The following is a 70,547-nucleotide window of genomic DNA, read 5'->3' on the forward strand; positions in this document are numbered from 1 at the left end:
GAAAAGAACTTCTTCTTTCTTGAATCAAATTTGATGCCTTCTCTATTTAGCTTCTTCAACATCTTGGTGGTCTTCCTTACCATCAAGGCAATGTTTGCATCAAGGTCATCATCACTTGAGGATTCTTCCTCAACTTGTATTTTTGCTTTTCCTTTTCTTTCATGATTTGCTTTGAGAGCCAAATCCTTTCTTTTGGAAGATGATTCTTCTTTGTCGTTGATGTGCATGTACATTTCATGGGCATTGATCTTTCCCAAAATTTGTGTAGGTGTGGTAACTGAAAGATCCATTTGATGTAGCACAGTGACAATGTGTCCATATTTGTCTATTGGGAGGACACTGAGAATCTTCCTCACAACATCCGGTTGTGAGATTTGAGTAAGCCCCAATCCATTGACTTCCTCTACAAGAATATTAAGTCGTGGGTACATAGCGTTTGCATTTTCATTAGTAAGCATTTCAAAAGAATTTAACTTTCGCATGGCTATGTGATATCTTTCCTCACGTTCACTTCTAGTTCCTTCGTGTAGAGCACAAATGTCCATCCACAAATCATGAGCATTTTTATGATTCCGTACTCTATTGAACACATCTTTGCAAAGGCCTCTAAAAAGGGTGTTTTTGGCCTTCGCATTCCATTTCTCATAATTGAACTCATCACCTACAAGATTTGTGGGATCTCTAGGTTGGGGAAACCCTTGTGTGGCGGCTTTATAGACACCAATGTCTATAGCCTCTAAGTATGCTTCCATACGAATTTTCCAATAAGGAAAATCGTCACCATCAAAAACGGGAGGAGGTCCATCCCCACCGGACATCGTAACTCTAGCGGTTAAGCTAATCTATGAGCAACAAGGCTTTGATACCAATTGAAAGGATCACGATGCCCAAGAGGGGGGGTGAATTGGGCTTTTCTAAAAATCAACACTAATTAAAACCTAAGCAAGAGCTAAACAAGAGCCCAACTTCACCCCAACAACTAGCACTAAGAATATAATACTAGAAATGTAACAAAGCTAAGATAATACTTTAAATACTTGCTAAACAAATACACAATGTAAAGTGCTTGAATTAAGTGCGGAATGTAAAGCAAAGTTTTAGAAGACTCCTCCAATTTTTCCCGAGGTATCGAAGAGTCGGCACTCTCCACTAGTCCTCGTTGGAGCACCCGCGCAAGGGTATCGCTCCCCCTTGGTCCTCGCAAGAACCAAGTGCTCACTACGAGATGATCCTTTGCCACTCCGGCGCGGTGGATCCCTCGAGACCGCTTACAAACTTGAGTCGGGTCACCAACAAGATCTTCACGGTGATCACCGAGCTCCCAACGCCACCAAGCCGTCTAGGTGATGCCGATCACCAAGAGTAACAAGCCATAGACTTTCGCTTGACCAAGAGAAGCCTAATGCAAGTGGTGTGTGCTCTAGGTGGCTCTCACTAGCGCTAATGAGGAACAAGCGCGGATTATGATTCTCTAATCTCCTCACTAGGCTTTTGGTGCTTGCAATGCTCTAGCAATGTGCTGGAATAAATGTGGAGTGCAAGACATTGAATATGGTGGGTGGAGGGGGTATAAATAGCCCTCACCCACCAACTAGCCGTTACAGCCAATTCACTGCGCGATGGCGCACCGGACAGTCCGGTGCGCCACCGGTGCGCCAACGGTGCGCCACCGGTGCGCCAACGGTCGTTTCCAACTGCTAGTTCTGACAGAGAGCCGTTGGACTCATGGCGCACCGGACAGTGAACAGTCCACTGTCCGGTGCACACCGGACAGTCCGATGCGGTGTCCGGTGTGCCACTAAAATTCAATTCTGAAAGCTGCGCTCTCGGGTTTCTGCGAAGGGGAAAGACTCTGCCGTGGACCAGCCTGGCCCCACCTGGCAGAGGGTGCACCGGACAGTCCGGTGCACACCGGACAGTCCGGTGCCCCAAAGCCAGAACCACTAACTCTTGTTTTTCAGCTGATTTTCAAATCGGTTTTCGCTCTAACTTGTGTGTGAGTTCTAGAGTGACACCTAGCATTGTATATGAGTGTGATTGTGCACCAACACTACACTAGAACTCTCTTGGTCAAACTACTCATCGACAACCCCTCTTTATAGTACGGCTAAAAGAGAATAAAAGACCTAACTAAGTCGCGAGTGTCCACATCTCCTTGACACTCGGACTCCGTAGACCTTCACCTTTTGTTCCGTCGTTTTAGCCGTCGCTTCGAGTTCTTATCTCCGGGATTGTTTTCACCGTTGTAGTACTTCTACCTGTCATGCGACCTAACTTACCATTTGTCTCTGCAAAACACACGTTAGTCACATATAATATTACGTTGTCATTAATCACTAAAACCAACCAGGGGCCTAGATGCTTTCACACATCACCAACATAGTTTACACAAACATTTCAAATAGGAACAACAAGATAAGTTAAAGTGTTAAGTTCACGAAAAGCATAGCATGCACGAGTTAAGAAACAAATACGACAAAACATCATATTTAGGGATGACCACCACTTGGATGGTTAGAGCTTTGACCGCTGCCGCCACCAAGAGCAGGGAACATGAAGAGGGACTCAGCAAATCCAGTACCTGCTGTGGGATCAGACCCACTACCACCCGCTTCGGGCGTAACTTATGCAAGTTAGCAAATATCAACATGTTTAATGCAAATATCAACACGTTAAATGCAAATATCAACAAGTATACAAGTGTATAAATTCATTGAGAGGTATATGCTTTTCGGAGCATGTTGTCACCGCCAAACTTGTGGTTAGGATTGGTTCCTCGACATTGCCTGCGATGCACTGACGCTTTCTGGAAGCCTTCGGAAGCCCAATATCGACATCAAGCATAGTACGCATCAGGCACGTGCGCCATCCATGGAACCATCACTTGCACACACACAATGTTACATATTATATCAATCACAACAATCAATAAAAAGGGTAAAACAAATTGAATACTAACCTCACAATATTGATCCTCAGTCAAATATATCTTTGAGGACCCTTCTTTTTTGTTCAAGGGGCCTGCTCCTTCCGGATGATTTTGAAAATACAGATTTGTAGCCTGAATTCTTGCATAGTATATAGCATTCTTCACCAGCTTCTTTGCATTGTTTTGGAACACACGTTCCGCGTGCCCCATGTAATCCTCTCTGTCAGGCAACCGATATCAAAGCTACAACATAAAGAGTACAAATACAATGGTATAAGTCATAGAATTACAATATTAAGAAACAGAACAAAAACAATAAAAAATTCATACCCAAAAGTACTGACACATAAGTCTGTGTCTGTCGGTGTGGTTTCGTTCCTTTTTTAACTAGTACTCGTCCCAGGTACTGACGAGCACCTCATCGACGCTATCTCTGTCTGACACCTTCACTATACCAGGGTAGTGAAGGAGGCAAAGAGAACCCAACGTAAGGTTAACCTGAGTGTGGTGTCCCTTGCCGTCAAAGGATAGATCCTCCTAATTCTTGCATTACACAAAAACATTAACAATACACATAATAGTTATATGAGACAAGTTAATATATTACACTCACCGATCTCCATGAGGCATGATTAAGATCCTATCATCCTCTCGCTCTATCACGTGACGGGGCTTTACTGAGTGGCTTTTTCTTGAGCGACATGTGTGTGTCACTGAATAGCCTCCTAAGCCATCATCCATCGGGTTGTTAGCCGGTTGGGCCTGTTGGCCCCACTAGTCCCACACCTGTTGCTGCTCTCTCTGGTGGTCCCACTGGTCCCGTGGCTGGTGCTGCTGCATGACTCGAACGCGGACCGGATGGCGAACCCCTCGGTGGCGGTGGCTGACCGGCGCGTTGGGGCACCGACGAATGGCAGAGTGGTGGGGACGACGGACGACGGCGGGCTGGGGACGGCGGTGAGATGGGGACGACGACGATTAGTTAGGGGCGGCGACGGTTGGGGGCGGCGGGCTGGGGGCGGCGACGGTGTGTGGAAGCGGGAAGAAACGAAATGAGCCCGCGCGTGCGGGGCGGCTGGCTCATAAAAGGTTAATCCCCATCGCCCAAGGTACGGGGCCGACGGGGATAACGTAATCCCCATCGGCCCTGACACAGGCCGACGGGAATAAGGTAATCCCCGTCGGCCCTGACATAGGCCGACGGGAGTTAATATAATTCCCGTCGGTTGTTAGGTAGCCGACGAGAATTAATTTATTCCCGTCGGCCTTTGCTCTCGCTGACGGGAGTTATTTTAGCCTACAGGAATCTTTAGAATTCTTGTTGTGTATCTCTTGAAGGAACAATTTTTTTCATCATTCCCTTACGGGCCATAGACACAAGTCAGCCACCAAGGAGTATCTCCATTTTTGCAAAACTGGACTAAAATACAATCACTATCAATCCTCTTTTGCCCTGTAAAGCCCAAGTGCCTATTCCACGCAACCAAGATACCACCACTTACTCCCATTGAAGGAAGAAAGATCAATTCACTAAAATCAGCTCCTAGCATTGAGAGGATGACTCTTCTTAGTATATCAACCATCTTGGCCTCCTGTAAAATACAGAACCTCTGCCCGGACAACAATAACCAAATCTCTCATAGAATTCTAATGACTAGAGGAGTTCAACCCCCTAATGTTCCATGTAATAATTTTGGAAGGATCCATTGAGAAATAAGAAGAGAAGGCAACCAACAACAAAGAATTACAGGGAGGCAATTTCCTCCAACGTAGCCCACCCAAATAAGGTTGCTAAGGCCTCCACATGACATAGAGATAAAGGTGCTTGAAGAGCTTTGCATAATCATCTAGAGCTTGCTGATGAATACCTTCTGATTCATTGATGATTTGCACGAATTTCATAGCCTTCTCGGTCTCTCTGATGCCCTCATCCAACATATTGAATTACACGCCCACTCCTACAACTCGGCTTCTACGCAATGCTACTAAAGAGGAGGCAGACCTCCTAGGGGATTTAACAATTTTAGACACATGCATGAGAATACAAGTTTGTTTTGAAACCTTATTTAGAAAAACAACTTGCTTTGTATTTAGGTGGGGAGGAGTCGACTCTCAATGTGAAGAAGAAACAACCTCCTCCTAAATCTATTGAGAGTAAGTAGCCTTCTCCTGGACATGTAGAGTTTGCGACAAGTGAGCAGAAATGTTCAAATCTACAACAACTTCTTCAGACCCGGCCCCAAACAGAGCTGCCTCCGTAGTTGCAATGTCCGCGGCCAGATCAAGAGAGGTGGGTCTAGACATGGGCAAAGCAGTCGCTATCGCTACAATGCCCCATTTAGCCTCAACTAGTTGACCATCTTCAAAGCAACTCCATGGTCGCTCGCCATCTACTCAACGTTTCTAGCCCCTACTCTTTCCTGGGAGAAGAAATCTCAAACTAATAAACTAGACGCTGATTCATGCGAGAGTAAAACCGGAGCGGTAAATAGTGAGTCGCCACTGATCGAGTTCCCCTGCCTTGGTGTTGCGAGCTGCTTGATTGTATACATAGTTGGGGACGACAAGGGCGAAGCTAGGTGGGTTGTCTCATTCTCTCCCTAGCTCATCGCTGAGGGTCCATAGAAAGCTTCAGGTGTCCTTGGGCCATGCTTCCGCTCCTTAGAGCTTAGGGTAGAGGGATTTGGATCAGCTTGTGAAACACCAAAAGGCCCATCAAGCCCAACTGACTAAAGGTGATGGTCAGGCTATTCGCTAGTATGCCCTATCTAGTCTTGATTATGGCCCATCTCTAGTGAAAGGAAATTAGAGAAACGTATTAACATCAGGGAGTCAATCGATGGTCTAGTAGTTTCCAAGGCATCTCCTGTTGGCTAAAGATCCACTACCTTTTGATCTATCACCATATTTTGAATTGGGCTATTGTGACATCGCATAAAGCTAGAGATGGAGCTGGCGACGCTTCGGTAGTCCTAGGAACCCCTCAACCTGTTCTCTCTAAATAATATTGTAGATCCTTCAATGTTAAATAACATGGTTTGCCAAAGTTCACCGGTGATAGACTGAACATGTGGCTCTTCCATAGCAGCATGCAATGAACCCCACTTATCTTCCCGGAACAGTGATGAGATGACGAGCCCACCCTTCCCTTGTTGCGCTGCTTGTCGATCTGAACATAGATGTGGCTCTAGGTGATCTTGGTCTTCAAGGACTTGATCATCATGTTTATCTATGGGAGGTTGAGGTCACAAATCAGAGCCATTCGACTGGCGAGTGACGGAGAAACATATAGACACTGATAAACCATTGTCCTAGTTCCATCAATGTTGCCCTCAATGGCCTGGACATGCTCAACAATCCACAACTCCCTCATCACAGGGATCACTGTTGGGTCAATACATCATGCCGGGCATCGAAATGATGAGAGATTGGCCATCACTTATGTTTCTGCATGAACATAATGAATCCATGCATATGGATTTAGCAAGTGCTACATTGTAGCTATCTCCCATGTATGAACTGGTATTTCTTCAAGCTCAAACTCAATTCAGTAAGACAGAAAACGTCTGATGCCCTCATAACCTTGGCCATCTCTTGCAACTGATCGTGATGGCACCCGATTTGATGACTGATCATTGACTAATGATGAGATCCACCATGGATACATTAGGAAAAACCAATATGAGCTTGGCTGTCGCCATAAGGAGAACTATGGTATCTTCCGACATTGAGACGAGATGCTAATAATGACATAATCTCTGCAACATGTATCTCACTATCACTGACCATCGTGAGCACAACAACATGCTACAAATCCTCTTATGCCTCCATGAGGTGTCGATTCCACCTAAGAACGCAAGGGGACAGAACAAGAACAACAGGTAGGGCGGGGTCTACGGCTTGGCAGGTTGCCCCCATCTTCTTCGTTGCAGTTCGACTTAGAGTTTGCCTAACCTCTAGCCGATCGCCAATGCTTGCGAGATCAATGACAACGAGATCGAACAACCTCCCCGCGCTTCCCCTCAGCTTCTCCACCAGATACTTTAAGATCTTCTAGCTTCGTATCCTTCAACTTCTCCTAGTCAGGCATAACAACATCGGATGCCTGAAAGGATAGCCGATCCGAGGTCTTAAAGGTCTTCACATCCCTGTTAGGTCTTGTTCGGTTAATCTCGATCCATGTGGATTGGACGGGATTGAAAAAATCATGAATAATTTTGACTTCCTATGGATTAAAACCCACTCAATCCCGTCCAATCAACATGTGTTGACAAGGAAACGAACAAACCCTTAGATGGAAAGGGAATTCATTGCCTCAATGGGACCACTATCTTCAACCGATATTCTCTCACAATGCACCACTCCTTAGTAGGACACCCATAGAAGTAGTGCCCTGTTGCAATGCAATGGAAATGCCTCACTGACAATTGGCACATGGAGGTAGGGAGCCATACCTCAAGGCAGTTGAAACAACGCATGCTACATCCACCGAAACCTCACGCTGGAGGCGCGTTCGAACCTACCACATTTCTTCCTTCCGGTGCTCCTTGCTGGTACGTCGGGCTTCCACCAACGTCCGGCCATTGTGCAACCGCTAAACCTAAAGATCGCCCACATGCTTTGGACAAGAAACTAGCCTCCAAACACGATGGGTTGGTATCGTCCGCTGGCCAAAAACCCTCGTGGCGGTTCTGTAAACATTGTCTGATTTGCAACCTGTCGCCGCCTTGGAGACCACGGAGCTGGTCTCTACCTTCGTCGACAGGAGGATGTCTCTAAACGAAGGTCATGACAATGAAGAGTCACTTGATGACGAGAAGAGTTTGCCCACTGCTCGGCCTTTGAACGACCTTGTTGTGCATAGGGCTCCACTTCTGAGGGCAGAGAAGGGGCAACACCATGTGCTACGAGGGCGGGAATGACTGTCGCAGCGACGACGATGGTGGGGGTGGCCGTCGGGCCTGGAGTGGGCACTGATGTGGGTGGTTGGGAGGGGAAGCACTAAGAGAGGGGGAGGTTTCATGAGACATTAGGGCAACTCAGTACACCGACAACTCAGTACACCTAAAACCAGTGTTATGCATGATCAAGAATCACAAGTGATTAACACTTAGGTTGTTACAACCGCGACAACTATGCACACGAACTACAACAAACAAGATGTGCCAAACAAGACAGGAGGGAGTGGAACTAACATTATTTGACAATGTTTGGAGAGCAGATAGCCTAATGCCAAAATAGCAAATTTCTCAGCCGTGACAACACAGCCTGCGCTCCCCTTCTTTCCCGTTCGGCTCACAGCGAAGAAGGAAGCCGGTTAGGGTTTCCACCTCCTTTCCCCTCCTCTCCTTCAGCGACGACCGCGGGCCACACCCTCGATATCCTTCCCCTCGGACCCGGAGGCGAGCAGCAGCCTCCAGCGCCTGCCACGCCTGCCCGTCTCGTTATTGGGTGAGTGCCCGATTTTGCTCTCTTCAGTCACAGATCCAGACATTTTCCCTCCCATTTATTAGTATTCGGGTAGCCCCGTGGTGGGGTAGCGAAACCTTGATTAGTTTGGTCCATCGAGGTACCCATTTTTCCCGAGCGGGACCGACCTTCATTCCCATCTGCGTTTGTACATCTTTCTGTGGAATTCTAGGAACGCCTTGTAGATGCTTGCTTGTGGTGCTGTGTTCTTAATTGTAGTTGCTCTTTGAGGTCGTCCAGATGGTTTACTTAATTCGACAAATTGATATGATCTGTAAGATTTTGGGTGTTTTCTTCTGTTTGGATTTATACCCTCTTCCGGATGTGCTGTCTTCATTCCTGCAGGAGGATTCGCCATGTCTGACATGGAGTCCGTCGCAGCTCTTATGAACTCGACAAGCTCCAAGATACAGCAGCTTCAGGAGGCATTTGCTGAGCTTGAGAGCCAGAGCACGGTTTCCATGAACCTCAAGTGGAAGCAGCTTGAAGACCACTTTCGTGGTCTTGAACAGTCCCTCAAGAAAAAGTTTGACGAGCTAAAAGAGCAGGAGAAGGAGTTCCAGGAGACTGTCGCAAAATCAGAGCAGATTCTGGAGCAGCGGGAGGCAGCTGTTGTGGCAAAGGAACTGACCTCTTTGGAGAAGTTGCAGGAGAAGAGGGAAGCTGCATTAGCTATGATCTTTAGCAAGTCCAGGCTTTCCTTACCTGTTCCTACCATCAACCCAATGAACAAGGCGCTGAATAATCTTGGTGTCAAGTGGCCAAAACCGGCATCTGAGGAGAGTGTGCACTTGCAAGTTGATAATGCTGTAGTGACGCCTCGTTCTGAGCTTGTTGCACTCTGTGAGGAAATGAATGTGAAGGGGCTTCATAAGTTCATATCCGACAACAGGAAGAACTTGGCTGCCATCCGCGAGGAAATTCCCAGTGCACTGAAGAAAACATCTCATCCGTATGGCTTGGTGTTGGATTCCCTGGAAGACTTCTATTCTGGAGATAATCTTGTATTAGATGGCAAAAAGGATGGGGACCTTCTGGGTGTTAGAAGGACGTGCCTGATGTTGTTGGAGTCACTCGGACAGTTGCACACTGCTGGTATAACTTGTTTCTCTTTGGAGGGTCACATGCTTACAACTAATATCATAGAGCGAGCAAAGAAGATTGCATTTGAGTGGAAGTCCAAGTTAGATAATCTTGAGATTGATGCTAGTAATGGGAACTGTCTTGAAGCTCATGCATTTCTTCAACTCCTGGCAACCTTTGGTATTTCTGCTGAATATAATGAAGATGACCTGTGCAAATTGCTTCCATATGTCAGTCGTCGTCGTCAGACACCTGAACTTTGTCGATTGCTTGGGTTGTCACAGAAAATGCCAGGTCAGTGCTTTGGTGGACTAATGATTTATATATCTCAAACAACATTGAACACCTGCGAAAGATCTATATTCTTTCAGCTTATCGAAATGCTTGACAAATATTTTTAGGACATGTTTTTACACTTATGTTACTCTGGTTGTCAATTTGTGTAGTTTTGATTTTCTTGTTTGCTTGTTAGTGGATGTTATGAATAGTGAATACTGGCCAAGGATAAAATAAATACCAGATTGAAATTCCAACCTTTGCTCACATAAGCTGCATACTTCCAGACTAGTTGTTTCTTTCCTTGCAAGTTGCAACAAAGTGCCTATTGTTTATAAAGTGTGCTAAGATATTTCCTGGTCATAGGACCACAACATTTTAAAACAATTATACTTGTTCTTTGAGAGCAGATCTCTGTATAATGTATCCTCTTAATTTTAGTTGAGCTTAAGGTGTTCCATTGGTTTGCTTGTCTTGTTTGACATCACTTCATTATGCTATACAGCTTCTGTTTTGCTGAATAACATCAAAGAATCTTAAGTTCTTAAATTGTAGTTCTTTCTGTATCATATTTACTTAATTAAATGAAGCCATGTTTTTTTGAACCATCTTCCATTGATTTTACCACCGACTTATCTTTTGTCCTTTCTATTCTCTTATAGGTTTGAGATTTCATACACAGAGAATTAAGTAGTTCTAGTTTATTTTTTACATATTGGTGTACAGTTGCTTTTGAGGATGTTCTTTATCCATGATGCACTGATTACAAGGCGGTTCACTATTTCCCCCAAAATTGCTGACACAAGGCAATGCATCTTACAATTACTAATATATGTGTGTGCACATTGTAAAGCGCAAAGCTAAGTAAATATACGTGTAATTCACTAATTCTCGCCTCCTTGCTGTTTCTTCATTCACCTGACAAAAAATAGCATGATCAGCAATCAGCACATTTGTTTTTTAACAAGCTAACAATACAAGGTAGTAACCATTAACACATATACACATCAATGAAGTTCAAACATAGATAGCTTAGGGTTTAAAATAGGCAATTTAACTTCAAACAACCATTAACAAGCAAATAGAGAACAGTAAGGAATGAGAGTTCAACTTAAGTTACATTACGAAATCAAGTTTTAATTTAAATTTAAGACACTTAGACAGTGGGAGGAAGTCTCCTGGACTTTTTCCAGCTGTCCTCCAAGAGTGTTCTCTGCCTCTTCAAAAGATATCCTCTCCATCTCTGGTTCGTCAAGAGAAAGTAGCAAATTATAAAATCCTGAATTCCTGATGCCATTAATAGATTCAAAGCCATCTTCTGCATCCTAGTTACCCCTATATATATGATAGAGTATGTGCCAAGCCATGCTGGAAACAAGCAGCATCTTTTGATTGTTGTCGGGAGCGGGAGGCCGTTGCCAGCCTCCAGTTCCAATTCTTGTCGTGACCATGAGCCCATGCGAGGGGACATGTGCACTGGTGGAGGCAAGGTGTTTTCGTTACACGATGAAACATAAACTACATGCCAAGCAGTGGAGTGAGAGTGTTACCTTTAGCCCACCAATCAACCAATATGCTGTATAAACATCGGGGGACCCTTCACCGCATTCCCTTGGTGATTGTAAATAGCTTCTTTCACATTCTCAATTATTGTATCCTACATCTTACAATCAGTGATGGCATGGTGTGTCAGTGTCTGCTTCTTGTAGCATTTCATAGACTGGCACAGTGAATTTAACAATGTAGTTCACATTGTGCCACCTGTCCACATTAAGGGCCTGTTTGGTTCGTGGCTAAATGTGCCACACTTTGCCTAAGGTTAGTCGTCCGAATTGAGGGCCTGTTTGGTTTGTGGCTAAATGTGCCACACTTTGCCTAAGGTTAGTCGTTCGAATTGAATAACTAATCTTAGGCAGAAAAGTTAGGCAAAGTGTGGCAACTGAGGTAGTGAACCAAACAGGCCCTGAATAACTAAACTTAGGCAGAAAAGTTAGGCAGTGAACCAAACATGCCCATCTTGATCATCATTGCAGCTCTCCCACATATCAGTAATCTCCATTTGTCAAAGAGCTTGTTCAAGATCCTTGGTTACCATACAAAACCACTTCAGCATAATCACAGCTGAGGCAAATCTGGCATTGGCAATAGCAAGTAATTGTTTTTTCCGCAGGAGAGTTGTGTGTAATTATACCAAGTAGCATCATGCCATGTATTAACACTCTTCAAAGATAATTTGTTCTTCGTTAGTCCATGGCATCTAAGCAGCACAAATACTCTTCAGAGCAAGATTAAGTGTATGCACAATACAAGGAGTCGAGAATACTTTGGTGGTATTTATGAATTTGCAGCATTATTGGTGATGGCTTGGGCCTCATTTCTTGCACCTACTAGAATAACATTGATCACCTTCTCAATTTTGTAGTCCTTTGACTTGCATCTTCACAATTGAGAGCTTGCAAAAACCTAGTTACACCCTCAAAGTTGCAAGAAAGTCGATTGGTGGCCGATCTGTGCATCTGTCCATCCATTTGTACAAATGTTCATACCCTTTTCAGAACATGTGCTACTATTCCTATCCAGTAAGGTTTGGCCCTGTTTGGTTAGGAGAAACATTTGGGTTTCTCATGTGAATCAGAAGAATTGGCGCTAAATGCTATTTCCTGCTGGAGGTTCGGAACCAAAACAATTCAACGATTCTACGAACACGTGAAACGTCTAGAGGGTGGTTTCGCACCAATTCTCCTAACCTTCCTACTTCTATTTAATATTTTTCAGTTAATTCTTTTTAATGCAACAAGTTAAACATGGGTTGTAGTTAAGTTTTTCTTTGTCTACAAAAAAGTTTAGAATTTTTTGAAGCATGTTTTTATTTCTATGATTTTTAAGAAAAAAATATTTTGTTATGAATCGGAATTCAATCTACTTGTCAAATGGTTTCATAAAGTGAGTCTGATTCATCATCCCAAGAGAATTAGGATCCCTACCAAACGCACTGAGACCTTTGCTTTTGAAGGTAGTCCTCGACCTGCTATATCCAGGAGGGAGGTATCGTAAATGCAAATGCTGGGGCAAAGGTGTATGACTCTTGAAGTCTTGATAGTGTAGTACTGTGGTGTGGATTTCATGTAGCACTGAAAGACAAGCCTGTAATTAACTAAATATACATAACACATTGGTTAATTTTTTTGTGGTCAGTTGTTGTGGGTGATTTGGTATTGGACGTAATTAGAGCGTCTGCCCCCCATCTAGGCCACGACGAGAGTGCTAAGCGTTTTTTTGGAAGACTTAGATGGCGTGGTTGAAGGTATACGTATTCGACAAGTTGTTTATAGGAGACTTCAATGGACATGTAGGTACAATAAGTGCAAGTTTCGAGGTGGTTCATGGAGGTTTTGGATATGGTAGTAGGATCAGGAGGGAGAGACTCTTGGACTTTGCGGTAGCTTTTGACCTGTTGATAGCTAACACCTTTAGGAAGAGAGTCTCATTTAGTGACGTGTAGTAGTGGCCAACACTCTAGTCAGATTGACTTCGTCCTCACCAGAAGAGAGGATAAACAAGCATGCTTGGATTGTAAAGTGATACCTAAAGAGCGTGTTGTCTCCCAACATAAGCTTGTTATGGCGGTTGTTCGTTTTCAGGTACGTGCCTCTAGGGATAAATAATTCAAGATCGCAAGAACAAAGTGGTGGAAATTGAAAGGGGAGGAGGCAAACGTCTTCAAGGAAAGGACCATAAAAAAAGCACTTGGAAGGAAGAAGATGACACAAAGAACATGTGGGAGAAGATGGCATTCTGCATTTAGGAGGTGGCCACAGAGGTGTGTGGAGAAACTAAAGGGAGTGAAGGTGAAGCTAAAGATACATGGTGGTGGAATGAGGAAGTCCCAAGGGCTATTAAGGAGAAGAAAGAATGCTATAGACGTCTGTACCATGACAAGATTGTGGACAACATAAAAAAAATACAAGGTAACAGAGAAGACGACAAAGCGAGCTATGTGGCAAAGGGTAGGGCGGGCGTATGAGGATATTTACCAACACTTCAGTACGAAGGAAGGAGAGAAGGACATATATAGGATGGCTAGGATTCATGAGAGGAAGACAAGGACTTCAACAAAGTTAAGTGCATTAAGGATGAAACAGAGCACCTCTTGGTGAAGGAGGAAGAGACCATGCATAGATGACAAGAGTATTTTGACAAATTGTTCAATATGGAGAATGGGGACATGACCTTTCAGTTGGATGACTCTTGATGACACCAGTAGACACTTTTGTAGGATCAAAGAATATGAGATTAGGGAGGCATTGAAAAGGATGAAAGGGGTAAGGCGATGGGCCCTGATGATATCCCAATTGAGGCGTGGAGATGCCTCGGGGACATAACTATATTATGGCTAACCAAGTTGTTCAACCATATCTTCCGGTCGAACAAAATGCCTACCGAGTGGAGAAGTATATTGGTACCAACCTATAAGAATAAGGGAGATATTCAAAGTTGTACTAGTTACTAGGGAATTAAGTTGATTAGCCATACTATGAAGCTATGGGAGACAGTTATCGTCTGAGAAGAATAATGAAAATCCCTTTGAACCAATTTGGTTTCATGCCTGGAAGGTCAACCATGGAAGCCATCTTCTTAAATAAGACAAGTGATGAAGCAATATAGGGAACAAAAGAAGGATCTAGTGATCTACACATGGTTTTCATTGACTTGGAGAAGACTTATGATAAAATAGCAAGGAATGTTATGTGGTGGGCTTTGGACAAACATAAAGTTCCAACGAAGTACGTTAGACTCATTAAGGACATGTACAATAATGTTGTGACTAGTGTTCGAACAAGTGATGTGGACACATGATTTTCCAATTAGAATAGGACTACATCAATGATCAGCTTTGAGCCCTTACCTTTTTGCCTTGGTGATGGATAAGGTCACAAGAGACATACAAAGGGGCTGCCCTTTGGTGTATGTTTTTTGCGGATGTAGTGCTAGTTGATGAAAGTCGGGCAAGATTAAATAGGAAACTCGAGCTGTGGTAGGAGACTTTAGAATCCAAAGGTTTTAGAGTAAGTAGAACTAAAATAGTATGAAATGTGGTTTCGACACCACATGAGGAAGGAGATGTTAGTTTGGAAGGTCAAGTAATGCCTAGGAATGACACCTTTAGGTATTTAGGATCAATGCTATAGAGTGATGGGGACATTTATGAAGATGTTCGACATAGAATCAAAGTAGGGTGGATTAAGTGGCGTCAAACATTAGGCGTTTTATATGACAAGAGGTTACCACAAAAGCTAAAAGGCAAATTTTATAGGATGGCGATTAGACCTGCTATGTTGTATAATGCAGATCGTTGGCCTACAAAAAGATGACATATTCAACAAACAAGTGTTGCGTTGGATTTTTGGCCATACTAGAATGGATCAAGTCCGGAATGATGATATACATGATAGGCTAGGGATAACATAAATTGAAGAAAAGTTTGTCCAACATTGGTTGAGATGGTTTGGACATGTCCAACTAAGACCTCTAGAGGCGCAATGCGTAGTGGGATCCTAAGGCGCTATAGCAATGAGAAGAGAGGAAGACCGAAGTTGATATGGAAAAAGCAGTAAAAGGAGACTTGAAAGGATGGGGTATACCCAAAGATTTAGCCTTGAATGGAAGTGCCAGGAAAGCAACTATCCATGTGCCCGAACCTTGATTATGGTTTCTATTGGGTTTCTAACTCTAGCCTACTCCAACTTGTTTGGGATAAAAGGCTTTGTTGTTGTTGTTGTTCTTGTGGTCAGCTGTATAAAATTAAAACAATGAATGGAGTTAAGAACCTTCTGAATAAAACATTTAGGATTATAGCATCCTGTTTATGGGGAACCATGGTCTAATCTTTTCTAGTGGTGACATTTTTGCTCTGTGCTTCCTCATTGACCATGCTTGATGAAGTGATGAGTCAACACTACCAGGAGGTGGAAGAACTAACAGTGCATGGCAAGGGCACCTTCCATTTTATTTTTCCAATTATGTCAGCCTTCAGCTTTGAGTTGAGCAAGAATGCATATTGTCACTTCACGTCCTCACGATATAGATTGATTCCCTGATGACTGATTTTCACCGCTTTGGTTTTAGTGTAGCTAGTTATTCTGAACTTACATCTCCACTTCACATCGATGTTATCAATTGTATATTCGAGGCTAGTCGTAAGACCACTGATCAAATGACTAATCATGGTTAAGCGTCCATTTGGGGTCGATTAACAGTGGAAAAACAACGCATGCTCCTCCGACTCTTCACAACATACATATATACTACAAACCTAATTGGCCAGCTATGGGTCGGCTGAATTCTTTCCATCATAAATTTCTTGGGCTCACGAACTAGTCACCCAAATGGCCTGGTCGGACGAATAATCATGATTAGCCATCCATTAGTTGGACATCTAGTTTCCTGCAAGGAATCAAGGGGCCAAGCCAAATCGTGGAGGAGCAGCAGTTTTGTATTGATATGAGGAGGGGAGTTCTTGAATTGAGCTAGAGAGACCAGAGATGAAATGGTGTCGACCTGCAGGTGTGGTTGAGTGTGGAGCGAGCGTAATGAGGTGTGGGGACCAAGGTTGTCCATGGGTCCATGGAGGGAAGGGTTGCTTGTCAAGCTGGCCATGTTGCTGAACTCATCACCAAGTTCTTGCCAATCGTTTGGCCAAAAGACTTAATGAGATGGTCTTTCCTAACCAGAGTGCTTTTATTAAGGGTCGCTTCATACATGACAACTTCATGTTGGTGCAACAAACCGTGAGGCTCCTCCACCAACAAAAAAGGCCCATTTCCTTCTTAAATTAGATATCTCTAAAGCCTTTGATTCTGTATCTTGGCCCTTCCTCATTGATGTCATGAAGCAACTTAGTTTTGGACAAATCTGGAGAGATATTGGCCCTGTTTGTTTCAGCTTTTTTGCTGAGAAGCTGCTGTGGGCTGCCAAACACCAGCTTTTCAGTCAGCTTCTATGAGAATCGTTTAAGTGAAAACCGTCTAAAATAAACGTGAACACATAATCGACCGAGTCGTCGCGATAGTAGGAATCCATCACTTTCTAGATTCTAAACCCTATGGAACCCTTCATCTTCCTCCGCACGTAATCTCCATTATACTCAGATTCTCCCCCCAGCCGGATTCTCAGAGAAGCCCGCCAGAAAAAAGCTGAAACAAACAGGCCCATTATTTGTGGGCTGCTGTCTTCATCCTCTACTTAGTTTCTGCTTAATGGATTTCAAGGGAATCATATTAGGCATAGGAGAGGGCTGCGGCAGGGGGGCCCCCTCTCTCCAATGCTTTTTATCCTCATTATGGATGTTCTAGGTCTTCTTTCTTCAAAGGCTGAAGAGGCAGGTTTACTTCAACATTTATCAAGAAGGGTAAGACTTCATCGGATCTCCGTGTATGCAGATGATGTGGCACTTCTTTTGCACCCAATTGAAGCCGACATTACTATTACATAGGAGATTTTGCATTTATTTGGTGATGCTTCGGGACTTAGCAATAATGGGCATAAATCAAATGTGTATCCTATCCAGTGCTCTGAGGAGGATATTTTGGTGGTTCAGAACCTGCTGCCTTGTGAAATGTCATCCCTCCCTTGCCGATATCTTGGTCTTCCTTTATCCCTGCACAAACTCACTAAAGATTAAATCCAGCCATTTGTGGACAAAATTGTAGGACAACTCCCCAGTTGGAAAGCTGACCTAATGACAAGGGCATGAAGAAGAATACAGGTGCAGCACATTCTCACTGGCATGATCATTTACTTAGCAATGGCTATTGATCTTCCTTCTTGGGCCCTGGCTGCTATTGATAAGATCCGAAAAGGGTTCCTTTGGCGGGGTCGCAAGGAGGTAAGGGGCGGGCACTGCCTTGTGGCCTGGGGCAGAGTGTGCCGGCCTCTTGAGCTGGGAGGTTTGGTCATTTCTAGTCTAAATGAGATGTGTTGGGCACTTCTTATGAGATGGCTTTGGTTGCACAAAACTGATCCTGAGCGCCCTTGGGCAAATTTACCTATCCAAGTTCCGTATCAGGCTTGGGCTCTCTTCTCCACTGTCCTAATTTCTGAAGTTGGAAATGGGGCTCACACTTTGTTCTGGACTGATATGTGGCTATTTGCCCGGAGAATTATTGACACTGCCCCTAGATTATTTGACACCATCCCAAAGAGGATTGTAAACAAAAAACTGTTCAGGAGGTTTTATTAAATAGAAGATGGATCAAAGACATTGAGAGAGCTCTTTCGGTTGGAGTATTAGTGGATTATATTCAGCTTTGGGATTTTCTCAGATGTTGAGCTTCAGCCTGATCAAGAAGATAAACACATTTTCAGCCTTGCCTCAGATGGATGCTACTCGGCAAAGGCTGCATATGAGGGCTACTTTGCAGGCTCAACCTCCTTTGGCCCCTACACTAGTGTGTGGAAAACTTGGGCTCCTCCGAACTTGCGAAGTGTAGGTTCTTCCTCTGTCTCACAGCTCATAAGAGATGCTGGATGACTGACAGACTTGCTAAAAGAGGGCTGGACCATCCAACCAGTTGCCCCCTCTGTGACCAAGAAACTGAAACCTTGGATCATCTTCTAGTCTCTTGCGATTTCTTGAGGGTGTTCTGGTTCCAGCTTCTACAACTTTTCGGTCTGCAAAATTTAACCCTGCAGCCCGGTATATCCTCATTTATGAACTGTTGGGAAAGTGTTTCAGATTCAGTTACTGGTCAAGCTAAGAAGGGTATCAATTCTATTATTGCTTTGGGAGCTAGACCCCTAATGTTTCTCTAGCTCTCAAGATGGCGGGGGAAGAGAGATTGATGTGGGAGATGGCTGGGGCTAAGGGTTTTTCATACCTTGCTGCCCTTCTCCCTGTAGCATAGCTGTTGGTGTGTTCTAGCTATTGGATGGATCTCCTTAGGTTCTTGTGTTTTCGACCTCCGTAAGGAAGTCACTGTATTTGGTCTATTTTTGGACCTTATTTCATTCTTAATATTTGGGGGTGCAGTTCTCTTGTGTCTTTCGAGAAAATAAATAAATAAAATTACTATTTTGGGGCTTTAATTATTCGCAAGTTCATAGATATGTGTTGCCACCGTACAGATGTCTAATGCAGCATCTGACACCTATATGGTGACAAAATGGTGCATCATAGTTCTCTACAAATATGAAATCTTCCTTTCTAATATGACAGGAAAAGTCTGTATTACACACTATGTTGCTGTGTTGTGTCTTAGTTACATTACAAGCCTAACAATGCATTCATCATCATTTTTCATGTTGTTACTTGTTAGGATTTTTCCCTGCTCTGCTATTTTTTTTCCCTTTTCCTCTGTGATTTTACCCTTCTATATTTTACTTCATTCTTTAAATATTAGAAGGTTTTCCCTTTCAACAATAGTTGATTTACTAATGCAGATTCTTGATATCAGGTGTCATTGAAGTTCTGGTGAAAAGTGGAAGAACTATTGATGCAATTAATTTAGCTTACGTGTTTGAGCTTACTGAACAGTTTGAACCAGTGCAACTGCTTAAAGCATATCTGAGGGATGTTAAGAAACTGTCACATGCCAGGAATGTCAAAATTTCTCCTGGAGCACAGGTACATTTTAGTCATTTTAGTTTTGAATATTGTAATGTTTTCTGTAGTAGAATTTTAAAAACTGCCCCTGTGCATAACCAAATGATCACTCTTTAAAACCTGTGAAAATTATGTTAGGAAGCCCCCTTCCTATCTGGGAAGTCTAATAAGGTATTTGGCTCATTGGCATAATGAACTAGCATACTATGATTTTCCCTCCTCAGCCTTCTTTTTGAGCACTCCCTCATGCTGTTGTTAATTATTTTATCAAGAAACAGGCTAGAATAGTTGCTTCCTTTCTTTGGGAACGTTTTTCAATATTTTTTAGAGGGAATGATGTGTTTATTTTCACCTTTATATGTTGTAAGTTGAAACTAGCTCAACACAATTTTGGAATCATTCAAATCTTGAAACACCGGCCTACAGTGATGAAAGCATGTTCCGCTTATCTCAGTTTGTTTCTCATCGTACATACCTCTTATGACAAAGTGACCGCTGGCCAGTCGTTGCACCCTCAGTGGAGAGCTCTGATGTTCTGACAAACAACTTGAGACCACTCCTGAATGCTAGTACTTATGTTTTGGTTAGCTTTAAGAAGTCTCTGCTGTTTTTTTTTTTGAAACTACCAGGAGTTCTACCTGGCACATATTAATACAGAAGAAGTGTGAGTTTGGACATTAATGCGTTTGGTTGCGGGACAGCTGGGGACAGACAGGACATGGACGTCTTCTGTCGTCCTCTCTCGTCCCTCCAATTTTGAGAGACAACTAGGGACAACACTGGAATAATCCTGTCCCATCCCTTGATCCTGAACCAAACAACCTTATTTAAGGGATTGTCCTATCCCATCCCGTTCTGTCATTACAACCAAACACACCCAAATAGAAGTTGAAAAAGGTGGTGGTGGTGGGGTGGGGACGTAAAGTCATAGAGACATTGACCTCCACTAGAGGACTACTTCTCCAGATAATCTCCTGGAGGCTCTTGGCTCCTGCAAGGCACTAGGTCCTCGCTTCCTCGATTTTGCAATTAGGTTTTACTGAGTGGAATAGTGTTGAAAAATCATAGCATCGTGTTCCTTCTAGAGCTCCCATGCCCACCAGGATAGCCAACAACCGAATGGCTTTAACAGGCAAGCCTTGGCGTTTCTCCCACTGTGCACCACCAAATGGACGCAGCCTGTAGGGTCAGGGAACTGTCCCTCAGTCACTCCCTTGGTCCATGTCCTCACTGCAGACTAAACCCGTTAGCTGTATTGACAATGTGCAAGCAAGTGTACCACTGATTCAACCAAAAGACAGCTCCGGCCATTTTTTTCAGCAAGCCAAAAGAACAAAACGATACAACATGCACTGCAGGACAATTCATGGGTGCAGTACATAAACATTCTAGCAATCCAACATGCCTCAGCAGTTGACACAATTTGTTGTCCTTTGGGTTCGTCTTTAGCATGTACACCTCAATGTAAGCACAGCTGATAATATTTAGTGAACGTTCAACACCAATGGTGAATATTTGACAAAATCAGCTTACATGACGCAATTTCATGGATCAATACGCTGAGCTAGCCATCCAGCCATGCTGAATGCCAAAAAAGAGCCTTGGTGCCATCTCCAAGTCCAAGTGTAATCTTTGTTGCTTCTGTGAAGAGTTGCTGATCAGTTGCATGACAGGTACATCTATTCCTACCCAGAGTTTGCTTTCAGAGTGCCAAGCATACCACATCCAGTGTACGCAAAGTGGTCTTGCAAACCTGTAGAGGTCAAGGCTACCCACACCTCCTGAGCTTGATAGGATGGTTACAATGATTCCATGGACCTTGCATTTGCCACCTGAAATGTGATGTGCTCTGACCCATAGGAAGCGGTGTCTTTTACAGTACAGTTCCTTGAGGATGTCCTTGGGAGGGTTAAGTGCAGCTAGAAAATAGATAGACTGAGAGATGACATATTTCACAAGAGTACTGTATCCTTCACGGTTGAGGAGTCACTCTTGCCAATGTTCTAGGCGGCTTGCATCTTTATCTAGTGTTGGGAACTCTTCAAGCTGCTGAGAGTGAGGGGCAAACCAACATATTGGACAGGGAAGTCTGCAAGAACTCCCAAGCATAGATGTTACTCTCTGATCGGTGTGACCGAACTTTTGTTAAGGCTGGTCCTGGTCACTAGGCCGGTTACGTGGCCAAAGTGAAGGATTTTATTGAATGCAGCAACATCACTTGCTGTTGGTGATAAGATGATGGCTGCATTGTCAGCATAAAGGGAGGTGCCTGTCGGCCCCTGAGCTCTGTAAGTATCCACCGCTTGGTGGCACATTTGAAAATGGTTACAAGTGGATGACCAAAACAAATAGGAACGGCGACTGAGGGGTCGCCCTATCATAGGCCTGGGCCTCTCTACCACTGCTGCATAGTTTGATTCATGCATTTGATCATTTCAACTGCTTTCTCCAATTCTATGTCTTTAATTATAAGTTGATCAATTCATTCTGAAGTGATTTGGTATTGAACCTTGCTGTCGCAGAGCTTCAGTTAGCCTCTACCACTGCTCCATCGCTTGGTGGCACTTTCTTGTTCTTTTTTCTGTGTGGTAGTGTGCATATGCATGTTTGACATATAATACTTAGTATTTAATGTTAAACTGTTAATGGTCACTTGTGTTTTCAGAATGAGATGAATGAGCGTGAGTTGTGTGCACTGAAATCTGTCATTAAGTGCATTGAAGATCATAAACTTGAGGAGCAGTACCCTGTGGACCCACTTCAGAAAAGGGTTTTGCAGCTAGAGAAAGCAAAGGCAGACAAGAGGAGGGCTGTTGAAGCAGCCAAGCCACAGTCCAAGAGGCCTCGTGCCAATGGATCGACCTTTGCACCCCGTGCTACAGGCTTTGCTGACAAGAGCTTCTACCCAGCAACCCCAGAGAGGCATCCCTCCAACCCTTACGAGAGGCAGTTTGTGTATGGTGCTGAGGCTCATCTTCCTCCAATGATGAGTTCAGCGTCTTACCCGATGCAACCTGCCCATGGACCTTATTACGGCAATGGCTACCCAGTACAGTACCAGGTCCCGTATATCCACTAATGGAGACAGCCAGGTGCAGGTGCTCTTTCCTAACTATCTAGCTTAGCCTGCTGCCCCTTGTTGTAGTCCTATCAGTTACTCTGCTAGTTTGCCTAGATGGAAATAGTTGGACCACTCAATGTGTGTGCTCTGAGTGGCTGTTGTGAAATCTGTTAATTTTATGCCCTAATGACATGACATAAATTACTCCTAATACTTAGCTATCGATGAATCTCCCTATGTACTTTCATTCGGCTTGTGAAATGAACTATGGCGGTTTTCGACTTCCGTGCACTACATGTAAATATCATGTCGTCATGTACACCTGAACTGTCATTTGCAGCATGCTGCTTTTTTTCTTTCTCAGCAAAAATGTGGATCATTAAATATACAGGAGCACTATTGTCGTAGTTTGGACCCGTGGGCCTAACCAACCAGTGAAATAGTGTCGTGTGCTTAGACCCAGATGGTGATGCCAGTTGACACAAGCGATTTATTCTGGTTCGGGCTACGATGGGCCCTACTTCTAGCAGAGGTGATGAGTTTTATATTACTTGTACCAAAGTGCTCACAGTAAGGGTTACAAGCATGACAGGAGAGGGGAGGACCCCAAGTCCTTAGGAATGATTGAGGCAAGTGCCAATACCGAATGAAGGAAAAAACTGCCAGGTGTTCGCCCTCTCCCCCTTCGTGGAGTTATGGACTTTCCTATTTATAGGCCCAGGGAGAGCCACCTTGTCGACGGGAGCCGACTATATGGTGTGAAGGGGTGCCTTCATGTCCTGTAGACAGTATGGCTTGGCACTTTGTTGTTGACGTGTGCTTGCCTGTTTTTCGCTGAGAGCCGAGGGCTTAGTCACGTATCCGAGCCCTCCTGGAGTGGAGTTGCCCATATCGCAGTTGTTGACACAGTGTCCATGGGAAAAAAGGTTCTTACGGGATGCGTTGGCTCCACTATTTTTGATGACGTTGGGAAGTCCTCTGTCATAGATATCGAGGGAATAGCAAAGTTCGGGTGAGGCGGAGGTTCGTCCGAGGTTGCAACTGAGCCTTGTCTTGAGACTTGATGACGTGTGCCACAATCGACAGAGTGGTTTTCCATGAGATTCGCGGGGGAGCAGGTAGCCGAGGCCTGGTTCGGGCGAGGCGGAGCTTGCGCCCGAGGTTGAGTTTAGCGTCGAGCGAGGCGGAACTTGCACCCGATGTCTCGTCAGGAATTGTCAGACGGCGTGCACGTGTAATGATGTAGGTGAATCTTTGACAAGAATGTGGTTTTGTTGAAAGATTCACCTGCAGCCGACGTGACGTAGGTGCACACATTGAATGCGGTTGTCTCCCAACGGCCCTCGGGCAAGCTTTGTCTTTACCGCCTGAGGTAGGCTCGGACGAGACGGACATAGCCGTCCTGGGGTGAGGGAGCCTCAGCCGGGACGGAGATTCTCCTGAGCTTTCGTCCTGCCCAAGACAGGTCTCAGGCGAGGCGGAGTTTTAGGAAGGCCCCTGAGGGAGACCTTGGGCGAGGCAGAGTTTCGGTAAGACCCCCTGAGGGGGACCTCGGGCGAGGTGGAGTTTCGGTTCCTTGCGCTCGGAGGATGTATCTTGACGGAGTTCTTAGGATTTTAAGCGTGTTTTAGGTGCGTAATCTAGGTACCCCTATTTATCATACCCGACAACTATGTATCATTATATTAAAAAGAATATAAAAAGAAGTCTAAGTCTAGACAACTCTTAGTCCGTAGCTTACCTTATCTTCTATCATATTTTCTATTTTAAACTTCATATCTTATCTTCTATCATATTTTCTATTTTAAACTTAACTATGTGAAGAGTTCATATTTGCTATTTTAAACTTCCTATCTTATCTTATATCATATTTTATATTTTAAACTTAACTATGTAAATAGTGGGAAACTGTGTTTGAGCAATCATATATACGATGTACTAGAGATAGCCTATACCCGTCCCTAATAGAGGAATTCTCCGCGGGGAATCGGTGATCAGGTCTCCATTGTTATCTCTAATCTCTATATAACCGAACAAGGCCTTAAGGAGTGTTTGGTTTCGCTCAATTTAAATTTAGTTTGAATGACAGTTATGAGTAATAAATATAGTCTAATTATAAAACAAATAACATAGATGAAGACTAAGCATGCAAAACGAATTTAGTAAACTTAACTAAGCTTGCATTACGTGACACGAATTAAACTTTAGTCAGAAAACCAAACATCCTCTTAGTGTCGTGTAGAGCCACCAACCCATATTAAAGACATCGAAATTAAAGACATCAATTTACAACAGACCATACAACCAAAACTAAAATTAAATACTTCAATCTTATTGTATAGTAAACCTGTGGTGATCAATTTCAAATGATACTGAATCGGTACTGATGTTTTGTCTTCTAATTTAAACTCCGTTAAAATGACGTTGGGTTCTGTTCCGTTGTATATCCGGACGCCTATAACGAATATTTTAAGCCTTCGAAAGTGGTTGCTGCTATCTAACTCAAGTTTAGTTCGTGTCAAATTAAACATTTGAATATCAATTTTGAGTATTAAATATAGACTTTATTAGATTTAATAAATTTGTCTAATATTTCAGTCTTTATTTTTATAATTATTTTTACAATTAGATTATATTTAATGTCAGTAGCAAAGGGTTCTACGTAGTTGAACACGAAGGAAAGCAACAAGTAGGTGGGAAAACGAACGAGGAGCTGCAACAGAAAGCTGGCTTGGGCCGTCGTGTATTTAGGCCCAGTAAGACATATGATCCATGTAAAGCCTGCGTAAGAGAGAAGAGAGGGTTTAACTACGTAGATGACGGCTAACGCTGATGACGGCAAGGTAAAGACACATGTTATTCGGTTATTCTTCGTATCTTTTTCTTCTTCCCCACGCTATCTTCCTCCTCTGAGCATAATAGCAGTAGTAGACGGCTAACGTTTAATATCCCATGATTATCATGCAAATATTTGATGTGTAGAGACTGAATTTTAGTCGGCGATATTGTGCTCGTATTTGTAGCTAAAATCAACGACCGCGACGAAACTGGCCAAATCGCAACAGGAACGCGCCGCCACAGTAACGGTAGCGCGCGAGAAACCCGTGCCGTCGCATCGACCCCGCAAAACGACATATCGATCGACTCCTCCCGTTGCGGCCGACCCCGCGGCCCCACCGCACCAGCGAGCCGCCCGCACGGGGAAGCACACGCATCTCCGCGCGCCACGGACGCCCGAGGCCTCCCGTCGCGGTGGTCGCTTTCGGCCCTGGACCCCGCTGCCGGAATCGAATCTCCTCCCCTCCTTTCTCCTCCGACCTCCCCCTTCCCCCCCTCCGCGGCTCCGCCCCGACCCGTGACGCCTCGCTTCGCACCCCTCTCGCATCTCCGCCGCATCTCCGCCGCGATCCTCCCGACTAGCCGCGACTGCCTCCCCTCCAGCGGCCAGGTAGGGGCTCCACCTCATCGTCGCCCTCCCATTTATCCACCTCCTACTCCTCCCCGATCTGGAGATTCGGCGATGCGCTTGGATTTCGGGCCATTGGTGCTACCTGTTTCGATCTGGAAGCGTGCGAGATGCGGTGTGTAGCTACCACACAGATCCGTGAGCTCTCGAGCGTTTGATTGCGTCCTGGTTGTTCAGGGGTTATCCTATTTCTAGACGTCAATCGGGTGGGGGGCGTGGGAAAGTGGAGTTAATTTCGGTGGAGATGTTCGTTTTTACTTAGAATTAGAATTCCCTATTACCAATTGGAAGTGCGGACACAATCTCAGATGGACGAACCAGCTGGATCTGGCCTGCTCAAATGGAACCGCGAGCTTTCATTGCGCCTGGTGTGATATGCATGTGAATTTCAGTGGTTTCCTTCGCGTTTCCTTAATCATATCTCGGTTTGTTTGGAACTTAGGCAGAGGATGGAGGGGGCAGGCAAGGATGGCAACCCGTTGAGGAATTATCGGATTGGCAAGACTCTCGGAATTGGCTCATTCGGGAAGGTGAAAATTGCGGAGCATATCAGCACTGGACACAAGGTGGCAATCAAGATTCTCAACCGCCGTAAAATCAGAGGCATGGAGATGGAAGAGAAAGGTTGGTGTCTCATCTAATGGATACTCGTGTTGCCCTGCTAAGCTTACTGATTGAATATAGAGTTTTGTATTGAATATACACAAACATTTTCCATGGTGATTTCACTTTTATCCATAGAGTAATTAATTTTTGAGGAATATGCTATTATCTGCTATAGTGGTATGTGTTAAGCTTCTATACCGCTGTTATAGTGATTGAATTTCTCTCGTGGCATACTTAGGGTTAGGGGTGGTAATGGACCACGATCCAAATGTTTCTTCACAATTCATTTGAGCCCTTAATTAATTTTAGATTAGATAAAAAATGAATAGAGATAAGAGTCCAATCCTAATCCGATCTTATCCTTAAATTTTATAGTGTAAAATTTAGAGCCCATGACCACCCTAGCCATATTATATGGCATGACACTTTATGTGCACAATTGCAACAGATACAAGCAAGTGGGCCACTGTTTTCTTGCTGTTCATCTGGAAGGACAAGATTGCACATTTCTTTGTAATGTTAGTTGGGACCAGTAATTAGAAACCTTTAGCTACTCACCCATTGCAATGATTTTCACTTGTCTTCTATATTTGCTATTACCATCTAGTTGCTTGGTGATTGTTTGAACATGTTGTCTGATCTTCTGCTTTTTTAAATCATTTTGCAGTTAAAAGAGAGATTAAGATATTGAGGTTATTTATGCATCCACATATTATCCGCCTCTATGAGGTTATAGACACACCGGCTGATATTTATGTTGTTATGGAGTATGTTAAGTGTGGGGAATTATTTGATTACATTGTTGAGAAAGGTAGGCTGCAGGAGGAAGAGGCTCGCCGTTTCTTCCAACAGGTGATACCATTTCTTTCTGTTTGTTTGTGCTACAATTATGATAAACTTAGGTTTACAAGAAGACAGCAAATCAAAACATCTGTGATATTCTTCTCAAGTGTGCTTGTATGTGATAGTATTCTCTTTCTTGCCCCCTCTTGATACAGATTATATCCGGTGTTGAATATTGCCATAGAAACATGGTGGTGCATCGTGATCTAAAGCCAGAAAACCTCCTATTGGATTCAAAATGCAATGTTAAGATTGCAGATTTTGGCTTAAGTAATGTTATGCGGGATGGTCATTTTCTGAAGACAAGTTGTGGTAGCCCAAATTATGCTGCTCCTGAGGTAAGCTTTCTATAATAGGTCAAAGATATAAAGAGGACCCATTAGATCAGTATGGCCGTATTTCCTACCCCTTTGTTGGCAGGCAGTACAGTATCCTTTTATTTTCTGCAGGTGATATCTGGTAAACTATATGCTGGACCTGAAGTTGATGTGTGGAGCTGTGGGGTTATTCTTTATGCTCTTTTATGTGGTACTCTGCCATTTGATGACGAGAACATACCAAACCTTTTTAAGAAAATAAAGGTCAGCAAGTATCTACGGTTTTACATTAGAAATGTTCATTGTTACATGTTCCTGCTGATTTAGAGCCTATCTGTATCTCCCTCCTTTTCTCTTGCACTTTAGGGTGGAATATATACCCTTCCCAGCCATTTGTCTGGTGCAGCAAGGGATTTGATTCCAAGAATGCTAGTTGTCGATCCTATGAAGCGGATCACCATTCGTGAAATTCGCGAACATGATTGGTTCAAAATTCTTCTCCCGCGCTATTTGACTGTGCCTCCTCCAGATAGTGCGCAACAAGTCAAAAAGGTATAACATGTTCTGCATTCGACGTACTATATGGACAAAGCTAATATAATCTACTAACTGCATTTCTCTGGATTGTGCCTATACTAAACATTTCTCCTCGTGATATCTGAATTCTGAACCTAACCCTCAATGGACAAATATGACAACATTGTTGATTTGGGATCACTAAATAGTATCTATCTTTTAGTTCTAGCACCTTTCCATTTGACGCCATGAATATGATCGACATTTTAGCTAGCAAGAATGTTGAACTAGAAATACACCCCTATGTTTACACTCTACATGTTTGTCTAAAAAAGACCCCCTCACCTGATAACATCTAGGGCTCCCCTGTGTGATGCTTACCTTACCTCATTATGGTAAAAAAACATAACTACACCTTGCCCCTTATACCATTATTTTGCTCCTGCATTGTTAGTAACTTCTATTGCATCAAAGAAATCTCATCTTCCTCACTATGTTTTCTATAATCCTTTTCTAGACATTAACTTCACTGCAGTATTCACAATATTTTTGTACTCCTTTTTAGAATAATTTTTGTATTGTGTCTGTTGATAGTTTGAGAATACGATCAGTTTTGCAGTCATGGATCTACAGTTTGGGAGTGTGGGGCCTTTTCTTCTGGTCATGTGGTTTAATTAAGAAATATGGTTCAATTTGCTCCCATTTTGTAGGTTGATGAGGAAACTCTCCGTGAGGTTTTAGGTATGGGATATGACAAGAACCTGTTGGTGGAATCAATCCAAAAAAGGCTGCAAAATGAGGTATTATTTCTTCTGCATTTTGTTGTCTTCATCCATCTTTTTGTACTGTAATGGTTGTGACTGGATCACTGGACTTTTATGTACAGGCAACTGTTGCATATTACTTACTCTTGGACAATAGGCTCCGTACAACCAGTGGCTATCTTGGAGCTGAATGTCAAGAAGCTATGGTGAGCAACTGAGTCATATTATATTTGTATCCCTTGATACTTAGGCCTCCTTTTGAGAAAGCATGTTCTGTATCATATCCTCTGATGTGGTAATTTGAATCGGGACTAATTTTCTGTTTTGGTTTCTTGGCACATAGGACTCCTCATTCTCAAACATCGCATCATATGAAACACCAAGTTCAGCACGTGGGAATAGACAGCAAATATTTATGGAGTCTCCAGTTGGCTTGAGACCACATCTTCCAGCTGAGAGGAAATGGGCTCTTGGTCTTCAGGTAATCTAATTTCTAGTAACCTCCACCATTTTATTATTTTATTGCTTTTCTCATTCAATATTTCTTTGTTTTGTGTTAGTCTCGAGCACATCCAAAAGAAATAATGTCTGAAGTGCTGAAAGCTCTGCAAGAATTAAATGTTTACTGGAAAAAGATAGGTCACTATAACATGAAGTGCAGATGGAGTCCTGGCTTTCCTGCTCAAATTCATAACAATCATAACTTCAGTGCAGGGTCCATTGAAACTGATAGCCTGAGTGAGAGGTTAAGTTTAATTAAGTTTGAAATTCAGGTATTTTCATATTTTCTATTCTGCTTCCATTAATCGATTGTAGTTAATATTTAGTGTATGAATATAGGAGTCTTCTGGTGCTTATTTCATGGCCTCATACTGTCTTTATACCCCTGGATAAACACTGGAATCTTTGTAGGTCTTATATGGCCCCATTTGGCACAACACCAGCTCCGAGATCAACCTCTGATCTGGAGTGTATATGTTAAATTAAGAGCCTTGACACTCTTTGTTATCTATACCAGTAACTGGCGCACGACCTGCACGCATAAAAAATCGTAATATAAATGATAACAATATTATATCATTTTGAGCAAGATGTATATACATATTTCGTAATATGTGATAATTCATCAAGCTATTCATATATATTACAAAAGATTGGACAGTAGTTGGTTCTAGAGCAAACAAGCCCATCTAAAACAGAGTTATTAGATAAATTATGACAAGAGCTAGTTGTGACTGTTTCAACATCTGGGCATATATATACATAATTGTACAGAGCATACAAAATAAACATCCTAGAACTTCAAAGATTGTTGATGGTAGAAGGCAACATTCAGTATCCCACATTCCCACTTATGATCTTTCTTATCACCATTCCTTGGGCCTCTGTGACCAGCTGCAAAACCAGCTCTTTCAACAGAAGGATCAATGGGCATAGCTTCAAAGTTCCGCTCAACCTTTGCAAATTCACCTTTAGGCCTACAAATGACAGAGACTAATAAGTAGATGTAACACCAGTCACCAGCTCAACTTATGCTGTTCTTTTTGTTGCCATCCTGGCTGGACCCTAGGTGTCCATAGGAGATGGCACTCATTTCATTTATCACTTCATGTTCCGTGTACTATCAAGCTTGCAATTTCATTGCTTCCACAGTAACGAAATTCGCTTTTGACCATGGTGAAAAAAATAAAACAATAAAAATCTGGTAAGGTTGCACATCAAGCATTACAATTTTTCTCATCAGCCCCATTTCATGGTTCATTAGTTAGTTGCCCGTACATTGCTACGGTTTCTATATATTATTTTGCCTCAATGAGATATTTATTCAAACATGATTATATTTTTTATTTTCCAATTATTAGCATATATATTTAAAATATCTCTCTTCTATATATCGCAAATGGACGTGTGTCGCAGTGGTAGAGTATGTTTGTTTTTTGCTGCGAGCAGGGTTGCTGCCCGCGCCCCATTTTTTCTGTTTGTATATATCATATAGATAGATCTTATTTAAAATGTTTCTCCTTTTTATAGCACAAAGTCATTAGCTCAGGTGGTTGAAGTTGCTGCTGTGTTTCCAGCAGTGCTGGGTTCTAATCACAGCAACACGCCCTTTTTTGCTGATTATTGCTTTGCTGGGCGGGCACGCGGGCATTGGGGGCTTTGCCGGTCCGCTGCACGGGGGAGGGAGACACATGACGAAACTCTCACTTAAATATAGTAGAGATGAAGTGAAACTTAATGAATTTCTGTGACAATAATACAACATGATCCTTCTTTTTCTAATAGAACAGTTAACTCTTGGCATAATGCACAGCAGCCCCAAAAGGCTCTTGAGCACATTACTCAAATATCATTAGTGTCACTCACTCAATTATCAGAAATCCATGCAGTTACCAAATATAAATGAATTATCTTATATTTGTTTATTGTTTCTTTCATGTAATAATAATAATAAAATAACAAACTACCATCTATGAGCATCTCCAAGAGCTTGAACCGAGGAAGCAGCTTTTTTTGTTACTTCAATTAACAAGGAAAAATGTATGCAGAAACATTGACCCTGGACTCCTGGAGGGCATATTTGGTGTTGTTTTAATCTTCGAACCTAATATGGTTCTAGACTCCAAAGCAATGCAGCAAGCATGCTAAATTGCGTAACAGATGAGCGAGGTCGACATTGGCATCAAATTTGTCGACTTCATGGCCACCGTGCTCCGGGACAAGGTCCCTGACGCCGTGGCCAGGCGAGACCTTGTGCTCCAAGGGGACAGGGTGGCACGACCGAGGCCGTGCGCTGGGGCCTCGTGGACACCGCCATAGATGGTGGCCCCGAGGATGTGGTGGCCGTGGATGTCGCCGAGGCCGAGAGGCTGGCCGCAAAGGGGTGGGACGGGGAGGCTGTCGCAGAGATCAGGAACTCAAAGCGTGTGGAGGAGGGGGCACAGCTGCCGCTGCCGAGCTGGTCGTTGACGCTGTCCAGATGCATCGCAGATGTGCTGGGGCCCGAGGTGAACTTCCGTCGTCTGGGCAGGGGAGACGGCGGTGGAGGCAGATCAGAGATATGACAGAAGGGAGTCGAGATGGGTGAGGACTGAATAGCGCGCCCTCACGGAGTAACGGGCCAGGTCCGTCGAATCTTGATTGTGCTGAGAAAAAAAAAGACGACATGGACATGCTCAGATTCCAGATTTGCTCTCTGGTCTCTATATAGGAAACTATATTGAAAACACCTCAACTAAAAAAACTCAGGTGTGTCTACGGCTATGGGTGACAATGGGCTCTAAATTTTACACTATAAGATTTAAGGATCGGATTAGGATCGGACCATATTTCTATTCATTTTTGAACTAACATTTACTTAGGGCCTACCATTTTGTGAAGAAGCATTTGGATCGTGATCCATTATCACCCCTACCAATCTACAGATTTCTGGAGCTCTGCCATATAAGACTGCAAATCTGATTTTTTCACTTGTGATCCCTTGCATTTCTACATTCTTATATATACAAAATTTTAGCTTTTAACATGTGGACGAAGCCCTTTGAAAAGGATGTGATAGATTCACAAACCTTGTGTTGCAGAGATTGAACGTGTGTTCATATGCCATGAATTCTGCTTTCCTAATGTTTCGCGCCAATAAAGATCCCTGTGATGACTGCCTCCATCTGACGCCGATTTAGGCAGACTTATTTGAATTATCATTATGTAGAATGCATTATACGTTTTGTCTCCATGTTTACCACTTCTGTTGCGTGCTCGATGGTGATCCTGTCATGCCTGCATTTGGTGCAGCTTTGCACAATTATGAATCCTATACAACTTGGTCTGCATTTTCTATTTATTCCCATCGCGTGTGCTTTCATTGTCATCTTTCTGATGTGTGTCGCCTTCTTATGCAGCTGTACAAAACAAGAGACGAGAAATACCTCCTCGATTTGCAAAGAGTCAGTGGGCCACAGCTCCTCTTTCTGGACTTGTGCGCGGCCTTTCTAACTCAACTGAGAGTTCTTTGATTTCTGGTGTCAGCTTTCCATCAGTTGCATTCCTTGCGTTTCACTAGAGGAATGTCTAAATCGCTCACAAAGCTGTAAATAGTAATCTCCAGTAGATTGGATTTTCTGGAGTATGTAGATGGTAGGCATGAGAAGATGTTATGCCTGGCGGCGATCTTCTGAACCAGACTGTGTGGAGTAACTTATCTCCTAATTCTTTACGGCTGGCCAGCTGCCGGTGAATTAGATCAGTGCTTTTGCTGGCATAATGTCTATCTACATTAATAATTTCAGCTATTACAACGGTTAATTAAATGCTGTGCTGCTTACAGGCCAAATGAGATTATGTTTTGAAGGCAACTCTTTTTTTTTGCATTAATTGATTGGAGTTGTTTGGCATGCGAAGCGAGTCTGACCGAGTATCTTGTGTAATCATTTATATTAGCAAGCGTGCAACGAAGCAATCTGCTGCATCTAATCTAGATCAATGATGACTGTTATTTTATATTTAACCACTTTTACCTGAAACATTTTTTTATTTTTAACCTCTTACATATGAAACCGTTGGATCTAGATTCGATGTTTTGGATGGTTTGATTGCACATATGTACCAAATGAACGATTGCATAAAATGTCCCCAGACATCTATGTAGATAGAAGACATCTAGGTATACCCCTCCCAGTAGGGACAGAAATGGGAAAACCCTCTCCCGTCTTCGTTATCGCATTTTATCACTCGAAAGGAGACATGATCTAGAATAGACAGAAATAGAAATGAGAGCGAGAGATAAACGGCTGACTGACTTGTTGGACAACATTATAAAACAAATAGATAAAGATAGATTACTTTTCATTGTTTTTTGCTTGCTAATGGGGTATGTATAGCTAAGTTATAGTTATTTGAACCTTTTGGTTATTTGTCATTGAGAAAAGTCGGTGGTTAGAATGACCTCTTGTACTATAATTTGTCAACTATTACACTAATACATATTGGGCCAAATCCGGATTTCTTAACGAGTTCAACCTGGCTAAAAACAGGATTATAAAAACAGACCAAATAGACCATCTTCGTTTTTTGGAATGTTTAAAACGGACCGGGTTAGGACAGGATTTTCGTGTCCGTTTTTCAACCTCCCAGCCCATTTTGTGCTCTGCATATGGGTTACGGCGTTGGCACTTGGCAGTTACCACGAGTAATAAAGAGATGTATTTACAAGGTGTATATTAATCACTACTATGATTATTTTGGTCCATAACTTCTTTGCCAGCGTTTGGATCGGTTCATTTTGAAGGAACTATAATTAATTAATTAGGCTATTTGGCTTAGAATTTGATATTCCACTATCTTTTAAAGTTTAGATACAAGATTATCTTAAATTTAAAAAATAAGGAGTATAAATTGATTTTATATATCATCAAGCTATATTTCTACTCTATAATTTAGAACACGATCTTCGGCTTGCTTCTCTATAAAAATGTAGCACATATTTATGGCCAACAATACTATACAAATATATTTCACATGAAACATTATTAACTTAATTTATCTATATCTAACTTACGATTAGAATGTTCAATCCTATACAAGGACCACTCCCAGGAAATTTCATAGGACAATGAGCAACAAAAGAAAGTGAATCATGTTACTGGTTAGCAGCCGAAACCTCTCAAGATTGCATAATTTTCTTATAACAAAATGTTGTTTAATTTGTGGACAAAACCCCTCATTTAAGTGTTGAACAGTAGGGACCTCTAGAACCGAGTTGGCTTAATTCGTGGCCAGACTAATAATAAGGGTAATATCATTAATTATTATTTAGACAAAGTTGTTTTTTTTTTCTCTCAGCCCGCATGTCAAGATGATCACGTGCATCATTTGGACATCACGGCTGTTCAAGACTCTGGAATGGTACGATCGTGCTCATTAACATAATTTTGAGAATACAAATGACAGGCCATTGGACTTTGAGAATCGAGAGTATGATGGGCAGCACAATCAATGAATGAAAGAACCGCAGACCAGACAGGCAGCAGCATGAAACACGCTATTGTATATCTCAGATCCAGCAAAGAAAACAACGGAGGCCTGGCGACAAACGAGATCAGATCGAGCGATCCCGACCAAGGCGATAGCATAACATAGCTTCGCCGGCGGCCGGCCGCGGCATTACTTCAGTTCAAGCGGGCGTGGGCGGCACCGGAGGGTGGGTCGCAGGAGAACACCTGGCGCGGAAGGCGCCACGCCTCGATGGCCTCGAAGCACATGTCGTCGAGCGCCTCGCTGCGGCACCACCGGCACCCGCCGCTCGCCGCGCACTGGCCCCGCGTCGCCAGATCCTGGCACGGCCGCACCCCCGCGCGGCCCTTGCTCGTCCCGGCAGCGGCGGCGGTCGCAGAGACCAGGAGGAGCAGCGCGAGCAGGGACGCGGATCTGGTTGTGGACATCTTCGACGCTATCGTCAGGGGGTCAGAGGGGAGTCTAGAACGCGTAGACCGCGCCGCCGCTATCATATTATTCTGTTATGTTTCTTCTGATATCTTCCACAACTACGATAGACCCGCTTAGAACATCTTCAAGAGCTTTCCAGAATTCTCTACTAAATCAAGTTTTTGGAAAAATATAAAGACATGTCTCCAACAGTGCTCTAAAACGCTCTAGTTTTTTCATAGCCCTTAAAACTCCCTCATTTATAACTACAAATGGGAGGTTTTGGGCTCCACGAAAACAATCTACCGCTTTAAAAAATCTGTTAGAAAAAGAATTAAAATCTATCCCCACTAACTTTTTAGATGTCTATTAAAACTGATTTCGAGGAGTCATTTTTTAAGGAGTTCTTAGATGATAGATGTGACAGTTCAGTTTAACCGTCACAAGGATCAATGCGGCGAAACAAATTAATTTTAAAACTCTAAAAGTATTTTTAAAATGTTTTTTAAAAAAGTTAAAAATAAAAAAATCTTGTTGGCTCCAAAAGAATCTGGTAGTCATATACTCTCACGTCCACCTGTTTATGACACGGGCCGGTAGTGATCACGTATTCATTTATTTTTATCCATCTGATGGCTTAGAAAATTGGAACGACCAGAGATGCCTCTATTGCTAATAACTCCGTTGTAACTTCTCTATAATACTAGCGACTTTTATAGTAGTATAACAGTAGCGTTAAAAGAAGTCACTGTGTTGACCGGGATGACCTATAAATTAGCATGTTAACTACACAGAAGAGCATACGACGATGGATTTTGTGAACATCTAAGTGTCATTATTAAATCATATATTTTATATCCAATAAAACGAATTTATATGAACACGACAGCTCAGAAGAAGACATCAAATGTAGTTAGCTATTTGAATTAGAGATGCTGCATAAAGACAGTTACAATACACCATTGCATGCCGACAAGCTAGTGCTAGTGTCCCCTGACCACATGCTCCCTAGTCCCTAACAGCACGCGCAAATGACTACTACAAAAATCTCCTACACTTTCCAGAGCATCGACACATTTCCTGATTGCCACATATTCCAGGAACGGTTTTTCTAGGGGGTATGCAATCGCAAAAAAATCTTACAACGTGTACTTTTAGCACATCACATGAAACCCCTTCGCAAGGGCGTATTTCTCCAGCTCAAATGGGTGATGTTCTGTGAAAAAACTGGATGCCAAAATCCAACTCTCTTACAAATCATGGACCTGAAGGGAGAAGATGACACTCAATTTACACATCCTGAAAACCACCTCCTGGCTGGAAAGCTGTAGGGCCTGAGCTCTTCTTGCAACATGAGGTCCAGCGCTTGAAAGCACAGTAAGCTCAAGCGTTCGCTGTGTAGCATCACAGAAAGTAATCTGGTGCTGGCCTCTTAGCAGGAACACCTCTTGATTCCTAAAGGCAGATATGGAGAAATTAGATGCTAACGGGTCAGGTCAGTAGAAGCATAACATATCGCAAAGGGTGGAGGAACACAAACATGTGGAGCAGCTTCAAATACGCGGAACTGCTTATTCAGGTTCTCATCCAGCTCTAGGATTGCAGCAATATTGCCACACCTACATGTAGACAAATATTGTAGAGCAATAATAGCTATTTACACATAATTGCGCTCAGAAGAATTATCATGAACATGAACCGTAGCAAACATAGGAAATTTACAAGGTTGACTAGGACTGCTATACAGATGATATGGCTTATGTGGGATCGGCTGGATTTAGGGGGAGTGCACCAGGAAGAATACACGAGTAGAGATGATTGGGAGGATGAACGCAAGTGGTAGGGAGACCGGGGATGAACACAGCCGCTGTGGGCACCAGGGCGAGGGGAAGAACTCGCCAGGATGACCCAAGAGCTGAGCCAGCCGGCATCAACTTCTTAGATGAGAAACCCTAGTTACAAACTAAGGCCCCTTTATAACTCAGGTGGCCTAACAACTTATCTCCTAGACTTAAGGAACTTATCTGCTAGACTCCAGGACTAATCTGAACCGACTCCAACAATACTGAGATAAACTAGGGAATAAGGGATAAGCCCAGGGAGGGGATAAGCTCAGGGGCCTTCCCTACTTCTTGTTGCGCCTAGTATACTGGCGCCCTAGGAAAGAGTCCACAACATTTCCCTCCTTCCCGACAAAAAGCTCGTCCTCGAGCTTGAAATCTGGGTAGTGTAGCTTGAAGTCTTCCATCTGTTCCCAGGCCGTATCTGTCTCTGAACGGCCCAGCCACTTCACCAATACTTCCCAAACGCCTCTGTTAATTCTTGCTCGCAGCACATGTTCAGGTGTTGGAATGACTCGGCCATGTAACAATGGTGGCAGAGGAACTATCTGGTCCGGGGCCGAGCCTTCAAACCTCTTCAGGAGCGACACATGAAAGACGTCATGAATCCGAGCATTCCTGGGTAACTGTAGTTTGTATGAAACTGTCCCAATCTTCTGCAGCACCTGATAAGGACCAAAGAACTTGGGGCTCAGCTTGGTAGGAGCTGCTGATGTTACCCCCACCGCTGTGCGCTGCTGTAGTCTTAGCCAAACCCAATCTCCCACATTGAACTCCACCTCCCGACGACGCTTGTCGTGGTATTGCTTCATGGTCACCTGAGCCTGTATGAGACGATCTTTAATGTCTGCCAAGAAGTCATCCCTGTCCCGGAGCTGTTTGTCTACTGCTGCCACATTTGAACCGCCCTGCTGATATTGGATCAAGGGTGGAGGATCCCTTCCATAGACCACTCTGAAGGGGGAACATTGGAGTGCAGTCTGATAGGATGAGTTATAGCAAAACTCTGCCCATGGGAGCCACTTTAGCCATGACTTGGGCCGATCACCCGCTAGGCAGCGAAGGTACATGGTTATGATTCTGTTAACCACCTCGGATTGGCCATCAGACTGGGGGTGGAAGGCTGAGCTCATGTGCAACTTGACTCCCGCTAACCGGAATAACTCTGTCCAAAACAAGCTAGTAAAGACTGTATCCCGGTCACTTACAATAGAGCATGGGATGCCATGTAGTTTCACAATATCATCAAAAAAAACTTTGGCCACTGAGGCTGCCGAATACGGATGTCCCAATGCAATGAAGTGACTATACTTTGAAAATCGGTCAACCACTGTGAGCACGACCGATTTCCCACCCACTTTTGGAAACCCGTCAATAAAATCCATTGAAATATCAGCCCATACCATAGAGGGGATTGGCAATGGCTGTAGCAGACCTGCCGGATGAAGATGGTCTGTTTTGTTGCGTTGGCATGTAGAACAGCCGCGTACAAATTCCTTCACACGTTGTAAAGCCATCCGGCTATAAAAAGAGGAACGCCATCGACACACTGTCTTCTGGACTCCTTCATGCCCCGCGTCATGTGCTTGAGCAAGCAGTGCCGGCCATAGGGACGAGGAATCAGGAATGAATACCTTGCCCTGGAACAGCAGAATACCATCAGTTTCAGCCCACCCTGGTGGGGCTGTTCCCGCTGCCAACTGTGCTCGAATTGCTGCTGCCTGAGAATCTGAACTGGATTCAGCTCTAAGAGTATCAAATAGGTCAAAAGTTGGTGATGAGATGTTGTAAACAGCCCCAGTATCTTCCTCCCGACGGGATAAGGCGTCGGCTGCTCCGTTGAGTTTACCTGGTCTATACTCCACTGTAATATCATAACCAAACAACTTGCTAACCCAAGTGTGCTGTGGAATTGTGGACAACCTTTGATCCAATAGGAATTTCAAACTGTAATGGTCTGTTCTGACAGTGAATGGGCGGCCCCATATGTATGGTCGCCAGTGACGGACAGCCTTCACCAACCCTATCAACTCTCTCTCATATGCTGGTAACTTCTGATGGTGAGGAGAGACTGGCCTGCTGAAATAAGCAATGGCGCCGTCTCCCTGGTGCAAGACAGCCCCGAAACCGGCCCCGGAAGCGTCACAATCAATGAAGAACCGCTGAGCAAAGTCTGGTAATTGAAGAAGAGGTGCTGTGATCAGAGCCTGTTTCAGCTGACAGAACGCCTCATTGGCTTCTACGGTCCATCTGAATGCCTCCTTTTTGAGCAGTGCCGTGAGAGGGGCAGCGATGGCACCATACCCTGCAATGAATTTCCGATAGTACCCGGTGAGGCCTAGGAACCCTCTGAGAGCCCGGAGTGTCTGGGGAGGTGGCCATGATTCCACTGCATCAACTTTGGAAGGATCCATGGCTACTCCTACTGCTGAAATAATGTGGCCAAGGTATGCAACTTCAGATTTGCCAAAGGAACATTTGGGTTGCTTGAGGGCGAGTTGGTTGGCACGGAGCAACTGAAACACCTGCTTCACATGCTGTAGGTGCTGTGTCCATGATGAGCTATAAATTAAAATGTCGTCAAAGAACACCAGGACAAACTTCCGGATGAATGGCTTGAGGATCTCATTCATTAGTGCCTGGAAAGTGGATGGTGCATTAGTTAGGCCGAATGGCATTACCAGGAATTCGAAGTGGCCACAATGTGTTCGAAAAGCTGTCTTGTGGATGTCCTCTGGATGCATTCGGACTTGGTGATACCCACTGCGAAGATCCAACTTGGTGAAGAAGCTGGCGCCACAGAGTTCATCCAGTAACTCATCCACAACGGGAATTGGGAATTTATCCTTCACTGTTTTTGCATTCAGCTCGCGGTAGTCAATGCAGAATCGCCAAGTATTGTCAGCCTTCTTGACTAGCAGAACAGGGGAGGAAAATCCGGACGTGCTCTGGCGAATGATTCCTTGCTGCATCATCTGATCACACTGGCGTTCGATCTCATCTTTGAGGAGTTGAGGATATCGGTATGGTCGTACTGCTACTGGTGCTGTTCCAGGTAACAGTCTTATGTGATGATCATGTCGGCGCGATGGTGGTAGTCCCTGTGGCTCCTCAAACAGATCAGAGAATGAGGTCAGAAGTGCCTCCAGACACTCCCGGCTCATATCCAGTGATGAGCAGCGAGGGGTAGCGCCACCAACGCCAGTCCACCGGATCATTCTTCCTTGCCTCCAGAATGTCATGGTATGCTTGTCGAAGTTGCAGACAATGGGCCCCAGTGATCGTAGCCATTGAACTCCTAACACCAGATCTAGTCCATCCAAGGGTAGGGAATAGCAGGATGTTGTAAACTGTTCTTGGCCAATGGTGAGGGTTGCGGTTACGCGGCCCTTGCTGGTTATGCGCTCACCGTTTGCCACCTTAACAGAGAGGCCGGCCAAGGGTGTCACCTGTAAGCCCAGGCGCGAGATAGCAGCATCACTCAGGAATGTATGGGTGGATCCAGAGTCAACGAGCGCTGTGAGGGTTATGCCGTTGATGGAGACCGGAAGCTTGAGTGTGTCTGTGACATCTATCCCAGTCATGGCGTGCAGAGAAATGCCCAGGTCCTCCGGTAGCTCACTCTCGGCTGGAATGCCTTCGTCGTCCATCTCGAGCAAAAACACGCCGCGGCCTGTGCACTTGTGATCTGGCGTGTACTTTTCCGGGCAATGGTAGCATTCCCCGCTGGCACGTTTGGCGGCGACCTCGTCAGGTGTGAGTCGACGGAGGCGAGGCCGGCTTGTCGGTGAAGTTGCTGGACGTGCCCCTGAACCTGCTGATGATCTGGATGAGGCTGTTGCAGGTGTGTATGACGTCTTGCCGGGGCTGGGTGTGGTACCCAAGCGCCGCTCATATGCTCTGGCCAAGTGGAGGGCATGCTGAAGGGTGGATGGCCTCTCCAACTCGACGTCAGTGCGGAGCGGCTCCCCTAGGCCGGCGGTGAACATGTTGGTCTGCTGCTTCTGAGACATGTCATCGCAGCGGCACAATAACCTTAGAAACTGACGCTGGTACTCCTCAACAGTGCCGGTCCTGTATAGTTCCTTGAGGTCAGCCATGCCATTGGTCCGCAGAGGAGGTCCAAATCTCATTTGGAGGAAGTCCGCGAAGCGCGACCATGTAAGAACACCGCCTGTGTCGCGTTCCAGTGTGTAAAACCATTCTGCCGCCACACCCTCAAGGTGCAGGGAGGCCTGCCATACTTTCTCGTCTTCCCATGTCCGCATTCCTCGAAAATATGTATCGCACTTGTTGAGCCAAGGCAGTGGATCAGACTCACCATCATACTGTGGGAAGTTGACTCTGGGACGGGGGGGTGGGTCGTCTTCAAATCGCTCCCGGTTGCTGGCACTCCTGGTATGATCAATGTTTGCACCGCGGCCATGGGGGGCTGATCCCGATCCCCCGATCTGGCCGGTGCCCAACTGGACGGACGTCGAGGGGTCTTGTGGTCCAGTCGGTGAAGAGCCTCCGGGTTGGCCTTCCAATCGTGCTAGCCGCTGGTCATGAGAATCCATCCTGGAGTTGAGCGTGGCGAGCTGCGCCAAAATTCTGTCCAGTTTGGCAGAATCGGTCAGAGTGGCAGGATCGTCGTCGACGCCGGACATGGTGGTCGATGCGTCTTTTGCCTCTGATACCAAATTGATATGGCTTATGTGGGATCGGCTGGATTTAGGGGGAGTGCACCAGGAAGAATGCACGAGTAGAGATGATTGGGAGGATGAACGCAAGTGGTAGGGAGACCGGGGATGAACACAGCCGCTGTGGGCACCAGGGCGAGGGGAAGAACTCGCCAGGATGACCCAAGAGCTGAGCCAGCCGGCATCAACTTCTTAGATGAGAAACCCTAGTTACAAACTAAGGCCCCTTTATAACTCAGGTGGCCTAACAACTTATCTCCTAGACTTAAGGAACTTATCTGCTAGACTCCAGGACTAATCTGAACCGACTCCAACAATACTGAGATAAACTAGGGAATAAGGGATAAGCCCAGGGAGGGGATAAGCTCAGGGGCCTTCCCTACTTCTTGTTGCGCCTAGTATACTGGCGCCCTAGGAAAGAGTCCACAACAACAGAATTATCAGATTTAATTAATATGAATTCAAACTGAATCCTAAAGATTTCTTTGGATCCCCCACCCCAAAAAAAATCATATAGTTGTCAGGCCCAAGCGGACTCCAAAGTCCCATGTCCTAACCTCTGAATATTGGGTGTTTGGTCCACCAACAGAACCACAGAACTACTAATGTTCTGCAGGTTTGTAAAGCACCTTCCAAAATTTGATCAAATACAATTTTCAACTACTGCCCTCATTCCAGATGCCAACAGCAGGGACAGTAAACAACCGAGGATCCAACAACAGATTGAGTTAACAGCTTATATCAGCAAGTCTTATACAGTAAATACATCTTCTCACAGTCCCTGCCCCTCCTACAGAATCCAGTAGAAGTATTTTCCAACTGAATATTGGTAATAAATATTAAGTTAATGTAGTTCATGAATAAAACTACTGGTCGCCTACACAAACCTTTTACACATAGTTTAAATGCTACTCAGTTGCTAACTGTGTTGGCCATGTAGATGGCTTAATCCGTCCAGTCCGGTTTAATCCATTTTTTAGCCTGTTTAATTGGTCGTGTAGTCCGACTATTTGTTAAATGAAGGGTGACCAACCGCTTAGCGTTTACCGTTTAAGCTAACACTGAACGAAACATCAGGGCATAACAACTAATTTAAAGATCCATATAAACATCAAAAGAAGATTGTGACCAAGAATTTAATGTACCTGTAGCAGTAATTAGGAGCAGACCATACAGTTACAATCTTGCTATTGAACATCCATTTATACCCTTCCATGACAAGTTGATGTGCACGACAAATGTAATCTATGTTGTTTGAATGGTTAAATGATGAGACCACATTTCCACCAAAGAGGAATCCTGCACCCCGAGGACTTAGTCCCCAACCATCTACAGTGTCCTCTGGATCAGACCATAGAAGGTCACACATAGCCCCATCATGAGGTACTTCTTGCTTGCGGTCTATTACTCTTATCTGTTGGTGTAGGGTACAACGTTAAAACAAATAAAACATACAGAATATAAAACAACACTAGGAGAATAGTTTTGCCTGATCCAGTGTCGTGATAGCAGGAGAAAGGCCTCCATGGACACTAAATATTTTGTTCTCAATAAGTGCAGACAAACTGAAAAAACAGATAGAGCTGCTTACAGATTTCATATATCTAATTTAATGAAAGATGGAATTGCTTGGATTAAAAGAAGTATCAAAAGAAGATTGCCTTAAATAGTCGAATATATCAGTGCAATATCTCCAGACATTGACTGAGCCATATTTGCGAAGGCACTCATCATAGAATCCATAAACCTGCAGCAAATGAATGAGCTCAGAAAAAGAAAAGGATATCCTCAATGACAACACATAGAACATCCACTAAAAATAATCAACACCTGTGTGATCTGTCTGCTCTCATGGTTTCCTCGTATTAAGGTAATACGGTCTGGATACCTAACCTGAAGATATTTTGATCAAACAGGACGAGGAATTAATTGGGGGCAAAGTTAATCTTAATGAGAAAAAAACTATAAATACAAGCAAAGGCACTTATGCTAGAAAACAGAAATTTAAATGCATATTAATTAGGGGCAAAGCTTCTTATGAAAAAAAAGAATAAATACAACGCATCAAGGTTATTAAAACGATAAAACGTTGAAACGCTCATGGGTGAAATTTTGACTTTTAAACGATTAAACAAAGTTTAAACGTAGTTTTAAACAACATAGGAAAAATACCAATATATCATGATTTCATACAATAACATGAAGTTAAATACCAAAACTTCACCCATGAGCCAGATTGGACCCCAAAAGTTACAAACAGGCTGGGCCCAAAAGTAGCTAATGGTCAAAAACGTATGAAACACTGTGTTTTACAGTTTAGAACGCCAAAACGCGGTTTCAACCTCTAATTAGAGTTTTGAAATTTTAACTACGTTTAAACGTAGTTTTAATAACACTGCAACGCATTACGCATTCAAGCTAAAATTCTGAAATCTGGATGCATATAACAGGTATACATAGGGGAAAAAAGGTGCACAACACCTCAACACAAAATGACAAGTGTATCTTAACATCAATTTTTATTCTACTACATACATTCGATAATTATTTACCATATCTAGTAAGATATTGTGTTAAGCTAAGAATGCAGCTTTCAAGGGTAATGGTGCAGGTGTTCTGATCAACTATAAAGTAGACAAGAACCTTGGTCGATTAAGGAGTAAACATCCGCCAGGATGCATCGGCTGATTAGATTGGTAGTATACCTAGCATGGGGTGACAAACTGGGGAATGGGGCTAGATTGATTTCTTTTCTTGCTTTTCTCTCTCAAAAACTAGCATGTCTCTGTATATATAGAGCTGTCCCTTGACAACCTGACAGCTATCCTAACAACACACGTTACAGACCTACCTAATCTATTATCTTTGCTAATCCTCAACTTTCTACATAATCCTATCTCTTTATGACCATGGTTTAAAAGGCGTCGCCTAGGCGTACAGGCACGGGCGTCGGCCTCACCTTGGCCTGGACGATTAGGGCGTCCGCCTTGGCGTTCTGGGCATCGCCTACACGCATTAGGCGTCGCCTGGACACCTTAGATGTCGCGTTTGACCGCCTTACTCTCAAAAAAAAAAAAACTGGGTGCGGACAGGAGCTTTGTATTAAGCCCCGGGCCATGTACTGGGTGGCCGGGGCTTTGTATCCGCCCCTGGGCGCGGGCGCATCCAAGTTTGGCGCTTATTTCCTTAGATGCGCGGGAGGAATAAGGAAAGGAGAAAGAGATAAGGGACAGAAAGAGAAGAGAGGGGCACTTTCTTTGACGAGCCATCTTTCCCTGGCGGCGTGACGCGGCAGCGGCGTGTACCAGCAGCCAGCAGCGCGGCACAAGCAGGCACGGGCACGGCTTCCTCTCCTCCCCTGCTCCCTCTCTTCTCAATCTCCTGTGCTTCCTCTTCTCTCAATCACCCTGCCTCCTCTCCTAGATGCTGGTACAACCCTGCTTTAATCTCCTCTCAACCCCCCTGCTTCAATCTGCTCAACCCCCTGCCTGTATGATTTGTGCAAACTGCAGAGTGCAGACTGATCCCAAGACTGAGAGAGTAAGGCGTCGCCTAGGCGTCCAGGCGGTGGCTGGGCACCTAGTTCCGCCTTGCCGCCTTTAAAACCATGCCTATGACCACATAACAGAAGTACAGTATGAGGCTCAATATTATTGCTCAAACAGGCTAGGTACCATGCAGTTATGATCAACTACGTCGATAACCAGGTTGGTAAGTACAGAGCCTCTTGCATGAAACAACTGATCAGAAAGTACTCTAGTATGACCATAAACAGAAAGGGTCATGAGAGATGTGTCAATAAATCAAAAGGCTCATTCTAATATGGTTCTCCTCCGTCCCAAAATATAGTTCTTCCTAGCCCTTAATCAATCCGAGCTAGAAACAATCGTGATAGGACATAATCACATTTACTTACATTTTATCACTTCTATGCTCCAGTGTTATACATATACCATTCAGAAAAATCAGTTCACGGTTAGTGTGATCCACTGTTATGTAGTGGAAGTTAAGTATCAATAAGCGCTTGCCGCCAGACAGACTAGATTGGCTTCTCCAGGACAGAAGTTCCAAAACAACCATGCTCTGAATATGTTCTTTCGAGAAGACACCCTAATGCCAAATGAAGTCCAACAATAAAAAGCAACAACACACCTGACAAAAGTTCAGAGATAGAAAAGAAAATTACCTTTAAAGCCAAAAGAAGCAAAAAAGTTTCAACAGAATAAAATCCTCGGTCAACAAAATCCCCAAGGAACAAATAGTTTGTCTTTGGGCAGTCACCTCCAACTTTGAACAGCTCCTTCATGTCATAGAACTGTCCATGTATGTCTCCACAAATCTGGGTGCAAAAGTAAATATAACTTATTGGAATCAGATTGAAGACATGTGGAATACAGTAATAAAACAGGCATTTTACAATACATATTTAACGGTGAGACCGTGACTTCTGGTTCTTAAGAAATTAACGAAAAAATGCAATAAATCAAATAAATGGAGTGCAATCAACAATTTATAGCCCAATGGCAAGCACAATATATATCACAGAGGACTAATCCAATCAGGAATAAGCCTAGTAGCACCCACAGCGTATACACTGTCAACATTAACCCAGGACGGAGGACACCCCAACAATATTGAATATAATTGGGAAACATCATTGTTATTAGGAAAATCAAAATATTTCACAAAATCAACTAGTTCTGGGTTTTTAAGCTTGTTTAAAATCATGAACCATTTTAACATTCCATAAAAGACCCTCTCCATGGAATACAGTAAACTGGCACAAGTCTATAATTGATGCTACAATGTGTCCCACCTCACCATCCATCTTAAATACAATTTAATCTAGCTATTTGACATACATTAAATAAATGCATCAAGAATACAATGACTTTGACATATGGGAGTAGTATTACATTAACATATTTATCAGGTGACTTACAATTCAACACATGAAGAAAGAACAGCAAATTGGTAAACCCATTTATTGAGGTATCTTTTTTTCCAAGACGAAAGGAATGCCAGTCCTACAGTTATATTTTGGGAATGTAAAGGCTGCTTTGAAACAAAATTCAAGTAAAACACATCGTTTACCAAGCACCAATATCATCCAAGCAATTATGCTAGTTGATGCTAGCATCATTAGAATAAGCCAAAACTATAAATATATAAACAATGGGATATAGCACTAAAAGTATAAACAGGTCCCTTCTCCGCAGCAAATAAATGAACAGAAAGCCACAGGGATTTCGGTGATGACCAATGAAAAAAGAACATAACATATCAGCAAATCGATAAAACATGAATCGGCACCCCTTCAACAACATCACTTAGCCAACAAATTCAATACATGTACAAGCATGCTCAGTACCTACCAAACATATGTCATTGCCTGCAGCAAATACACATGCTGACATGCAATCATTTTCCTTTAAGGAGATACACAATCGCTGCAGCAGTATACACGTAGTGCTTTTCTACACACAATGTTGCTGACCCCCAACAACAGCCAGCACCGAAAGAAATAAAAAAAAACGAAGTGGCTCAGGCTCCAAAAGCACATCACGACATTCTCTTTGTATAGCATAGAAGGATAACAACTACTTTTCCCTAAACCAGCTGCAAAAGGCCATTTGACACATCCCGTAGCCCATAAACCATATAATCGCGATCCACCAGGGTTCATATCGCTAAGGCATGCAGGAACTGAAGAGGTACTAAACGTGCATAATCGGGTCCAAGCCCTCGTCATCCATCAGTGCTATAGCTCAGTCACGTCGGTGGCGCAACTTCCTGCAGTAAATCGACGCAGAGACCGAATCGAGACGGAGATGCAAGAAATGAGCAGGGAGGGAGGGAGGACGGCGCGTACGGTGACGGGGGCGTCGACGCGCTGCACGTTACTCTCCTCGATGAGGATCTCCATGGCCTTGAGGCACAGTGCCTTGACCTCCGCCTCCGTGAGCGGCTCGCACCGCTTCAGCTGCTCGATCTGCCGGTCTAGATCCGACGCCCCCATCTCCGCCTCCGCCGCTGCGGGGCCGTCTCTCTCTCTCTCTCTCTCTCCAAGAAGTTTCCGGAAAGCGCCGTGGCAGCGCGCTCTTCGCCGGGTGCTTCTCGAAGATTCTAGGGTTAGGAGGCGGCGGAAGCCGTGGGGCGCGTGCGGACCGCGGTGACGTGGCGTGGGCCGTAGGGGAGCCGAGTCCCGTCGTGCGGTTAGAGCATCTCGGCCGGACCAAATACCGGTCGCCTCGGCTCCTTAGTAGCTTGATTTGATTCGGCTTGTTTTAATTTTGTAGCGAGCCAAGCTAGTATTCTAGTTCGGTTCTCTAACGAGACATCGATCTAGCTCACGACCCAAACAAGCCAAGCCACAACATAAGTTTGTCTAGTTGTTGGTGTTGTCTCATCTTACTGTCGGTGTTTCGGACCCGCGAGGACCATCAACCAACTAGTGAATTTGTTGCTGCGTGTCCTTGCCCAGATGGGTTGATGCAAGATGGAACACAAGAGGGGAATGAGGCTTATGTTATCTTGCACCGGGGGTGCTTGTAGTAGGGGTTATAAGCGTCGCGAGAGAGAGGGAGAGAGAGAGTTCGGTCTTGTGGTGAGGTGCCTGAGCTGGCCTTCGCCGCGTCTCTCCTACTCTGCCTGCCTCCGCTCGTCTGTGTTATGTCTCCGCTGTTGCGTGCGTGTTGTCCCCGTTTCTGTCTGCCTGTCTTAGAAAGGCACTGGACATCCCCTTTTATAGATACAAGGAGATGGCCCAGCTGTACAATGAGGTGTAGCTATGTGCTAACGTGGCTGGCGGAGAAGTGCCTTGAGCCCTGCACGTGTGCTAACGTGGCTGTCGGAGAAGTGCCTTGAGCCCTGTAGAAGCATAGCTGGCGGTGCGGCATGGACGCTGCTGACGTTTCCTTGCTTCCGTAGGAGGTTGAGAGCAATCCGACGTCATGGGCGAACGCGGGGAACCATCATTACCTGTTACCGGAGTAACCTTAGATGGGACACCGGTCTTGTTCCTTCATAGCCTGAGGCAGCTAGCTAGGAGTAGGGTAATGATGTATCCCCTGTAGCGTAGTCGGTCCGAGGCTGAGGTCGGGCGAGGCGGAGACTTCTCCTGAGGCCGAGGTCGGGCGAGGATGTGACTCCTCCCGAGGCCGAGGCTGAGGCCGAGGCCTGGGGTCGAGCGAGGATGTGACTCCTTCCGAGGCCGAGGCTGAGGCCGAGGCCTAGGGTCGGGCGAGGCGGAGACCTTCTCCCAAGGCCAAGGCTGAGACCGAGGCCTGAGGTCGGGCGAGGCGGAGCTCCCTGTTGCGCCCGAGGCCGAACTCATGGGAGATCGTGACTCAGTTTTACCCTGGTGGTTGGCACAGTAGTCGGAACAGGATGAATAGTGTTGTCTTTCCTGTCAGAACGATCAGTAAAGGGGCGAAGTGACTGCGGTCACTTCGACCTTGCCGACTGAGGTGCGCGTGTCAGGATAAGGTGTCAGGCGATCCCCGCATTAAATGCGCATGCGATACGGTTGATTGGTAGGGCGATCCGGCCGAGGTCGCTGTACGACAAAGCTCACCCGAGCTTAGCCTCGGGTGAGACGGAGGTGCGTCTGCTGACTGAAGGGACCCTCGGGCGAGGCGTGAATCCGTCCCCCATGGTTTGCGCTTTATCAGTCGCTCAAGGTTTGTTCTGAAGATGTTTTCTAGCCGGATTAAGGAGCATTGGGAGTACCCCTAATTACAGTCCCCGACAGTAGCCCCCGAGCCTCGAAAGGAGTGTAGATACTCGCTTGGAGGTTCTGCCGGATTTTTGCAAGGGGACCAGCCCTTCTCGGTCGTATTTTGTTCCGTTCCAATGGGTGCACGCGAGCGCACCCGTCGGGTGTAGCCCCCGAGGCCTCGGAGGAGTGGTTTGCCTCCTCTGAGGTCTTAATTCTTTTTGCGATGCCTCAGTCGGCCTTGTTGTTCCCTCATGCGGCCTGGCCGTAGCCCGGGTGCACGGTCAGGCTCCGAGCTTTTACGCTGGTTTGTTGACGTGGTCAACAGTTTGGCTGTAGCCCGGTGCGAGAGCAACCCTCGAGCCTCTGCACGGAGCGAGAGGACAATCAAGGACCGTCTCGACTTTTATTGTATGCCCCTTCGTCGCCTCTCCGCAAGGAGGAAGGGGGGAAAGCGCCATGTTACCCTCGGAGGGCACCGAACATGGTGTTTCCAGTGAGTTGCTAGCGGGTGATCCGAGTGGACGTCCGAGCCCCGTTCGATAAGGGTCGGCTAGTGGCCCAGAGGCGCGCTCTAAAAGTACCTGTAGGTGATTTGCTGGACCCGGACCCATTCGATAGGGTCCGAGGGCTTGGTGCCTCCCTCGGTGGGATTCCATTACAAATCATTCCTGCTGGTCTCGGAAATGTCCTAGGGTACCTCGGGAGCGTAGCCCGAGCCTCGGCCATGTAACGGACGTACCCAGGGTCATCCCTGACTCTGCGTGCTCTGGGGCGGCTGTCGAACCCTTCCGGGGGGCCAGCCTTCGAACCCCTGATCAGTAATGGGATCGGAGCCCGAGTGCTCTGGGGCGGTTGCCGAACCCCGGAGGGCACAACCTTCGAACCCCTGATCAGTAGGAGGGCTTGGGGCCCGTTTCCTTCGCTGAGAAGGATCCTTTTCGAAATATCCCCTTTCCGGTCCCTGTGGCAAGAGAGAGAGGAAAAAGGAAAAGGATATGGATTTAAATAATGTGGCGCACCTTTTTTGACGCAGTCATCATGACGGAGGTGAAACGGCGCCCGCTTCGCCTGCCGGAGGTGTCGCTTGCCTTGCCAAGGAGTTAATGCGACGGGACAGGCGATTCGCGGGGCGTCTGTTGCGCGTGCGCGAGTCGTTCGAGGAACGGAACACGGGCGCGTCGTCTTCACGCCGTGGGAGAGGGCTCCCCTGCCGTTTCAGGAGAGGATGCGAGCCTGTAGGTGATTGGACCGCTGCTTCCGCCCGTCTGTTGCTGCAATTACTGTCGGCCCGCCTCTGGTCATATCAACCGTCGTGCCTATCCCCGCGGCTGACTGACCCATGATCGTTGCACTCAATTGACACTGTTGGGTCACGCGCAGGGCTGCCTCGAGTCGCGGCACTGGTTCTGTAGTCGAGAAGACGCGGCATTGGCGCGAGTGGCGATGTGATTTCCTTGCACGTAGTAACCGTCGCGCCGGTTACATGACATGTGGGCCCAGGCCTCCATGCTGGACCGCTGGATGCGACGAAGCCGAAAGGGTGCACAACCGTGGTGCGGTTGCATGCTTCCTGCGTGGCGGCCCGCCCTTTCGACCGCTGGTTTCAGCGAGGATGAGGGAATGCTTATAACCGCGGGGTGGTTACATGCTTCGCGTGCGGCGGTTTGCCTTCTTCGTGTTTCGGGTCAGCTCGTATGACGTGTGGGACCCAGCCCCCGTGTCGTAGGGTGGGAACCCTGGAGCACGTCGGTGGAGACTTTGCCCGTGACGCTTGGGGTGCGAGTGAGGAGATCTGCCTTTAAAAAGGGATCGAACCCCCGGGCCGTAGCCATGCCTTCGCACTCCTCTCATTCATCGTGTCTTTCCACCTTCTGAGCCCCCAGATGGGGTGCACCTATGTTGCCTTCTTTTTGCTGCTGTTTGAGGAGCGCGGCCTCGTGGGGGTTGGCGCTCTCCAGTCATTGCTCGACTTCAAGGATTTTCATAATGCAGCCCGGCTGCAGTCCCCCACCGGCGGTCACCGAGGATGATGACCGCAGGCCTCGTGGTGGGGAAGAGCGAGCCGGGTCGTGGCCTCCCCCTGCCCTCAGCTTCAAGGATGTTCATCATCCGTGCTGGGGAGGAGGGTGTCGGGACCCACCTTCGTGTGGGCAGCGGTCCGCTCCTTCCCTCAGTGATCGGGGGAGAAGGGTGTTTGCCGTCCGTGTCGCTGGCAGCTACCGCGTGTCTGGCTCCCCGGCCTGAGCGGCTCGGGCGCTGCTTCCGGTGCCGCCTCCTACCGCTGGGGCGGAGCGTGGCTGCCCGTCCGCCGCACGGGCGTCGGTCGCGCCGTGCGCGGGCCAGCCACGTCCAGGTCCTCCTTGCGCCGTCGGCTGCACCGGGGGGTCGCACAACACGTCGTACGCCGTGAGGGCGGTACTCGTGTTCTAGGACAGCCTCAGCGAGGACGGGAGTGAGGACCTGCCGGTGCGCATTGGGGCAGCCGCCGTTCGCCGGTGCGGTGTTGGTGGGCAGGTGGCCGCTGTCGTCGGTGCTGAGGTGGTGGTCGCCATAGGTGAGGCTTCCTCTACCGAAGCGGTTGCCTCCGCCGACGAGACCGTCAGTGCCACCTGCGCTCCGAACCTCCGGCTCTTTGGCTTTAATGGCTGGTTCTCGTCCCCCGTGAGGGGACGCGAACGAGGGCCTTTTCACAGTAGCGTTTGCCCTGAGGCCATCGCTGCTGCTGTCTAGCCGCCCGAGGCGGAGGTCGTTGTCGCGCTGCTGGTGCAGTGGTCGTCGGTGAGCCACCTGGGGTTTGTTATCCCGCAGGCCTTCTGGTGTGGAGGTTGTTCATTCCCGCGGGAATGGAGCCGGAGTCCCGTTTGTAATGGTACTTGCTTGAGAGCGAGATGTAATAGCTTTAAGTACTAAGACATCTGCCGCAAGTCGGGAAAACCGCCGAGGGTGCTGCCGACATCTAAGTCTAGGTACCACTGTTACCCTTAGTATGTGTGTTTGTTCTTTGTGGCTGCCGAGGCCTGAACATTCGGGTATTCGAGTATAAAGTTGTGCTTCTTTCCTCTTGTTTCGAGCATTAGGACTTGTTCGTCGGTAGCAGAATCACTCGTCCAAGTGTGAGCTACCTTTCGCGGAAGGTGACGAGTGAGGTATCCGTATCCCGGAGGCGTAGGAGTCCCTCGGCTTGGTCGGCCTTGCCGTTCAATGTCTCTCTTGCTCGTCATTAGGATTCCGTTATCGACGCAGTCGAAATGCACGAAAGTCGTTTTGGCGGAAAACTTTTCCGAGGAAAAATTTGACGCAGAGGAGGCTTCCCCCTTTCTAGACCCGAGGCGACCGCTCGGGCCGGGACCCTTGCGGAGGGCCTGGCTGTGGTCATCGGGTCTGCCCGGTCTGCCCGAGCCATGGCCTCACAGCAGCGTGACCGGGCCGAAGGTATGTGTTGCCCGCTCTGTGACTTTGTTTATGTCTCCATTCTTCTTCTTGCGTTTGAAGAATGTTGTCCTGCTGTCTGCAGGGTTCGAGACGGCTCTTAACGGGTCCGTCAAGAACTGCAAGGCGCTTGCCCAGGCGGCTGAGCAGAAGGAGGTCGACCGTGTGGCCATGTCCGAGGCCATCTCGTCTTTCTGCCAGGCCTTTGGCCTCGACAACGTCCCCTCGGGTAGCTCCCCCCAGAGTCATCTGCGGGCCTTGGGCGACCATGTGCGCAACAGACTTCACGGGGCGCTGCACCACGGTGTTAGGCGGACCTTCGCTGTGCTCGCTTCCCACTACGACGTGGATCTGGAGCGGGTCAGCGAGGGGTACTGCTTACCCGACGAAGAGGAGGCTGCCTTAGCCGAGGTCCAGAGGCTTGATGCGGCTATCGAGGGCCCGAGTGCGGCGCTGGCTTCCTCCTTTGAGGTGGAGATCCTTCCGCCCGTGTTGCCGTCTGAGGCCGAGCCGGATTCTACCGAGGGTGGAAACGACGCCGAGGGTGCCGCTCCTCCCCCTGCCGATGTCTGAGCCTGCAGGAACAGTTTGTTTTAAGTATGCGTATGTTTTTTGCGGCCGCTGAGGCCTAAACATTTTAATTGTCGAATTATAAAGCTGCGTTTCCTTTCCTCTCGTTTCGTGCGTTAGGACTTGTTCGGTAGCAGAATCACTTATCCGAGCGTGAGTTAGTTTTCGCGAAAAGTGATGAGTGAGGTATCCGTATCCCGGAGGCGTAGGAGTCCCTCGGCTCGGTCGGCCTTGCCGCTTATGTGTTCTCTCGTCGTTTTTAGGATTCCGTTATCGATATAGTCGAAAAGCACGAAAGTCGTTTTGGTAGAAAACTTTTCGAGTGTTGGGACTTATTCGGTAGCAGAATCGCTTATCCGAGCGTGAGCTACCTTTCGCGGAAGGTGATGAGTGAGGTATCCGTATCCCGGAGGCGTAGGAGTCCCTCGGCTCGGTCGGCCTTGCCGTTCAAGGTCTCTCTTGCTCGTCTTTAGGATTCTGTTATCGACGCAGTCGAAAAGCGCGAAAGTCGTTCTGGTAAAAGACTTTTCCGAGGAAAAATTTGACGCAGAGGGGGTTCCCCCCTTCTAGCCCCCGAGAGAGGGTCGGGCTTTGCCGAGGCAAGGCTGATCCTTCCTTGATGGTTAGACTTTATTTATGCATGTGAAGAAAGCGAGATACATGAACGACTTGAAACATTTTAAGGGTAAAAGCGACGTAGTTGTTGGAAGTTCCAAGCGTTGCTGTAGACCTCGCCTTGATCGTTGGCCAGCTTGTATGTCCCGGGCTTCAAAATCTTGGCGATGATGAAGGGCCCTTCCCAGGGAGGAGTAAGCTTGTGGCGTCCTCGGGCGTCTTGTCGCAGCCGAAGTAGCAAGTCTCCCACTTGGAAGTCTCGGGGCCGAACCCTTCGGGCGTGGTAGCGTCGCAGAGACTGCTGATACCGCGCCGAGTGTAGTAAGGCTACGTCCCGAGCCTCTTCCAGCTGGTCCAATGAATCCTCTCGGCTGGTCTAGTTGCTTTGGTCGTTGTAAGCCTTTGTCCTTGGGGAACCGTATTCCAAGTCTATGGGTAAGATGGCCTCGACCCCATAGACTAGGAAAAACGGCGAGAAGCCCGTGGCTCGGCTCGGCGTCGTCCTCAGACTCCAAACCACCGAGGGTAGTTCTTTTATCCACCGCTTGCCGAACTTGTGGAGGTCACTGTAGATCCTCGATTTCAGTCCCTGCAAAATCATACCGTTGGCACGCTCCACCTGCCCATTTGTCATTGGGTGAGCTACGGCGACCTAGTCCACACGGATGTGGTGGTCTTCGCAGAAGTCCAGGAACTTTTTCCCAGTGAACTGCGTGCCATTGTCGGTGATGATGGAGTTTGGGACCCTAAAGCGATGGATGATATTTGTGAAGAACGCCACCGCCTGCTCGGACCTGATGCTGGTTAAGGGTCAGACCTCGATCCACTTGGAGAATTTGTCGATGGCGACCAGCAGGTGCGTGAAGCCCCCGGGTGCCTTCTGCAAGGGATCGACGAGCCCCATACGACAAACGGCCAAGTGATGGGTATTGTCTGCAGGGCTTGAGCGGGCAGGTGCGTCTGTCTCGCGTAGAATTGACACCCTTGGCAGGAGCGTACAATCCTAGTGGCGTCGGCCACCATGGTCGGCCAGTAGAAACCTTGTCGGAAAGCGTTTCTGACGAGGGTCCGAGGTGCTGCATGGTGACCGCAAGCCCCCGAGTGTATTTCTTGTAACAGCTCTTGTCCTTGGGCGACGGATATGCATCGTTGGAGAATGCCTGAGGGGCTGTGGTGGTACAACTCTTTTTCATCATCCAGTAAAACGAACGACTTGGCGCGCCGAGCCAGTCGCCGAGCTTCGGCCTTGTCGAGGGGCAGCTCTCCTCGGAGGAGATATTCCAGGTACGGGGTCTGCCAGTTGTGGTTTGGCGCAACCCCATTCCGCTCTCCCTCGATGCGCAAGGCCTCACCCTCGGTGGCCGAGGGTACCTCGGGCTGGGCCGAGGTCCCCTCGGGTTCGGGCGTGTCGTTGATTTTGATGGATGGTTGATATATGTCCTTGGAGAAGACGTTCGGGGGAACCGTCGTTCGCCCCGAGGCTATTTTAGCCAGCTCATCCGCGGTCTCGTTGTACCGTCGAGCAACATGGTTGAGTTCCAGCCCGTAGAACTTATCTTCCAAGCGCCGAACTTCGTCGCAATAGGCCTCCATTTTTCGATCGCGGCAGTGGGAGTTCTTCATGACCTGGTCAATGACGAGCTGCGAGTCGCCACGAGCGTCGAGGCGCCGAACCCCTAGCTCGACGGCGATGCGCAGTCCATTAACCAAGGCCTCGTACTCGGCCATGTTGTTTGACGCCGGAAAATGGAGGCGCAGCACGTAGCGCACATGTTTCTCGAGGGGTGAGATGAAGAGCAAGCCATCACCTGCTCCTGTTTTCATCAGCGACCCATCGAAGTACATGGTCCAAAGTTTGGCCTGGATTGGAGCTGTCGGCAATTGGGTGTCGACCCATTCAGCCAGGAAGTCCACCAAGACTTGGGATTTTATGGCCTTCCGAGGGGCAAATGAAATTGTTTCGCCCATGAGTTCCACTGCCCATTTTGCTATCCTACCCGAGGCCTCTCGGCACTGGATGATCTCTCCCAGGGGGAAGGATGACACCACAGTCACCGGATGAGACTCGAAGTAGTGTCGCAATTTTCGCCATGTCAAAATTACTGCGTACAGTAGCTTCTGGATTTGTGGGTAGCGAATCTTGGTCTCAGATAACACCTCGCTGATGAAGTAGACCGGCCTCTGAACGAGCAGTGCATGCCCTTCTTCTCGTCTCTCGACTACGATTGCGGCGCTGACCACCTGAGTGGTTGTGGCTATGTAGATCAAGAGAGCTTCTCCCGCAGCGGGGGGCACCAAGATGGGCGCATTAGTAAGGAGTGCCTTTAATTTTCCGAGGGCTTCTTCGGCCTCGGGGGTCCAAGTGAAGCGCTCGGCCTTCCTCAAGAGGTGGTACAAGGGCAATCCTTTCTCGCCAAGGCGCGAGATGAAGCGGCTCAAAGCCGCAAGGCATCCCATGACCCTTTGTACTCCTTTTAAATCCTTGATGGGTTCCATGTTGGTGATGGCCGCGATTTTCTTTAGGTTGGCCTCGATGCCTCGTTCGGAGACGATGAACCCCAGGAGCATGCCTCGGTGAGAGCACCTAGAGGGGGGTGAATAGGTGATCCTGTAACACTTCAAATCTTAAGCCACAAAACTTGGTTAATTGTTAGCACAAAAAATTGCCAAGTGGCTAGAGAGGAATCCTCAACAAAACACAATAACCAACAAAGATCAATCACAGAGATGGCACAGTGGTTATCCCGTGGTTCGGCCAAGACCAACGCTTGCCTACTCCACGTTGTGGCGTCCCAACGGACGAGGGTTGCAATCAACCCCTCTCAAGCGGTCCAAAGACCCACTTGAATACCACGGTGTTTTGTTTGCTTTACTCAATCCCGTTTGCGAGGAATCTCCACAAATTGGAGCCTCTCGCCCTTACACTTAAAGTTCACAAAGAAGCACGGAGCAAGGGAGGGATTAGCAACGCACTCAAGACAAGAAATCACAGCAACACCACGCACACAAGTCGCAATGAGAGCTCACAACACAACTCAATGAGTTCACCACTCAACTAGAGCTCTAATCGCTATCGTAAAGAATCAAAGGCGCGGAATTGATGTCTTGGTGCTTAGGAATGCTTAGGAGATGCTTGGTGTTCTCCTCCATGCGCCTAGGGGTCCCTTTTATAGCCCCAAGGCAGCTAGGAGCCGTTGAGAGCAATCTAGGAAGGTTGATCTTGCCTTCCGTCGACTGGCGCACCAGACAGTCCGGTGCACACCGGACACTGTCCGGTGCCCGATTTCCTTCCATAAATAGCGCAGTCGACCGTTGGCAGCCAGAGAGCCGTTGGCGCACCGGACATGTCCGGTGCACACCGGACAGACCGGTGCCTCCTTCTAGCCGTTGGCTCGGCCACGTGTCCCGCGCAGATTGCGCGGCCGACCGTTGGCTCACCGGACAGTCCGGTGCACACCAGACAGTCCGGTGAATTTTAGCCGTACGCCGTTGATGGTTTCCTGAGAGCGACGAGTTCGCCTGTGAACGGCTCACCGGACAGTCCGGTGAACCACCGGACAGTCCGGTGAATTATAGCCGTACACCGCCGTCGAAGTCCCGAGAGCAGCCTTTTCCCTCGAGCCAGCCTGGCGCACCGGACACTGTCCGGTGCACCACCGGACAGTCCGGTGCACCCAAACTGGGCAGACTTTGGCTGCACGAGCCATCTCTTCTCCAACTCTATTTTTTCTGTTTCCAGCACCTAGACACAATACATTAGTCCATAAAACAATGTACTAAGTCTGAGAAACATACCTTTATCCTTGATTTGTACTTTGTCCACCTTTTTACAATTAGGCACTTGTGTTGAACACTAAATCACCAAAATACTTAGAAACGGCCCAAGGGCACATTTCCCTTTCAATCTCCCCCTTTTTGGTGATTTATGCCAACACAACATAAAGTAAGTAGAACAAGTACAAAATCACTTCAAATAAGAACTCAAATTGATTTGATTCAAATTGACATATATGGATCACTCTATGCCACCACTTGGTTTGTTTTTGCAAATCAAACTCAAATTCCTATCTCTAAGTCAAAACCACTTGTAGAGACATAAAGAGAGGTTTTCCAAAGAAATTTGATCAAGGATTCCAAAAACTCCCCCTTTTTCCCATAATCAACACTTCTCCCCACAAGAGGCCAACTTTTGACATAAGAGACAATAAAAGAGTTTTGACAAATCAAAAGCTCTAATCTACTATTTTCAAAATTTCTCAAGTGGTAGCTGATCCATCTATTGCTTTGGCCTTTATTTTCTCCCCCTTTGGCATCAAGCACCAAAACGGGATCAATCTTGGCCCTTTAACCCCATTGCCTCACCAAAATCATCAAATGAGAACACAAAGGCAATAAGAGTATAAAGATGAACTTGGAAAAGTTACTCTTTTCATCGGAGTGCAGTGGAAGTCTTGCATGGTCCAAGTCCACCTTTTCCCTTTCAATCCTCCTTTGAGGCTAAAACAACCAAACTCAAGTACATGGTTAGTCTCAAAGGGTCAAGTTGTAGCACAGCTCCCTCTAAATATGTGCATCACTTGCAAAAAGGACTTGTGAGGTCCAGGGAGTGTTTGTACAACTTGAGCACCATAACTAAGCAACAAAATGCATAAGGAACATGATCAAAGGCATAAACACATGTATGCTATAATTCAATCCAAGTTCCGCGAATCTAGGACATTTAGCTCACTACGCAGCCTGCAAAAGGTCTTCTCATCTAGAGGCTTGGTAAAGATATCGGCTAGCTGGTTCTCGGTGCTAACATGAAACACTTCGATATCTCCCTTTTGCTGGTGGTCTCTCAAAAAGTGATGCCGGATGTCTATGTGCTTTGTGCGGCTGTGTTCAACAGGATTTTCCGCCATGCGGATAGCACTCTCATTATCACATAGGAGTGGGACTTTGCTCAGATTGTAGCCAAAGTCCCTGAGGGTTTGCCTCATCCAAAGTAGTTGCGCGCAACACTGTCCTGCGGCAACATACTCGGCCTCATCGGTGGATAGGGCAACAGAAGTTTGTTTCTTAGAGTTCCATGACACCAGGGACCTTCCTAAGAATTGGCACGTCCCCGATGTACTCTTCCTATCGACCTTACATCCAGCATAGTCGGAATCTGAATATTCGATTAAGTCAAAGGTAGACCCCTTTGGATACCAGATCCCGAAGCAAGGCGTAGCAACTAAATATCTAAGAATTCGCTTCACTGCCACTAAGTGACACTCCTTAGGATCGGATTGAAATCTAGCACACCTGCATACGCTAAGCATAATATCCGGTCTACTAGCACATAAGTAAAGTAACGATCCTATCATTGACCGGTATGCCTTTTGATCAACGGACTTACCTCCTTTGTTGAGGTCGGTGTGTCCGTCGGTCCCCATCGGAGTCTTTGCAGGCTTGGCGTCCTTCATCCCAAACCGCTTCAGCAAGTCTTGCGTGTACTTCATTTGGGAGATGAAGGTGCCGTCCTTGAGTTGCTTCACTTGGAACCCAAGGAAGTAGTTCAACTCGCCCATCATCGACATCTCGAATTTCTGCGTCATCACCCTGCTAAACTCTTCACAAGACTTTTTATTAGTAGAACCAAATATTATGTCATCGACATAAATTTGGCACACAAAAAGATCATCGTCACAAGTCTTAGTGAAAAGAGTTGGATCGGCTTTCCCAACCTTGAAAGCGTTAGCAATTAAGAAATCTCTAAGGCATTCATACCATGCTCTTGGGGCTTGCTTAAGTCCATAGAGCGCCTTAGAGAGCTTACACACGTGGTCGGGGTACCGTTCATCCTCGAAGCCAGGGGGTTGTTCTACGTACACCTCCTCCTTGATTGGCCCGTTGAGGAAAGCGCTCTTCACATCCATTTGGAACAACCTGAAAGAATGGTGAGCGGCATATGCTAGCAAAATACGAATGGACTCTAGCCTAGCCACAGGAGCAAAAGTCTCCTCAAAGTCCAAACCTGCGACTTGGGCATAACCTTTTGCCACAAGTCGAGCCTTGTTTCTCGTCACCACTCCGTGCTCGTCTTGTTTGTTGCGGAACACCCATTTGGTTCCCACAACATTTTGCTTAGGACGAGGCACCAGTGTCCAAACTTCATTCCTCTTGAAGTTGTTGAGCTCCTCTTGCATGGCCAACACCCAGTCCGGATCTAGCAAGGCCTCCTCTACCCTGAAAGGCTCAATAGAAGAGACAAAGGAGTAATGCTCACAAAAATTAACTAATCGAGACCGAGTAGTTACTCCCTTGCTTATGTCACCCAAAATCTGGTCGATGGGATGATCCCTTTGAATCATCGCTCGGACTTGAGTTGGAGGTGCCAGTTGTGCTTCTTCCTCCATTACTCGATCATCTTGTGCTCCCCCTTGATCACACGCCTCCTGTTCATCATCTTGAGTTGGGGGTTGCACCATTGTTGAGGAAGAAGGTTGATCTTGCTCCTTTTGTTCCTGTGGTCGTACATCACCAATCACCATGGTTCGTATAGCGGCCGTCGAAACATCTTCTTCATCTATATCATCAAGATCAACAACTTGCTCTCTTGGAGAGCCATTAGTCTCATCAAATACAACGCCGCTAGAGACTTCAACCAAACCCGATGATTTGTTGAAGACCCTATACGCCTTTGTATTTGAGTCATAACCTAACAAAAACCCTTCTACAGCTTTGGGAGCAAACTTAGAATTTCTACCCTTCTTCACTAGAATGTAGCATTTGCTCCCAAATACACGAAAGTAAGATACATTGGGTTTGTTACCGGTTAGAAGCTCATACGACGTCTTCTTAAGGAGGCGATGAAGGTAGACCCTATTGATGGCGTGGCAAGCCGTGTTCACGGCTTCCGACCAAAAACGCTCGGGGGTCTTGAACTCTCCAAGCATCGTCCTTGCCGTGTCTATAAGCGTCCTGTTCTTTCTCTCTACCACACCATTTTGCTGTGGTGTGTAGGGAGCGGAGAACTCGTGCTTGATCCCTTCCTCCTCAAGGTACTTGAAAGTTGCCTAGAGGGGGGGGGGGTGAATAGGGCGAAACTGAAATTCTCAAAAATAATCACAACTACAAGCCGAGTTAGCGTTAGAAATATAGACGAGTCCGCGAGAGAGGGAGCAAAACAAATCGCAAGCAAAAGAAGAGTGTGACACGCGGATTTGTTTTACCGAGGTTCGGTTCTTGCAAACCTACTCCCCGTTGAGGAGGCCACAAAGGCCGGGTCTCTTTCAACCCTTCCCTCTCTCAAACGATCCCTCGGACCGAGTGAGCTTCTCTTCTCAAATCACTTGGGAATCAAACTTCTCGCAAGGGCCTCCACACAATTGGTGCCTCTTGCCTCAATTACAAGTGAGTGTTTGATCACAAGAAAGAATCAAGAAAGAAGAAAGCAATCCAAGCACAAGAGCTCGAAAGAACACAAGCAAATCACTCTCTCTAGTCACTATGGCGTTGTGCGGAATTTGGAGAGGATTTGATCTCTTTGGTGTGTCTGGAATTGAATGCTAGAGCTCTTGTAGTGGTTGGGAAGTGGAAAACTTGGATACAATGAATGGTGGGGTGGTTGGGGTATTTATAGCCTCAACCACCAAACTTGACCGTTGGCTAGGCTGTCTGTTCGATGGCGCACCGGACAGTCCGGTGCACACCGGACAGTCCGGTGCCCCCGCCACGTCACCAGTGCCGTTGGAAATCGACCGTTGGAGTTCTGACTTCTGGGCCCGCCTTGATGTCCGGTGGCGCACCGGACACGTACTGTAGAGTGTCCGGTGCGCTAGCATGGGCGTGCCTGCCCTCTGCGTGCGCTGACGCGCAATAAATGCGCTGCAGGTAGCCGTTGGCGCCTGGAGTAGCCGTTGCTCCGCAGATGCACCGGACAGTCCAGTGCACACCGGACAGTCCGGTGAATTATAGCGGAGCGGCTGGAATGAAAACCCGAGGCTGGCGAGTTCCTGAGGCCGCCCTTCCTTGGAGCACCGGACATGTCCGGTGCACACCAGACAGTCCGGTGAATTATAGCGCGAGTGCCTCTGGAAATTCCCGAAGGTGGCGAGTTTGAACCCTGAGTCCTCTGGTGCACCGGACATGTCCGGTGGCACACCGGACAGTCCGGTGCGCCAGACCAGAGGAGCCTTCGGTTGCTCCTTTGCATTTTTGTTGAACCCAACACTTGGTCTTTTTATTGGCTAAGTGTGAACCTTTGACACCTGTATAACTTATACACTAGAGCAAACTAGTTAGTCCAAAGATTTGTGTTGGGCAATTCAACCACCAAAATTATTTAGGAACTAGGTGTAAGCCTAATTCCCTTTCAATCTCCCCCTTTTTGGTGATTGATGCCAACACAAACCAAAGCAAATATAGAAGTGCATAATTGAACTAGTTTGCATAATGTAAGTGTAAAGGTTGCTTGGAATTGAGCCAATATAACTACTTACAAGATATGCATGGATTGTTTCTCTCTTATTTAGCATTTTGGACCACGCTTGCACCACATGTTTTGTTTTTGCAAACTCTTTTGTAAATCCTTTTCAAAGTTCTTTTGCAAATGGTCAAAGGTAAATGAATAGGATTTTGCAAAGCATTTTCAAGATTTGAAATTATCTCTCCCTGTTTCAAATGCTTTTCCTTTGACTAAACAAAACTCCCCCTAAAGGAGATCTTCCTCTTAGTGTTCAAGAGGGTTTTGATATATCATTTTTGAAATACTACTTTCTCCCCCTTTTGAACACAATAGGATACCAATTGATAAATACTTCTTGGAAAACACTAAGTTTTTGAAATTGGTGGTGGTGCGGTCCTTTTGCTTTGGGCTCATACTCTCTCCCCCTTTGGCATGAATCGCCAAAAACGGAATTATTAGAGCCCTCTAAGTAATGTCTTCCTCTTTGGTCATCAACAAGTGAGTTCAGATTATACCAAAGATGAAGTCCTTTTGTTCTCTCCCCCAAAGATGGAGAGTGGCTTGGAGTGACGGCGAAGGATGGGTTGCGGAGTGGAAGCCTTTGTCTTCGCCGAAAACTCCAATTCCCTTTCAATATACCTATGACTTGATTTGAAATAGACTTGGAAACACATTAGTCATAGCATATAAAAGAGATATGATCAAAAGTATATAAATGAGCTATGTGTGCAATCTAACAAAAGAAGTTGCGGGAATCAAGAATATTGAGCTCATGCCTAAGTTTGGTAAAAGTTTGTTCATCAAGTGGCTTGGTAAAGATATCGGCTAATTGATCTTTAGTATTAATGTAAGCAATCTCGATATCTCCCTTTTGTTGGTGATCCCTAAGAAAATGATACCGAATGGCTATGTGCTTAGTGCGGCTATGCTCGACGGGATTGTCGGCCATTTTGATTGCACTCTCATTATCACATAGCAAAGGAACTTTGGTTAATTTGTAACCGTAGTCCCGCAGGGTTTGCTTCATCCAAAGTAATTGCGCGCAACAATGACCTGCGGCAATGTACTCGGCTTTGGCGGTTGAAAGAGCGACCGAATTTTGCTTCTTTGAAGCCCAAGACACCAAGGATCTTCCCAAGAACTGGCAAGTCCCCGATGTGCTCTTCCTATTGATTTTGCACCCCGCCCAATCGGCATCCGAATAACCAATCAAATCAAATGTGGATCCCCGAGGGTACCAAAGCCCAAACTTAGGAGTATAAGCCAAATATCTCAAGATTCGTTTTACGGCCGTAAGGTGGGATTCCTTAGGGTCGGATTGGAATCTTGCACACATGCAAATGGAAAGCATAATGTCCGGTCGAGAAGCACATAAATAGAGTAAGGAACCTATCATCGACCGGTATACCTTTTGATCCACGGACTTACCTCCCGTGTCGAGGTCGAGATGCCCATTGGTTCCCATGGGTGTCTTGATGGGCTTGGCATCCTTCATCCCAAACTTGCTTAGAATATCTTGAGTATACTTCGTTTGGCTAATGAAGGTGCCCTCTTGGAGTTGCTTGACTTGGAATCCTAAGAAATACTTCAACTCCCCCATCATAGACATCTCGAATTTCTGTGTCATGATCCTACTAAATTCTTCACATGTAGATTCGTTAGTAGACCCAAATATAATATCATCAACATAAATTTGGCATACAAACAAATCATTATCAAGAGTTTTTGTAAAGAGTGTAGGATCGGCCTTTCCGACTTTGAAGCCATTAGCAATAAGAAAATCTCTAAGGCATTCATACCATGCTCTTGGGGCTTGCTTAAGCCCATAAAGCGCCTTAGAGAGCTTATAGACATGGTTAGGATACTCACTATCTTCAAAGCCGGGAGGTTGCTCAACATAGACCTCTTCCTTGATTGGTCCATTGAGGAAAGCACTTTTCACGTCCATTTGGTAAAGCTTAAAGCCATGGTAAGTAGCATAGGCTAATAATATGCGAATTGACTCAAGCCTAGCTACGGGTGCATAGGTTTCACCGAAATCCAAACCTTCGACTTGGGAGTATCCTTTGGCCACAAGTCGAGCTTTGTTCCTTGTTACCACACCATGCTCATCTTGCTTGTTGCGGAAGACCCATTTGGTTCCTACAACATTTTGGTTAGGACGTGGAACTAAGTGCCATACCTCGTTCCTTGTGAAATTGTTGAGCTCCTCTTGCATCGCCACCACCCAATCCGAATCTTGTAGTGCTTCCTCTACCCTGTGTGGCTCAATAGAGGAAACAAACGAGTAATGCTCACAAAAATGTGCAACACGAGATCTAGTAGTTACCCCCTTATGAATGTCGCCGAGGATAGTGTCGACGGGGTGATCTCGTTGTATTGCTTGGTGGACTCTTGGGTGTGGCGGCCTTTGCTCTTCATCCTCCTTGTCTTGATCATTTGCATCTCCCCCTTGATCATTGTCGTCATCTTGAGGTGGCTCATTTGCTTGATCTTCTACTTCATCAACTTGAGCTTCATCCTCATTTTGAGTTGATGGAGATGCTTGAGTGGAGGAGGATGGTTGATCTTGTGCATTTGGAGGCTCCTTGGATTCCTTAGGACACACATCCCCAATGGACATGTTCCTTAGCGCGATGCACGGAGCCTCTTCAATACCTATCTCATCAAGATCAACTTGCTCTACTTGAGAGCCGTTAGTCTCATCAAACACAACGTCACATGAGACTTCAACTAGTCCAGTGGACTTGTTAAAGACTCTATATGCCCTTGTGTTTGAGTCATAACCGAGTAAAAAGCCTTCTACAGTCTTAGGAGCAAATTTAGATTTTCTACCTCTTTTAACAAGAATAAAACATTTGCTACCAAAGACTCTAAAATAAGAAATATTGGGCTTTTTACCGGTTAGGAGTTCATATGATGTCTTCTTGAGGATTCGGTGAAGATATAACCGGTTGATGGCGTAGCAGGCGGTGTTGACTGCCTCGGCCCAAAACCGATCCGAAGTCTTGTACTCATCAAGCATGGTCCTTGCCATGTCCAATAGAGTTCGATTCTTCCTCTCCACTACACCATTTTGTTGTGGGGTGTAGGGAGAAGAGAACTCATGCTTGATGCCCTCCTCCTCAAGAAAGCTTTCAATTTGAGAGTTCTTGAACTCTGTCCCGTTGTCGCTTCTTATTTTCTTGATCCTTAAGCCGAACTCATTTTGAGCCCGTCTCAAGAATCCCTTTAAGGTCTCTTGGGTTTGAGATTTTTCCTGTAAAAAGAATACCCAAGTGAAGCGAGAATAATCATCCATAATAACTAGACAGTACTTACTCCCGCCGATGCTTATGTAAGCAATCGGGCCGAATAGATCCATGTGTAGGAGCTCCAGTGGCCTGTCGGTCGTCATGATGTTCTTGTGTGGATGATGAGCTCCAACTTGCTTCCCTGCCTGGCATGCGCTACAAATCCTGTCTTTCTCAAAATGAACATTTGTTAATCCTAAAATGTGTTCTCCCTTTAGAAGCTTATGAAGATTCTTCATTCCAACATGGGCTAGTCGGCGGTGCCAGAGCCAACCCATGTTAGTCTTAGCAATTAAGCAAGTGTCGAGTTCAGCTCTATCAAAATCTACTAAGTATAGCTGACCCTCTAACACTCCCTTAAATGCTATTGAATCATCATTTCTTCTAAAGACAGTGACACTTACATCAGTGAATAGACAGTTGTAGCCCATTTGACATAATTGTGAAACGGAAAGCAAATTATAATCTAAAGAATCTACAAGAAAAACATTGGAAATAGAATGGTCAGGAGATATAGCTATTTTACCAAGACCTTTGACCAACCCTTGATTTCCATCCCCGAATGTGATCGCTCGTTGGGGATCTTGGTTTTTCTCATATGAGGAGAACATCTTCTTCTCCCCTGTCATGTGGTTTGTGCACCCGCTGTCGAGTATCCAGCTTGAGCCCCCGGATGCATAAACCTGCAAAACAATTTTAGTTCTTGATTTTAGGTACCCAAACGGTTTTGGGTCCTTTGGCATTAGAAACAAGAACTTTGGGTACCCAAACACAAGTCTTGGAACCCTTGTGTTTGCCCCCAACAAACTTGGCAACTACCTTGCCGGATTTGTTAGTAAGCACATAAGAAGCATCAAAAGTTTTAAATGAAATGGCATGATCATTTGATGCATTAGGAGTTTTCTTTCTAGGCAACTTGGCACGGGTTGGTTGCCTAGAGCTAGATGTCTCACCCTTATACATGAAAGCATGATTCGGGCCAGAGTGAGACTTCCTAGAATGAATTTTCCTAATTTTGCTCTCAGGATAGCCGGCAGGGTACAAAATGTAGCCCTCGTTATCTTGAGGCATGGGAGCCTTGCCCTTAACAAAGTTAGACAAGTTCTTAGAAGGGGCATTAAGTTTGTCATTGTCTCCCCTTTGGAAGCCAATGCCATCCTTGATGCCCGGGCGTCTCCCATTATAGAGCATACTTCTAGCAAATTTAAACTTTTCATTTTCCAAGTTATGCTCGGCAATTTTAGCATCTAGTTTTGCTATATGATCATTTTGTTGTTTAATTAAAGACATGTGATCATGAATAGCATTAACATCAATATCTCTACATCTATCACAAATAGACACATGCTCAATAGTAGATGTAGAGGGTTTGCAAGAATTAAGTTCAACAATCTTAACACGTAATATATCATTTTTATCTCTAAGATCGGATATAGTGACATTGCAAACATCAAAATCTTTAGCCTTAGCAATCAAATTATCATTTTCTACTCTAAGGCTAGCAAGAGAATCATTCAATTCCTTAATCTTAGCAAGCAAATCATCATTATCATTTCTAAGATCGGGAATTGAATCAATACAAACATGAGAATCAACCTTAGCAATTAATCTAGCATTTTCATTTCTAAGGTTGTTAATGGTCTCATGGCAAGTGCTTAGCTCACTAGATAATTTTTCACATTTCTCAATTTCTAGAGCATAAGCATTTTTAACCTTAACATGCTTTTTATTTTCCTTGATTAGGAAGTCCTCTTGGGAGTCCAAGAGATCATCCTTCTCATGGATGGCACTAATTAATTCATTTAATTTTTCCTTTTGTTGCATGTTAAGGTTGGCAAAAAGAGAGCGCAAATTATCTTCCTCATCACTAGCATTATCATCACTAGAGGATTCATATTTAGTGGAGGATCTTGATTTTACCTTCTTTTTGCCGTCCTTTGCCATGAGGCACTTGTGGCCGACGTTGGGGAAGAGGAGTCCTTTGGTGACGGCGATGTTGGCGGCGTCCTCGTTGTCAGAGGAGTCGCTAGAGCTTTCGTCGGAGTCCCACTCCCGACAAACATGGGCATCGCCGCCCTTCTTCTTGTAGTACCTCTCCTTCTCCTTTCTTCTCCCCTTCTTGTCGTCGCCCCTGTCACTATCACTTGATAATGGACATTTAGCAATAAAGTGACCGGGCTTACCACACTTGTAGCAAACCTTCTTGGAGCGGGACTTGTAGTCTTTCCCTCTCCTTTGCTTGAGGATTTGGCGGAAGCTCTTGATGACGAGCGCCATTTCCTCATTGTCGAGTTTGGAGGCGTCTATAGGTTGTCGACTTGGTGTAGCCTCCTCCTTCTTTTCCTCCGTCGCCTTGAATGCGACGGGTTGAGCTTCAGATGTGGATGGATCATTAAGCTCGTTGATCTTCCTCGAGCCTTCGATCATGCACTCAAAACTTACAAAATTCCCGATAACTTCCTCGGGGGTCATTTTAGTATATCTAGGATTACCACGAATTAATTGAACTTGAGTGGGGTTAAGGAAAATGAGAGATCTTAGAATAACCTTAACCATTTCGTGGTCGTCCCACTTCGTGCTCCCGAGGTTGCGCACTTGGTTCACCAAAGTCTTGAGCCGGTTGTACATGTGTTGTGGCTCCTCCCCTTTGCGAAGTCGGAACCGACCGAGCTCCCCCTCGATCGTTTCCCGCTTGGTGATTTTGGTGAGCTCATCTCCTTCATGCGCGGTTTTGAGCACATCCCAAACTTCCTTGGCGCTCTTCAACCCTTGAACTTTGTTATACTCCTCTCTACTTAAAGAGGCGAGGAGTATTGTTGTCGCTTGAGAGTTGAAGTGCTCGATTTGGGCCACCTCATCCTCATCATAGTCTTTATCCCCTACGGATGGTACCTGTGCACCAAACTCAACAACATCCCATATACTTTTGTGGAGTGAGGTTAGATGAAATCGCATTAAATCACTCCACCTAGCATAATCTTCACCATCAAAAGTTGGTGGTTTGCCTAATGGGACGGAAAGTAAAGGTGCATTTTTAGAAGTGCGAGGGTAATGTAGGGGGATCTTACTAAACTTCTTACGCTCTTGGCGTTTAGAAGTTACGGAGGGCGCATCGGAGTCGGAGGTCGATGTTGATGAAGTGTCGGTCTCGTAGTAGACCACTTTCCTCATCCTTTTGTGCTTGTCCCCTCTCCGATGTGGCTTGTGGGAGGAAGATCTCTCCTTCTTCTCTTTGTGGTGCGAAGAAGATTTCTTCTCCTTTCCTTTGTTGGAGGAGCTCTTCTTCTTCTCCTTCCTCTTGGTGCGGGACTCTTCCGATGAAGTGCTCCCGTGGCTTGTAGTGGGCTTTTCGCCGGTCTCCATCTCCTTCTTGGCGTGATCTCCCGACATCACTTCGAGCGGTTAGGCTCTAATGAAGCACCGGGCTCTGATACCAATTGAAAGTCGCCTAGAGGCGGGTGAATAGGGCGAAACTGAAATTCTCAAAAATAATCACAACTACAAGCCGAGTTAGCGTTAGAAATATAGACGAGTCCGCGAGAGAGGGAGCAAAACAAATCGCAAGCAAAAGAAGAGTGTGACATGCGGATTTGTTTTACCGAGGTTCGGTTCTTGCAAACCTACTCCCCGTTGAGGAGGCCACAAAGGTCGGGTCTCTTTCAACCCTTCCCTCTCTCAAACGATCCCTCGGACCGAGTGAGCTTCTCTTCTCAAATCACTTGGGAATCAAACTTCCCGCAAGGGCCACCACACAATTGGTGCCTCTTGCCTCAATTACAAGTGAGTGTTTGATCACAAGAAAGAATCAAGAAAGAAGAAAGCAATCCAAGCGCAAGAGCTCGAAAGAACACAAGCAAATCACTCTCTCTAGTCACTATGGCGTTGTGCGGAATTTGGAGAGGATTTGATCTCTTTGGTGTGTCTGGAATTGAATGCTAGAGCTCTTGTAGTGGTTGGGAAGTGGAAAACTTGGATACAATGAATGGTGGGGTGGTTGGGGTATTTATAGCCTCAACCACCAAACTTGACCGTTGGCTGGGCTGTCTGTTCGATGGCGCACCGGACAGTCCGGTGCCCCCGCCACGTCACCAGTGCCGTTGGAAATCGACCGTTGGAGTTCTGACTTCTGGGCCCGCCTTGATGTCCGGTGGCGCACCGGACACGTACTGTAGAGTGTCCGGTGCGCCAGCATGGGCGTGCCTGCCCTCTGCGTGCGCTGACGCGCAATAAATGCGCTGCAGGTAGCTGTTGGCGCCTGGAGTAGCCGTTGCTCCGCAGATGCACCGGACAGTCCGGTGCACACCGGACAGTCCGGTGAATTATAGCAGAGCGGCTGGAATGAAAACCCGAGGCTGGCGAGTTCCTGAGGCCGCCCTTCCTTGGAGCACCGGACATGTCCGGTGCACACCGGACAGTCCGGTGAATTATAGCGCGAGTGCCTCTGGAAATTCCCGAAGGTGGCGAGTTTGAACCCTGAGTCCTCTGGTGCACCGGACATGTCCGGTGGCACACCGGACAGTCCGGTGCGCCAGACCAGAGGAGCCTTCGGTTGCTCCTTTGCATTTTTGTTGAACCCAACACTTGGTCTTTTTATTGGCTAAGTGTGAACCTT

General features: G+C 46.0%; 4 protein-coding genes across 12 annotated transcripts; 2 read left to right on the top strand and 2 right to left on the bottom strand.

Moving 5' to 3' along the window:
* Positions 1-8,136: 8,136 nt before the first annotated feature.
* On the top strand, positions 8,137-22,794 carry LOC100285539 (ABI3-interacting protein 2). Its single transcript, NM_001158430.2, has 4 exons — positions 8,137-8,380; positions 8,744-9,775; positions 19,210-19,379; positions 22,024-22,794. The coding sequence occupies exons 2-4, from the start codon at positions 8,755-8,757 to the stop codon at positions 22,435-22,437; spliced, it is 1,605 nt and encodes a 534-aa protein (NP_001151902.1). The 5' UTR covers positions 8,137-8,380; positions 8,744-8,754; the 3' UTR covers positions 22,438-22,794.
* Positions 22,795-25,574: 2,780 nt separating this feature from the next.
* LOC103647175 (SNF1-related protein kinase catalytic subunit alpha KIN10-like) lies at positions 25,575-33,283 on the top strand. Of its 8 annotated transcripts, none has more exons than NM_001301590.2 (11): positions 25,575-25,867; positions 26,328-26,509; positions 27,159-27,343; positions 27,490-27,672; positions 27,784-27,915; positions 28,018-28,203; positions 28,878-28,967; positions 29,054-29,137; positions 29,275-29,412; positions 29,492-29,704; positions 32,831-33,283. In NM_001301590.2, exons 2-11 carry the CDS (start codon positions 26,335-26,337, stop codon positions 32,942-32,944), a joined length of 1,500 nt encoding a protein of 499 aa, NP_001288519.2. In that variant the 5' UTR covers positions 25,575-25,867; positions 26,328-26,334; the 3' UTR covers positions 32,945-33,283. The 8 variants fall into 8 exon arrangements, with proteins under 8 accessions (NP_001288519.2, XP_035820898.1, XP_008669968.1 ...); XM_008671746.4 differs by having other exon boundaries at positions 25,605-25,867; positions 26,332-26,509; XM_023301562.2 differs by having other exon boundaries at positions 25,620-26,000.
* Positions 33,284-34,813: 1,530 nt separating this feature from the next.
* On the bottom strand, positions 34,814-35,459 carry LOC100275224 (uncharacterized). The gene has a single exon (NM_001149362.1). It carries the CDS (start codon positions 35,432-35,434, stop codon positions 35,096-35,098), a length of 339 nt encoding a protein of 112 aa, NP_001142834.1. The 5' UTR covers positions 35,435-35,459; the 3' UTR covers positions 34,814-35,095.
* Positions 35,460-36,247: 788 nt separating this feature from the next.
* On the bottom strand, positions 36,248-48,101 carry LOC100384804 (uncharacterized). 2 transcript variants are annotated; one of them, XM_008670287.4, is made up of 8 exons: positions 47,747-48,101; positions 46,061-46,213; positions 43,705-43,767; positions 43,536-43,621; positions 43,364-43,457; positions 43,020-43,288; positions 36,892-36,970; positions 36,248-36,806 (listed from the first exon to the last, which is right to left on the bottom strand). In XM_008670287.4, exons 1-8 carry the CDS (start codon positions 47,891-47,893, stop codon positions 36,756-36,758), a joined length of 942 nt encoding a protein of 313 aa, XP_008668509.1. In that variant the 5' UTR covers positions 47,894-48,101; the 3' UTR covers positions 36,248-36,755. The 2 variants fall into 2 exon arrangements, with proteins under 2 accessions (XP_008668509.1, NP_001170721.1); NM_001177250.1 differs by having other exon boundaries at positions 36,250-36,806; positions 43,364-43,439; positions 47,747-48,056.
* Positions 48,102-70,547: the final 22,446 nt, after the last annotated feature.

Source organism: Zea mays, chromosome 2, assembly GCF_902167145.1.
Source record: "Zea mays cultivar B73 chromosome 2, Zm-B73-REFERENCE-NAM-5.0, whole genome shotgun sequence".
Lineage (NCBI taxonomy): Eukaryota > Viridiplantae > Streptophyta > Magnoliopsida > Poales > Poaceae > Zea > Zea mays.

Excerpts from the sequence above, each read along its gene's own strand:
- LOC100285539 (NM_001158430.2), top strand. The coding sequence starts at position 8,755 with ATGTCTGACATGGAGTCCGTCGCAGCTCTTATGAACTCGACAAGCTCC. Across the intron at positions 9,776-19,209 it reads GTTGTCACAGAAAATGCCAG|GTGTCATTGAAGTTCTGGTG; the intron begins GTCAGTGCTTTG and ends TCTTGATATCAG. Across the intron at positions 19,380-22,023 it reads AAATTTCTCCTGGAGCACAG|AATGAGATGAATGAGCGTGA; the intron begins GTACATTTTAGT and ends TTGTGTTTTCAG.
- LOC103647175 (XM_008671744.2), top strand. The coding sequence starts at position 26,194 with ATGGACGAACCAGCTGGATCTGGCCTGCTCAAATGGAACCGCGAGCTT. Across the intron at positions 27,673-27,783 it reads CAAATTATGCTGCTCCTGAG|GTGATATCTGGTAAACTATA; the intron begins GTAAGCTTTCTA and ends TATTTTCTGCAG. Across the intron at positions 29,705-32,830 it reads TAATTAAGTTTGAAATTCAG|CTGTACAAAACAAGAGACGA; the intron begins GTATTTTCATAT and ends CTTCTTATGCAG.
- LOC100275224 (NM_001149362.1), bottom strand. The coding sequence starts at position 35,434 with ATGATAGCGGCGGCGCGGTCTACGCGTTCTAGACTCCCCTCTGACCCC.
- LOC100384804 (XM_008670287.4), bottom strand. The coding sequence starts at position 47,893 with ATGGGGGCGTCGGATCTAGACCGGCAGATCGAGCAGCTGAAGCGGTGC. Across the intron at positions 43,289-43,363 it reads CTATCACGACACTGGATCAG|ATAAGAGTAATAGACCGCAA; the intron begins GCAAAACTATTC and ends CTACACCAACAG. Across the intron at positions 36,807-36,891 it reads TATTTGAAGCTGCTCCACAT|GAATCAAGAGGTGTTCCTGC; the intron begins GTTTGTGTTCCT and ends ATCTGCCTTTAG.